A 72,089-nucleotide genomic window follows, 5' to 3' on the forward strand; every position below is an offset into this window, starting at 1 on the left:
AAGGACAAGAAAAAGAAAGATCAAGCAAACTTGGCTGAATCCAAAGGAGAAATGGATGATCTCTGTGCAATGCTTTAAGAATGTAACTTGGTTGGAAATCCAAGAGAATGGTGGATAGATTCTGGTGCATCATGCCATGTTTGTGCCAACAAAGAATTATTTTCATCATATACTCCAGCACTTACAGATGAAAAATTATTTATGGCAAACTCCGCTGTTGAAAAGGTGGAAGGAACTGGCAAAGTCCTATTAAAGATGACATCAGGCAAGGTGGTGACTTTGAATAGGGTCTCATATGTTCCAGAATTGAGAAAGAATTTAGTTTCAATTCCATTTTTGACCAAGAATGGATTTAAATGTGTATTTATTTATGATAAAGTAGTAGTAAGCAAAAATGATATGTATGTAGGAAAAGGCTACCTTAGTGATGACCTTTTCAAACTCAATGTAATTGTAGTTGATATGAATAAAGATTTTGCTTCTTCTTGAACGTTTGGGACACGTTAATAACAAAACCTTGCGAAAACTGATTAAAACTTAAATATTTTGCCAAAATTTGAGTGCAATAAATCAAAATGTCAAATTTGTGTTGAATCTAAGTATGCTAAGCATTCTTATAAATCTGTTGAAAGGAATTCAAATCCTTTAGAATTGATTCACACTGATATTTGTGACATGAAGTCAACACCATCACGTGGTGGGAAAAAATATTTCATAACATTTATTGACGATTGCACTAGATATTGTTATGTCTATTTGCTAAATAGTAAGGATGAAGCAATAGATGCATTTAGGCAATATAAAACTGAAGTTGAAAATCAGTTAGATAAAAAGATCAAAATGATCAGAGGTGATAGAGGTGGAGAATATGAATCTCCATTTGCAGAAATATGTTTAGAAAATGGAATAATCCATCAAACTACTGCTCCCTACACTCCTCGGTCTAATGGAATTGCAGAAAGAAAAAATCGAACTTTAAAAGAAATGATGAATGCATTAATCATAAGTTCAGGTTTACCACAGAACTTGTGGGGGGAAGCTATCCTTATAGCAAATCAGATACTTAACAGAGTGCCTCACTCAAAGACAAATGTAATTCCATATGAGAAATGGAAAGGTAGAAAACCCAATTTGAAATATTTCAAAGTGTGGGGGTGTCTAGCCAAAGTCCAAGTTCCTATACCTAAGAGGGTAAAAATAGGACCTAAGACTGTGGATTGTGTATTCATTGGATATGCGACAAATAGTAAGGCATGTCGATTTTTGGTTCATAAGTCCGAACATCCGGATATTCATGATAATATGGTAATGGAATCAGATAGTGCTAAATTTTTTGAACATATCTATCCGTATAAAACTAGACTTGAGTCATCTAGTGGGGGATCTAAACAACCCAGAGAAGAACCAAAAGAGAATGAACAAAATGAAGAAAGTCCAAGACGCAGTAAACGTCAAAAGACATCTACTTCATTTGGATCAGATTTTGTAACATTTCTTCTTGAAAGTGAGCCTCAAACATTCAAGGAAGCAATGTTGTCTAGCGACTCATCCTCTTGGAAGGAGGCTGTTAATAGTGAAATTGAATCAATCTTAAGCAATCATACTTAGGAGTTGGTTGATCTTCCTCCAGGGAAAAACCCTTGGGTTCAAAATGGATCTTTAAAAGGAAGATGAAGGACGATGGAACTATTGACAAATATAAAACAAGACTTATTGTCAAAGGTTTTAGACAAAAAGAAGGTCTTGATTATTTTGACACATATTCGCCAGTGACTAGGATTACATCAATTCGGATGTTAATTGCACTAGCTGCAGCATACGGTCTTGAAATTCATCAAATGGATGTGAAAACAGCCTTCTTAAATGGAGAGCTTGAAGAGGAAATTTACATAGAACAACTTGAGAATTTTGTAGTTCCTGGTAAAGAAAAGAAAGTGTGCAAACTTATTAAGTCACTTTATGGGCTAAAAACAAGCACCAAAACAATGGCATGCAAAATTTGACCAAACCATGTTGGCAAATGGATTTAAGATCAATGAATGTTATAAATGTGTTTACATTAAAGATACTCCAAATCAGGAAGTTATTTTATGCCTATATGTAGATGATATGCTTATAATGAGCAAAGACATTGCTAATATAAAAGCTACAAAGCGTATGCTTGCTAGTAAGTTTGATATGAAAGATTTAGGAGTTGCTGATGTGATATTAGGAATTAAAATTCTTAAAACTCCTAACGGTCTAGCATTGTCTCAAACTCATTATATTCAAAAGATACTTGAAAAATTCAAATTTTTGAATTTTAAAAGGGCAAAGACTCCAATTGATGTAAATCTTCATCTTGCAAAGAATAAAGGCAAAAGTCAGTCTCAATTGGACTATGCTAGCGTATTGGGAAGCTTAATGTATGTCATGAATTGTACACGACTAGACATAGCTTGCGCTATCAGTAAACTGAGTCGATACACAAGTAATCCTAATCATAATCATTGGTTGGCAATGAAGAGAGTTTTGGGATACTTAGATGACACTCAAAACTATGCTTTACATTACAACAGATATCTAGCCGTTCTTGAAGGATATAGTGATGCAAATTGGATTACTGGGTCAACTGAAACAAAATTCACAAGTGGATACGTTTTTACTATTGGTGGAGGAGCAATATCTTGGAAATCATCCAAACAAACATGTATAGCTCGCTCTACAATGAAGTCTGAATTCATTGCTTTAGACAAGGCAGGTGAAGAAGCTGAATGGCTCCGGAATTTCTTAGAAGATATTCCATTTTGGCCCAAACCAATGGCCCCTATATGCATACATTGTGATAGTCAAGCTGCAATAGGAAGGGCTGGAAGCATTATGTATAACGGCAAGTCTCGTCACATAAGACGAAGACATAACTCTGTGAGACAACTACTCTCTAGTGAAATTATCACAATTGACTATGTGAAGTCAAAAGATAATGTGTCGGATCCACTTACAAAAGGCCTAAATAGAGAGGGAGTTGAGAAATCATTGACGGGAATGAGACTATCGTCGAGAACAAGTCATCGTGGCGGTAACTCTACCTAGAAGACTGGAGATCCCAAGATCTAGGTTCAAGGAGATAAAATAAAGTCATTGATGACGGTTCAATATTGTCAAAGGAAAAAAATTATTATTATTATTTTATGGTCCATTATCATGATGAGACAATGTTTAATAACTAGGATAAAGACATAAGGACTTTTTAATGGTTTCTAAGTTTGATAAAGGGAATATCAAATGGTGTATCTATGGGATAACACATTTAGAAATCACATATGTAAGTGTGAAGTGTAAGCCGCTTCAAGGAGAATCCGGTAAGGCCAGTTCTTTAAGCACTTACTATCCAAGATGTGTTCATGGCTGAAACGAACAAAACAATGAGAATTAAGAACAGTTCAAGGGTTGATTGTGTGACATATGTTGTCTAGGTATACACCAAAGCTCGACGGTTCAAAGATATCAAATCTACCGATATACCGAGTATATCTGATATATGTTCACTACGGAAAGTTTAAAGGGAAACCTACTTATCCAGATGCGATTAACCTTTACCTACAAGACACACAAGTTTTTTCATGCATATGTTTTAACAATAGCCTTCCCCATTCATGTGGGGGATTGTTGGGTTTTAGCAAGTGTGAATGGGAAAAGAAAAGAGAGAATATCAAAAGTGAGGGAACTACTTTGGAGGAAAAAAGAAAAGTCATTTGCAAAGTGCAAATGAAAAATCATTTCTTTGGATTTGGATTTGGATTTGGATTTGGCAAATGATGTGATTGATTGATAAATTTTTTGGACAAAATTTATGTAATCAGTTTTTTTTAAATCAAATAAATCCTGTTAATATTATCTCTTATAAATTTGCGGGTAACGGTAACATTCCGAAAAGTTGTTATTTTTCTGAAAAGTCGTTACTTTCCAAAAAGTAGTTATTTTTCCTAACAGACACATTTTTTCAAAAAGTTGTTATTTTTTCCAAAAGACACAACTTTCTGGATAAAATGGGTCTGAACAGATTTCACTGAACGGACATGTTCCTTGCTGAAAATGGCTATAAAAGGAAGTCAATTTTTGATTTCTTAAAAAGACTGAAAATTTTTCTTTCTCTGCATTTATTTTTTCTCTGAAAATAAAATCAAAGTGTCAATCGACTGAGTCTGTGTGACTTGTGGCTGTTCTTCAGTTCGTTGAAGTTAAAGAAGTTTGAGGTACCGCTATTTCTTTAACAAGTTTAATCCGTTTTATCTTGGGAGAAATTAATCCATAACCTTGGGTACAGTGAGGGGATTAAATTTCTTAAGGACACACAGTAGTTTCTGTGGACTCGGATTAATTCTTGTATTCTACATTATTTTCTGCTTCATCTTATTTCTGTTTCTGTTTCTGTTTATTAACTTTATAAATACAAGTTATTGTAAGAATAACAATCTTAAGAAATTTAACAGTTTCTGTATTTGAAGTTTCTGGAGATTAAAACCTTTATGGTTTTCTACTCTGCTTGAATTTTTTGGTTTAAATACATGGTGAAATACACTCACAATTGATACATAGTTCTATCTCCCTTTGAAAAATTTCAGGAAACCTTGAACACTAGTTACCACTGCGTATAGGCTATAACTTTCTTTGGATCTTTCCCACTATTTAAGATGACATTTGTAGTCTTTTTGAAGGAATATTGATTGTATTGAAGTGTTAACCTAATAAGGGAATACATGGGAGATATATATAGGAGATATAGGAAGGAGTACTAATCCTAATAGGACTAGGATTAAGGAGTACTAATCCTAATAGGACTAGGATTAGTTCACAATAAATACTAATATTATTTAATACTATCTATCATTATCCCCCCCTCAAGATTAGCTGAGCGAAAGCGAACGGAAGCTTGGAACTGAGGTAATCGTGCTGTCAGCTCGGGAGAGGCTTGGTGAGAATATCAGTCGGTTGTTCTTCAGTGGGTACATACTACACAGTCATGGTGCCGACCTGAACTTCATCGCGAACAAAGAGACAATCGGTATCAACATGCTTCATTCTGGTGTGTAGGACGGAATTCTTGGCCACACAGATGGTGTATTTGTTGTCACAATAGAGAGCAGGAACAGTGTGAGTGGCGCGGAGTTCGCGAAGAATATATGTGACCCACATGGTCTCAGCAGCAAGAAGAGCAAGGGCGCGGTATTCAGCTTCAGTCGAGGACCGAGAGACCTTGGGTTTTTTTTTGTACACTAGGAGATCAGGTTCGGCCCCAAAAAAATGAGAAACCCCGATGTAGATTTTCTGTCATTTTTATCATTCGCCCAATCTGAATCTTAGAAATCCCGAAGCTCCAAGTCCCCAGGTCGAATGAGTAAACCACGACCAAGAGTGCCAAAAATGTACCTGAGAATGCGTTTTAGACAATGGTAATCATGTTCACTTGGTTGATGCATGCGCTGAGCAACTCGGTTGACAGCAAACTGGATGTCAGGACGGGTAATGGCCAGATACTGGAGAGCCCCAATGAGGCTGCGGAAGTGGGTGATATCGGTAAAGGGTGTGTCGGCTCCATTCGTAGACGAAGAGACTGCCATCAGTGTTGGTTGACTGGTGCATTTTTCCAGTCCAGCTTTCTGCAACAGATCTCGAGCATATTTTGACTGATGAAGAAACAAGCCGCTGCCTGTCTGAGAAACCTCCATTCCCAGAAAATAATGTAACGGGCCAAGGTCCTTCATTTTGAAGGTAGTATGCATAGCTCGAATGACATCCTGAATGGGAGCTGCAGTAGAGCCTGTAGTAATGATATCATCTACATAGACAAGAAGAATGACTGTACCATGTGCTGAATGTCGAGTAAACAGACTCGTGTTATGTACGCAACACATGAAGCCGAGTCTCCGGACGAACGTTTTCAGACGTGTGTACCACACACGGGGGGCTTGCTTGAGCCCATACAATGACTTCTGGAGTTTGCAAACATGTTGAGGGAAGCGGGGATCAACATAGCCCGGTGGTTGTGTCATGTAGATAGTTTCATCAAGCATGCCATGAAGAAAAGCATTGGAAACATCCAACTGATTAATGAGCCAATTGTTGCGCACGGCAAGTGACAGTACCAGGCAAATGGTTTCCTGCCGAATAATAGGACTGAATGTCTCGGAGTAATCAAGCCCATGCTCCTGATTGTAGCCTTTAGCAACCAAACAAGCCTTGTACCTGGAAATACTGTCATCTGCATTGTGTTTAATTTTGTACACCCATTTACAGCCCACTGGGTGCCGCCCATGGGGCTTAGGTACAAGAACCCAAGTTTTCTGATCAATCAAAGCCTTAAACTCGTCATCCATAGCATGACGCCAATAAGCATTTTTTGAGGCAACAGAGTAGGTTGTTGGTTCACTATCGGGAAGGGGTGTATTTGGTAGTATGGTAGCCTGAAAGGTTTTGGGTTTAAAGATACCGACTTTGCCACGGGTTAACATGGGATGAGTATTGGGGGGTGGCACGGGCGGTGGTGATTCGAGGTTGGTCGGGAAGGACCCAAAACGGATCGGGCTGGAGATGTTGTGGGTATGGGGTGGTTCGGATTGGTTGTGAGTGTGGGTGGTGGTTGCGGGTGTATTGTGGGTGACGGTCGAAGGGGTGATGAGGGGTGGTTGGGTAGTGGGTGAGGTGTGAGGGAAGGTGGTGAGGGACCCTGTGAGTATGTTGGAAAAAGGGGAAGGACTCCAATGAATGATGTATTTGTGGAGGAGGAAATAGACTCGTAGGGAAACTCATTTTCGACAAATTTGACATGACGAGATATGTAGACTTTATGAGTTTGTGGGTCAAGACAGCGATAACCCTTGGAGGTAGGATGATAGCCCAAAAAAATACAAGGACGGGATCGGGGTTGTAATTTGTGAGTAATATGAGGGCGTAGCCAAGGGTGGGCAAGACACCCAAAAACGCGGAGGTTGGTATAATTAGGAAGTTCTTGGTAAAGGAGTTGATAGGGTGATTTGTTGGAGAGGGTGTGACTGGGCATTCTATTAATGAGGTAGTTTGCGGTGGCTAGAGCTTCTACCCAAAAGGAGATAGGGAGATGAGATTGATGTAGAAGAGTAACCACCGTTTCAATGAGATGGCGATGCTTACGCTCAGCCACCCCATTCTGTTCAGGAGTGTATGGATAGGAGGTTTGATGTATAATTCACAGGGATTGCAGAAACTGGCCAAAGATTTTATTTACATATTCCTTTCCATTGTCACTTCGAAAAAGTTTAACATGAGAATTGAATTGTGTTTTGACCATTTTTTCAAAAGTGACAAAGGTGGTGTATGCCTGTGATTTGTGTTTTAATGGGTACAACCAAGTGTATTTTGTAAAATCATCCACAAAACAAATACAATAGCGAAAACCAGCAAATGAAGGAACAACAGTAGGACCCCATAGGTCAGAATGAATAAGTTGAAAAGGTGCAGTTGTACGCTTCTCAAATAAAGTAAAAGGTAATTTATGAGATTTAGCAATTGAACAGGAGTCACAATTGTTTACATGAATGGAAGAAAAACCTAATTGAGACATTAAAGAATTTATTATTTGAGTAGACGGGTGACCCGGACGATTGTGCCACAACAGACTGTGGCCATCAGCCGAAAGAGCCACCAGAGCCACAGGAACGCTTTCTGAAACTGGGTGGGCGGACGAACTTGTGCCAGGAAGAACGTACAGACCATGCTCACAGGGGCCCTGAAAAATCACCCTCTTGGTAGGTCTAGGATCTGAAAATCATTAGAGGTGAACAAGAGTGAGCAATTATTGTCTTTTGTGAATTGGTGAACTGAAAGGAGATTGGTTTTAATAGAAGGGACGTGGGTAAGGTTACCTAGGTGAAAGGTAGCGGTGGGGGTTTTTATAGTACCCGTGCCAGTGTGAGAAATATTAAGAGCCTCACCGTTGCCAACAGTAATACCATTGGAGCCATGATATGGATTCGTAGCGTTAAGCTTGGATAGATCAGAAGTAACGTGCATGTTGGCCCCAGTATCCAACAGCCATTCAGAGGAAGGGTCGGCTTGAGATGCATAATTGGCACGGTTATCACTATTTCGGCTCTCCTCATACCGAAACCAGCAACGAACAGCGGTGTGTCCTGTTTTCTGACAGATTTGACAAGTTGGACGATCCCGCTCGTAAGTGCCCTGCCCGCCGCTAGAAGATGACTGCCGGCCGCTGCCGAAGGAGTGCAGGCTATTGTTGCTGCCGTGCTGCTGACCGTCGTACGGCGGACGACTGCCCTGCCGACCGCCGCGCCCGCGGCCTTCGCTATTTCTACCGTAGCCGCCGCGGATCCCCTGTTGGCCGCCACCACGCCCCCCGCAATAGTTCTGGCTTGCGGTGAGGGCGGTGGCCGGCTCCATAACAGCGGCTTCTCGGAGAAGAAGTTTGCTCTCCAGATCCACGTTTATTTCTTCACTTTTTAGCCACGAGGAGAGAGTAGTCAGGTCAACGGGCATTGGACTGATGCGAACCGCCTGTTTAATGGAGGAGTAAGCTGATGGGAGCCCCCGAACGACGCACATGATGAGATCTTTTTCAGGAATGATTTCGTTCACTGTGTCGAGGGCTGTGATGATGGTGGAGACCTCGTCTAAATACTCCGCCATAGTTTTCGTGCCTTTTGTAATTGTGTGGAGACGATCACGCAATTGAAAAATATGAGAGTGGGAAATTGATGCATAGCGTGTTGCGAGGGCCGTCCACAGGGCTGAAGCATTTGTGTATGATCGGACGTGTTTCTGAACTGCGGGAGAGATGACCGCAATCAAACATGATCGGATCTGGCCATCCACGGCTTTCCAAGCGGCATGGGCCGGATTGGTTTTTCTGATTTGTCCGTGGCGGTGATGACTGCTGGCGGCGGTTCTGTGCTTCCATCGACGTATTTGGGAAGGTAATTGGCCTCAAGGGCTGTAAGAACAGTGATTTTCCATGTAGGGTAATTTATGTCTGATAATTTTTCGGGAATCAAGGCATGAAGATGCCTGAGAAGGAGTTTAACGCCAGAAGGAAGTGAATCGAGAGGATCCACCTCGGTTTTCATGGCTGCCGCCGCCCAAGAGAAGAGAGGGAACGATCGATGCCCTAAAGAGAGAAAAAAACCTAGAGAAAAGAAGATCTAGGTTTTCTGGCTCTTGATACCATGAACGAATATTGATTGTATTGAAGTGTTAACCTAATAAGGGAATACATGGGAGATATATATAGGAGATATAAGAAGGAGTACTAATCCTAATATGACTAGGATTAAGGAGTACTAATCCTAATAGGACTAGGATTAGTACACAGTAAATACTAATATTATTTAATACTATTTATTTAATAGTATCTGTTATTACTTTTGTTGAGAAATTAATTTTTTCCCCCTCTCTTTTGTTCTGGTGCTAGAGTGAGTTGGTACTTCAACGTGTTGTTCAAGATCATAGGTCAATCTTCATGGACATTACAATTTTTTCATTTTGTTTTGTTTGAACCATTGTTTAAATTTGCATTTACACAATAAGTTTTTTTTTGCCAATTTTGAGAATGTGTTTGATTAGTAGTTGTTGATTGAGTTTTGTGATGATCAGACATATTTGATTTTCTCATTGTTTCTTTGATTCAATTTGAATTTTCCACTCTAGCATCAATAGTAATGAAATTATATGTTTGGATGTCCTTAAAGAGTGAAAAAGTACAAATTTTGAGCATATCTAAGGTTCGGATCTTGGTCTTTGCCTGTGTCTAATTAATTGTAGCTATTTTCTTTTTCTGGGTTTTTTGGTTTACATACATGGTGAAATATACTCAAAATTGACACATAGTTCTATCTCCCTTTGAAAAAATTTAGGAAGCCTTGAACACTAGTTACCATTGCGTATAGCCTATAACTTCTTTATGATCCTTCCCACTATTTAAGATGACATTTGTAGTCGTTTGTTGAGAAATTAATATTTTTTTCCTCTCTTTTGTTCTAGTGCTTAGAGTGAGTTGGTACTTCATCAACGTGTTGTTCAAGATCATAACTCAATCATCATGGGCATTACAATTTTTTCATTTTTTTTTTGTTTTGTTTGAACCACTGTTTGAATTTGCATTTGCAGAATAAGTTTTTTGTGCCAATTTTGACAATGTGTTTGATTAGAAGTTGTTGATTGAGTTTTGTGATGATCAGACATGTTTGATCTCCTCATTGTTTATTTGTTTCGGTTTAAATTTAGAACTAAGATTTTCCACTCTAGCATCAATAGCAATGAAATTATATGTTTGGATATCCTTAAAGATCGAAAAAGTCCGGATTTTGAATATATCTAAGGTTTGGATCTTGGTCTTTGCCTGTGTCCAATTAATTGTTGCTATTTTTTTCTGGACTTAGATGTGTGTCTGTGTTCATTTTAAAAAGAGTCAGCATAGCTAAAAATTAGCAAAGTAATGCACGAATAAATTATTTGGACTGACCAAAATGTATAACCAATCTCAAAAGTCTAAAATACCACATACAAACTAGTTAATGAAGAGAAATTCAATCAGATTAAGGGTTTCAAACCACAAATTCAAGAAAAGAAAAAAAAGAAGAGTAAAATTGGGAATTAGAGGATCAAAACTAGATAGTAATAGGTGACTCTGCCTTGCCTCGCTTCTCACCGATAACATTAAGTAGTCAGAGCATTTAACACATAAAGAAGTTAAAAGAATCATACCTGTGTGTTTTACACAGAATGCATAAGGCATTTGAGATTTTTAACTGCCTAACTAATGCAAAATTGAAAACTAACACATAGAAATTTGAATTACATTGATAGGACACTAGTCGTTCAGAAGAAAATTAACAACAAGAGGAACAGGAAACATGACTCGAGTAGTGCTACCAAAAATCCAGAACTCTCAGTCCTTAAATGAAGAGGACAATGTTTCTTTCGTTGTTAATAAGCTGATCACCCAAGGAAGTAAAAATGGAAGGAATCATTAATAGCATAAATCTTTCACTTAATTAGGAAAAATCAGAAAAGGGTAAGTGTTAGTTCGAAGCTGAGTTAAGATGATAGCTTGAACTTGATATGAAGTTTTTATGATTTAACAAACTTATCGATCTAACAAGGAACCAAATCCTTGTTATTGGAACTGCTGACAATAAGATAAATGATAAACTCAGTGTGAGGTATATTTGTGTGCTATCATCAAAAAGGGGGAAAATGTTATATTCTAGGTGTTTTGATGATCCTCACAAATGCGGGGATCTGGTTCCTGGCAGAGTGCTCTCATACATATACAAATGGGTACAGTCATAAAAGCTGTCATGTCTGGTGGTAGGTGAAAAGTGCAGTATCCTACACCAATAAGAAGAGCGGACGAGATTGTATGTTTCGGTATCACAAATGCAGGGACCTGGTACCAGGCAGAGTTTCCTCCATCAGATACATAATTGGTTACAGTTGTAAAGCTGTCACGTCAGAGGTTGGTAAGGCGTCAGTGTACTACACCAATCAGAATGGAGGAGAGTGTTTGTCCAACGGATAATAACTCTTTATGTTTGATACTTTTAGCATGACAAACATCATATTATATTCATTCATCCAAAGAAGAAAGTCAGCCAGCAAGCCATTTCAAGAACTCATACAGAAGTTTGCAAGGGACCTGGTTCCCGCAAGCAAGGGACCTGGTACCTGCAAGACAGCGACGTGAAAAGGACAACAAGGCAGCTGTCAGAAAAGCTATCATCTCTGATGCGGTAGGTGCACAACTTTTCCAACAGCAGGCCTTCAGCCAATGGGATGACTTCAACGAATTTGTGGGAAATGATATTATCTCTTTCCAACAAACACAAATTCAAGACTTGGCAAATTAAACTTGGATTTTCTCTGAAAATTCACAAGCTTGAACATAAGGCCATCTTCAAGGAAGAACATTGCTCAACTCAACAGAAGGACCTGATAGAGTAAAGAAGAATCTTTGTTGTATTTAGAGCTTTGTGTCTATGTGCTTACATTGTAAATCTGTTCCTAATCTATAAAGAATTCAGATATTTGTTTTGGGTTTGTAAAAGTCTAAATCAGTTAAGGTTAACTGTTTTAGTGGGCAACATTGTTTTGTTGCTTAGTCAAATTCTAAGTCATCTAGAGTTAGGTGGTTTAGTGGGCGGTGTGGTATCCACTTAGGCTCTTCAAGTAATAGGTAGTTTACTTGATCGTGAGATTAATAACTTTTTCTCACATTGATTGTAACCGGATTTCACTTTCTCTTGAGAAGATTAGTGAAGACGGTTGTAAATCCTGTGCAACAGGTCGTGGTTTTACTCCCTTGAGCAAGGAGGTTTCCACGTAAACTGCTTGTGTTATGTTCTTCATATTGTTTAATCTTCTGCACTATTTTTTGTTGTGTCAAGGGACCTGGTCCATTGACTGTAGTGGACGCACATATTTCAACAAGTGGTATCAGAGCCGGTGCTCTCTATCTGGTTAACACCAAGAGAGAAGTTCCTGCGAGAAATGGCGTCACTACTTGATAAGCAAAGAAATCAGTCTCCCGCAAGACCTCCTCTGTTTGATAGTAAGCTATATAAATATTGGAAGATTCGGATGAGAGACTATCTCATGGCTGAGGACAGTGAAGTACGGGATGTCATATGTAAAGGTCCTTATGTGCCAACTATGGAGGTTAAAGATGGAGAGGTCACAAGAGTCATTCCTAAAACTAGAAAACAATATAATGACTCTGACAGACTATTAGTCCAGAAAAATCATAAAGCAAGGAAGCTATTGATGTGTGGACTTAGTATAAATGAATACGATCTGATTTCATCTTGTGAATCAGCCAAGGAAATTTGGGATCTGTTAGAAACAACTTATGAGGGCACTGAGGAAATAAGGAAATCTAAGCTAGATCTCTTTTCTACTCAGTTTGATGATTTCACCATGAATGATGATAAACTCATTCATGAAGTGCGCACCAGATTCTCCAACATCACAGATGAGGTTATGTTCCTTGAAGAACCTGTTCCTATTGTCAAGAATGCAGAAGGTAAAGACAAAGAAGGGGACCAGGTCTGTCCCAAGATAAGCAGAAGAGAAGTCTTCTTCAGGGCAGTAAAAAGAGAAATGGCTGCATGGGAAAAATCCTCAAGTGATTCAGATGATTCTGAAAACACAGATAATGGTTTTATGGCAAAGTCAGATGAGGAAGATTCTGATGAAAAGGTAACTCTATCTTATTTCAAGCAAAACTTGAATACCTTTTCTACTAGTAGGTTGAGAAAGTTGTGTATTATTACTTGATTTGATAAGTGAGATGAAAGATGAGAAGGATCTCGTAAACAACAACCTAGACATCTTTCAGGATGGAAAAATTGCTTTAGTTGCCCAAGTATCTGATATTGAAAGTCAAATGGTTGTTTTAGAAACAGAAAATCTAGAACTAAAGGAAAAGATAAAAGGGGCGACTACTACAATTTTTAAAGGAAAGAGTGAGGCTAGCAGATTGCAGCTGGACCTTGAAAATAAGTTGCATACTGCTGAAATGAAGATTAAATTGGCTTTCGAGAGAAATCATGCATTGGAGAGGGACCTGGTCCGTGTAAAAGAGGAACTTGAAAATTCCCTCAAATGGACTAATTCCTCTAAGATCCTTACAAATATACTCGGTCAAGGAAACAACATAAAAGGAGATCTGAGCTGCAAAAGAGACTGTCCTGCGTTTAAAGATTGTGGAGAAAGTTCATCAAACTATTCCAAACCACGGAATAGACTGAAGAAAGGGACCTGGTCGTGTGTATGTCCAACAGAAGAACTTGCAGAAGAAGGGACCTGGTCTTGCTTCTGTTCCTAAGTTGAAAAATATCGATCTGCCTCACTGGACAAAGAATTCTCTTATCACTCCTTTATCCGCTTACTGGGAACTTCAACTGAAGTGGGTTCCCAAGGCTAACACGTGATATGACATTCTTGTGAGAGGAAGTGGCAACAACCAGTGTCGATTCATGAATGGTGGATGCTCAAAGCACTGAACTTCCTCTCTCTCAAGACACTTCAAGGTGGATGTGTCTCTTTTGGCGAATGGCAAGAAACGCTACATTATTAGTGTAGATTTGTGATGAATGAAATTAAGCTAAGCTCTTATCAGATAACTGTTTTGTCACAAACTTGTTCTCTTAGTCGATGATTTTGATAGAAAAGAGATGCAAGAACATGTATATTGCTGATATCTTTACTGCTCATTGTGATAGTCTCACTTAACTTAATGCTCAAGGTATGAATGCTGAGCTATGATTAAGGAGACGTGCTCATGAGTGTTGCTTTGCTGCACAAACCTGTGTCAGGGGACCTGGTCTAGTCTGCATAAAATGATATTTGTAAATGACAAAGGTTGTGACAATGATGTTAAGGAGAAGCAGATCAGACCATCCTTTAGAAGATTTTAGAAGTTGCAAGGAAAGAAGTTTCTGAGATATAAGAGTTGCTTCAGAATCAGAGAGATGGTTTAAATAGTGAGCTTGCTGAAGAACATCCTCTTCATGAATCCAATAATCTCAAAGAAGATGATGCAGATGATGAACCTGATGAGGAACCTGGTCCTCTAGACAGTGCTGAACGAAGATGATGCATTTCAAACTGATAATGTGAATTTTGAAGGTGAGAATGAAGAAGCTAATCAAGCTTAGTTTGAAAGAAGCAAACTCTGATAGTCGGTTCCCCAACAAGCTGATCGGTTGTCCAAGTTGCTCCTCAACAATGTATTCAAGAGAGGTAAAAATGTCAAAAACTCTTCTCTTTGAATTCAATATGCAAGGAACTGCTGATTATTCAGGTACATATTGATGATGTCATCTTTGAGGTAATCTTTGAGGTGTTGTGTGAAGAGAAGCTTTGTTAAAGGCAAGATTCAATTGCTCTTTCATCAACTGAGGCAATAAATGTAGCAAGTGCAGCTTGATGGGTTCAACTCTTGTGGATTAGGAAACATCTTGAAGCTCATAAAAATCTGGCTGAATTAATCAAGATGGTGATGGAAATGCTAAAACCTTCTTGAATGGATCCTACCTGAAGCAATCAACTCTTTTAATGACTATGAAAAGAGAGCAGGTATCCTTGCTTTTCGGTTATGTATGTTTTAGCAAATTCAGTTTCATACCTTTTGTAGGTATACACACATGGAAAAGGGGATGAAGAAAAAGGTAGGTGAGGATAGATCTAGGCAATGACATTCAAACTACAGAGAGGGACCTGGTCCTTTCTCGAAGGTTAGCAATCTTAACATTGCAGTTTGAATTATGCATGAGAACCATTGAAATTGACACATGTCTGTCCTTCAGGAATCTGACTGTTGTCGCATCTTTTGAGTGCCAAAATGATAGCTTATTTTCTCTTTCTTTATATTCCATATTTCTTTCTATTTCCCCAGAAAGATTGAGTTGCCTTCCAAATATCAAGGTGCTTTAAAATTTCTTTTCTCTTCTTTTCAAACACACTTCAAATTGTTAACCCCTTGATTCTTTCTGGAGAATTCTTTGATGAAAATCTTTTAAGTGTGAAGAGGGACCTGGTCCTCCATGAATAATGAAGAAGTGGAAAAGATGATGCTAAAAAAAAGTTGATATTCTGAGAACTCAAAGTTTTCTGAAGAGGAAGGTATAAAAAAAAGGGAGAAGAAAAAAAATCTTCTTGGTTCCTCAATTGTTGATCTATTCATCTCGGAGGCCTTGAGTTGTTTGTGTTACCAATCTTTCTGTTATTAAAAACTCAGGCTGGTGTTGGAAGCTATGACATTTGCTCGTGTTAACTGGAATACTGAAATGGGTTGTTTAAAAGTCTAGCTTCTGAAACAACACTATCAGAGGGACCAGGTGCCAAAAAAAAAATTGGCAGCCCTAAAGGTTAAACATACAGGTTGGGCTGCACATCATGTTGTACGCTAAGAGAAAATTCTTGAAATCTTATGCTAGGGATATGCTCTACTAATTCTATTCTTTCAATCCCTTGCCTTTGAATCATCCCTTCTCTTCCTACCTCTCTATGTCAGTCCTCGTTTATCTCTTGGGCATTGTTCTGGTTTTCATCTGTAATCATACAAGCAATGTTTTGATGACTGATCTTTTGTTTATGAATGTTAAATGTCTTGTTTTTACTAACTTGTCTCATTACTTTATGCCTTTTTACTCATGCTCTGTGTTGCCCAAGTGGCCATGAATTTGCAAGAACTATATTTCTGTCAACTTGGTTTACTGCTTTAACCCTTTTTTATGATGTCAAAAAGGGGAAAGTTGTTAAGGTAAGGTATGAGATCAATAGTGTTATAAATGCTTGAAGAAGACATGGTCACATCGATAGGATTAATCAATGGTAGCTACTTGAAAAGATATGGTCATGCTGATAGGGGGAATAAATGCTTGCTACCTGACGAGGACCTGGTCCTGTCGATAAAGGGAAGAATATGTTTGTCATCTTCAAAAAGGGGGAATATGATATGTTGATGTTTTGATGATTTGACAAACTTGAGGAATGATCAAACTCCAGTTACCCCAAGAATTCTTTTTGATAGGGGGAACTGATGAATAAGTATGTCATCATCAAAAAGGAGGAAAATGCTATGTTGATATTTTGATGAGTTGACAAACATTGAGATGATGAACTCAAGTTACCCTAAGAATTCTTTTTGATAGGGGGAACTGGTGAATAAGTATTTTATCATCAAAAAGGGGGAAATGTTAGTTTAAAGCTGAGTTAAGATGATAGCTTGAACTTGATATGAAGTTTTGATGATTTAACAAACTTATCGATCTAACAAGGAACCAAATCCTTGTTATTGGAACTGCTGACAATAAGATGAATGATAAACTCAGTGTGAGGTATATTTGTGTGCTATCATCAAAAAGGGGGAAAATGTTATATTCTAGGTGTTTTGATGATCCTCACAAATGCGGGGACCTGGTTCCTGGCAGAGTGCTCTCATCCATATACAAATGGGTACAGTCATAAAAGCTGTCATGTCAGGTTGTAGGTGAAAAGTGTCGTATGCTACACCAATAAGAAGAGCGGAAGAGATTGTATGTTTCAGTATCTCACAAATGCAGGGACCTGGTACCAGGCAGAGTTTCCTCCATCAGATACATAATTGGTTACAGTTGTAAAGCTGTCACGTCAGAGGTTGGTAAGGCGTCAGTGTACTACACCAATCAGAATGGAGGAGGGTGTTTGTCCAACGGATAATAACTCTTTATGTTTGATACTTTTAGCATGACAAACACCATATTATATTCATTCATCCAAAGAAGAAAGTCAACCGGTAAGCCTTTTCAAGAACTCATACAGAAGTTTGCAAGGGACCTGGTTCCCGCAAGCAAGGGACCTGGTACCTGCAAAACAGTAACGTGAAAAGGACGACAAGACAGCTGTCAGAAAAGCTGTCATCTCTGATGCGGTAAGTGCACAGCTTTTCCAACAGCAGGCCTTCAGCCAATGGGATGACTTCAACGAATTTGTGGGAAATGATATTATCTCTTTCCAACAAACACAAATTCAAGACTTGGCAAATTAAACTTGGATTTTCTCTGAAAATTCACAAGCTTGAACATAAGGCCATCTTCAAGGAAGAACATTGCTCAACTCAACAGAAGGACCTGATAGAGTAAAGAAGAATCTTTGTTGTATTTAGAGCTTTGTGTCTATGTGCTTACATTGTAAATCTGTTCCTAATCTATAAAGGATTCAGATATTTGTTTTGGGTTTGTAAAAGTCTAAATCAGTTAAGGTTAACTGTTTTAGTGGGCAACATTGTTTTGTTGCTTAGTCAAATTCTAAGTCATCTAGAGTTAGGTGGTTTAGTGGGCGGTGTGGTATCCGCTTAGGCTCTTCAAGTAATAGGTAGATTACTTGATCGTGAGATTAATAACTTTTTCTCACATTGATTGTAACCGGGTTTCACTTTTGCTTGAGAAGATTAGTGAAGACGGTTGTAAATCCTGTGCAACAGGTCATGGTTTTACTCCCTTGAGCAAGGAGGTTTCCACGTAAACTGCTTGTGTTGTGTTCTTCATATTGTTTAATCTTCTGCACTATTTTTTGCTGTGTCAAGGGACCTGGTCCATTGACTGGTAGTGAACGCACATATTTCAACAGTAAGACAAGGAAAAGTTTTGTTTCAAATAAAAAATTGAATTACTAAAACCTAGCAAATCTAGAATTATCATAAAGAATCAAGTAATAAAGGGTTGGCTAAACATACACAACATACAACTCTACATATATACTATCTAAAGAAAGTAATGAAGAGAAATCAATAACTATATAACATGGATTATGAAATTGATTAATGATAGATTAAAGTAGTTAGAAACACATAGATCATATGAGCTCAACTAAATAAAAAATTAAAGTATAATCATATTGTATGTTGTAGACAATAAAATTCGCGTCGAGAAAACAATAATCAAGAACGGAAAATTATAGTTCCTCTGAATTTGCATTTTCAAATATAAATTTCAAGGGCTTTAAAGTTTGTTCTTGAATCTATGATGAACTTGAACTTGAAATTTATCTTGATCTTGAATTTTGTTTGAATTCAAGGGCTTTGAGTTTGTTCGTGAATTCGGTGGTCTTGATCTTGATCGTACTTGAACTTGAATGCTTGAATTCTTAAACTTGTAGCTTTGTAGAGAATTAAATGGCGTTTGTACCACATCGTTTCTCTAGTTTCTCGTTTAGAATTTTCTGTTCCTTTTCTGAATTATGAGGACCTCTATTTATAGTTTTAGAATAGAGGAGTTGCAATTGGAATAGAATTCCATTCAGCCAATCAGATTGAAGTGACATGGCATTTGTGCTTTATGGAGCGGGCTTGTCATCTTTGACACATGTCATGATTCTATTGGTTTTCTTATTTGACTTGACATGCCACATCATCTGCACACGTGGTGCCAAGATGGGCTCTAGAATGAGATGAGATTAGGTTTAACAAATTGGGTTCATCCAATGTAGCCCAAATCAATTAATTTAGACTTTAATTAAATCCATATTTATTGGACTTAAATATTTAACTCAATTATATCAATCCCAATATTTATTTGGATTAATATATTTATGAATTCAATTTAATCCGAATCATTTTATAAATTTATATTTAATAAATTTTAAATGATTACAAATGCCCCCTGCTTCAAGTCTTGTCGAGATATATTATCTTTTAGAGACTAGGCTTGAAGTATTAACCGGTTACTAAATTCACTTTAGTTAAAAATTAATTATAATTGAATTAACAATTGTAATCCTACTCAATTTCATCCTCATATATATATATATATATATATATATATATATTAGTAAAAAAAAGAATTGTAACTGAACTAGGAATTGTAATCCTATTCAATTTAGTATTCCTATATATAGTTTATTGCCCAAACCAAAAAGAAATTATAATTCAAATAGGAATTGTAATCCTACTCAATTTCATATTCATATATATGTTTTATTGCCCAAAAAAAAATTGTAATTGAACTAAGAGAATGATTCTATCCCACCACATGACATCTATAAATAGATACATTGTCTCCATAATTTTGTCTTCAATTAGGATTGTGAACCTACGACGAAAAGGGCATACTCAAGGTAATTTCCGTTCTTTTTTATTTATTTTCTTCACTTTATTACAGCTTGACATGTCTGTCGTAGAAAATTCATATCTCATTGTAGAAAAATCAAAATCATGAACCATTTGATTTTTCAGAAACTAGATATTTCGATCTCTAACATACCCCAAATTCAAAATTAAATACCTTCATAATCTTTCTAGAGGATTTTTTGAAGTTAACTCTAGATTCTGTCATGCTAAAAATTCGTCACTTTTATACAGCCTGACATGTTCGTCGTAGAAAATTCATATCTCATTGCAGAAAATTCAAAAAAATGAACCGTTTGATTTTTCAGAAACTAGACTTTTTAATCTCTAACATATCCAAAATTCAAAGTTTAATACCTTCAGAATCTTTCTAGATGATTTTTTGAAGTTAGCTCTAGGTTCTGTCATGCTAAAAATTCGTCACTTTTTTACAGCCTGATATGTTCGTCGTAGAAAATTGATATCTTATTGTCGAAAACTCAAAATTATGAACTGTTTGTTTTTTCAGAAACTAGGCTTTTAGATCTCTTACATATCCAAAATTCAAAATTTAATATCTTCAGAATCTTTCTAGATGATTTTTTGAAGTTAGCTCTAGATTCTGCCATGCAAAAAAATTTCAGATTTGTGTGACTTACTAAAAATCTCGTGTCTTGACGTAGGAACAGCGAAATCACAATCCACTTGGTGATTCCTAATCTAGACATAAAGGTCTACAACACATCCAAGATTCAAGATTTAATATCTTTCGAGTCTCAAACATCTTGACGGGTATTTTTTTGTGTGTGTGTGTAGATCAGCAAAAGAAATTTTATATTTTATGGAGGCTACATAATGAAAGGATTTATCACATAAAAATTTGCTTAATGTCCATGCCTTAACAAAATAAATAAATAATGCTCTCAAGGTGTTCTATGGCCCCGAATGCTTAACCAACTTGATGCTTTACTAGAATACCGTGTAATGCTCCCGCCTTGAAAATAACCTCAAGGTTTTACAAGGTCCCGAATGTTTAATCAACTTGAAGCTTTTACTAGAATACAGTGTAACGCTCCCCTCTTAAAAATAAACTCGAGGTGTTACAAGGTTCCGAATGTTTAACTATGAAGCTTTACTAGAATACCGCGTAATGCTCCCACCTTGAAAATAACCTCAAGGTTTTACAAGGTCCCGAATGCTTAGCCAACTTGAAGCTTTACTAGAATACCGTGTAATGCTCCCGCCTTGAAGATAACCTCAAGGTGTTACAAGGTCCCGAATGCTTAACCATGAAGTTTTACTAAAATATCGTGTAACGCTCCCGCTTTGAAAATAAATTCAAGGTGTTACAAGGTCCCAAATTCTTGACCAACTTGAAGCTTTAATAGGATACCATGTAACGCTCCCGCCTTGAAGATAACCTCAAGGTGTTACAAGGTCCTGAATGTTTGACCATGAAGCTTTACTAGAATACCGTGTAACACTCCCGCCTTGAAAATAAACTCAAGGTGTTACAAGGTCCCGAATGCTTGAGCAACTTGAAGCTTTAATAGGATACCATGTAACGCTCCCGCCTTGAAGATAACCTCAAGGTGTTACAAGGTCCTGAATGTTTGACAATGAAGCTTTACTAGAATACCGTGTAACACTCCCGCCTTGAAAATAAACTCAAGGTGTTACAAGGTCCCGAATGCTTGAACAACTTGAAGCTTTAATAGGATACCATGTAACGCTCCCCCCTTGAAAATAATCTCAAGGTGTTACAAGGTTCCGAATGTTTAACCAACTTGAAGCTTTAATAGGATGCCGTGTAACGCTCCCCCCTTGAAGATAAACTCAAGGTGTTACAAGGTTTCGAATGTTAAACCAACTTAAAGCTTTAATAGGATGCCGTGTAACGCTCTCGCCTTGAAGATAAACTCAAGGTGTTACAAGGTCCTGAATGCTTAACCAACTTGAGACATGATAAACCCGTGAAAAGACCAGTTTAAGGTGCAAAGGGACAAATATTGTCCACCTTAAGGCATGAAAATTTAAAGATAAATCTGTCAGAATCTAGCTTAAGGTGCAAAGGGACAAGTTTGTCCACCTTAAGGCATAGAAATTTAAAGATTCGTTGAAGGATAAATTCGCAACAAAGCTAGATTAAGGTGCAAAGGGACAAATATCGTCCACTTTAAGGCATGAAAAATTTAAAGATCCTTTTAAATATACACCAGTGAAAAGGTCAACTTAAGGTGCAAAGGGACAAATATTGTCTACCTTAAGACATGAAAATTTAAAAAGATTCTTTTAAGTATACATCCGTGAAAAGTCCTAGCTTAAGGTGCAAAGGGACAAGTTTGTCCACCTTAAAACATAGAAATTCAAAGATCTATTGAGGGATAATCCACAACAAAGCTAGCTTAAGGTGCAAAGGGATAAACCTCGCGCACCTTTAGGCATGGAATTCAATTACATACGGATTTGGAGTATTCTAATTACATACTTGAAGTCTTACCTTCATACTTAGAGTATTTGAATACTTCAACTTGTATACTCAGAGAATTTGGATACTTCAAATAATAAACTCGAAGAATATAAAGACTTCAATTTGCATACTTGATATAATTTAGAGACTTCCACCGTACTAATAAGAGATTCATATTTTATAAGGGTTTGCCCCTTCCATAGACCCATCAATACTTCGTACAAGTCTAAAGTTTGATGAGACAAAAGATAAAATACATATCGCTTTGACTTTTCTTTGAATTTAAGTGGGAACATTTTTATTTTTGACACTCATGCAACTGAACTTAGAATATGGTTCTAAGCACCTACGTACCTCAATAAAGAGGATCAAGTCACAACGTAATTCTGGGGATTTGAGTGATTATTCTTTCTTTTTTTGTGGTTGTGCCGTACACAGTTTATACTCTTGCGGGCCAGGAGTGACATGCAGTTTAGGCTCGTACCTTAAGGAGCATCATCTTCCTTCAAGGATAGTCTCTCTTTAGAAATTTGGCATTAGTAGGACCGATCCTTAAGCCATCAGTATCAACAAGCTTGTAAGAACCATTTGAATATGCTTCTTGTACGACATATGGTCCATCCCACTTTGAGGTAAATTTTCCCCCAGACTTGTGCGAAGTAATGATGGGTCTTCTTACCACGAGAACTTGATCTCCAAGTTGAAAGCACCTCAAGCGAACCTTCTTATTAAAAGCACGAGATAGGCGAGCTTGATAACGTTCAAGGTTTTGTTGAGCTTCTAACCTCTTTTCATCAAGTGTTTCTAACTCAGCAAGACGCAATCGAGCATTTTCTTCCTCAGTGAGTCATTCTTGAATAGCAAGTCTTAGGGAGGGTATTTGACGCTCGATGGCAGGACTGCTTCAACTCCAAAAGCAAGTGAATATGGTGTTGCTTGAGTTGGTGTGCGATATGTTGTCCTATATGCCCACAAAGCTTCTTCCATTCTTACATGCCAATCCCGTTTGGATTTGGAGACAACTTTCTTGAGTAGGTTGCATAGAGTCTTATTGAATGCTTCAGCAAGACCATTAACAGCAGCAGGGTACATAGAAGATTTACGCTGCTTAAAGTCAAAAAGATCACAAATCTTGTTCATTAACTTGTTATCAAATTGTTTGCCATTGTCTATTATTGTATAGCGAGGGATGCCAAAGCGATAGATAATATTTACTCGGATAAAAAATTTGCAACATTCGCTTTCTTCACCTCTTTAAGAGCGACAGCTTCAGCCCATTTTGAAAAGTAATCAGTTGCAGCCAAAATGTACAAGTGTCCACCAGAATACTTTGGTAATGGTCCTACAATATCCAGTCCCCAAGCGTCAAATGTCCGAGATGCAATGGTTGGGTGCAATACTTCGGGTGGCTGATGAATGAAATTTGCATGAAATTGACAAGCATCGCATTTCCTGGCATAATATAAGAAATCTTTCACCATGGTTGGCCAGTAATACCCCATCCTCTTTATGTGAAAATGAAGTTTTGGTCCAGATTGATGTGATACACATACTCCTGAGTGTGCTTCTTGCAGAGCTTGAATCACTTCTTCCTCTCCATAACATCGTAATAACATACCCTCAAATGATCTTATATATAATGTATCCTTGTAGTAAAGGAAACGAGGTGCACGACGACGTAAGTCAGTTCTTCTTCTTCGATTTTCTGGAAGTATCCCGTAACATAGGTAGTCAATGATGGGTTGTGTCCAAACTTCCTTCGCAGCTTCAACCATGGCGACGATATGATTAAGCTTATTTTCAATATATTCTTCCTTATTTGACGGTGGTACTATCCATTTCTGACAGACATTTACTTGTGTTTGATCAGGAAGGGTTAACGTTGAAGCTAGAGTAGCCAATGCATCAGCTTTCTTATTCTCTGTTCGATGCACATGTTGAAGGGTTAGATCCTCAAGCCATCTTATCAACTTTTGAGCATAATCATGATAAGGTCGCAATTCAGGTTTTTTTATCTCATAACTTCCTAAGAGTTGATTAATCACCAAATGAGAGTCACCAAAGACCTGTAAATGTAATTATTTCATGTCAACGGCCATTTCAAGTCCAAGTATTAGTGCTTCATATTCAGCGACATTGTTGGAGCAACATTGTTTTAGAGTAATTATATACTTATTGAAAATAAGACTAATTGCAGTACTAATTAAAACTTTGATTAGTTTAAGAAAAATAATAATAAGATAAGTATTAGTGTTGACACCCAGTATTGGCCCTCCATAATTTAGTTAATTTTCAAGCTTCTTTAATTTCAAACAATTTAAAATAATTATTTAAGAATCTTTCAAAACCATTTTCGAGACAATTTGATCATTTTTCTATAAAATATATATATCTTCAATAAAGACAATTTTACTGAAAATAGAGTAATAACTACTCTCTTTATTTTGGAATAATAATTAATTTTTTATTAAAGAATTATTTTATATTGTTAAAGTTAAGAAGCTTGATAGTTAATTAAATACTAATTTATTTCTCTTGCAATTTATTTAAGAGAGGGTAAAAGGACAAAGTTATTAGTTTAATTTGATATTGTTTCATATTGGTTCTAATCATTTTTCCTCATTTTATTTGCATGAACTCAAATTTCCTCTTTTCTACATCAAATTTGTACAGCAAGAGCGTGCTTGGCACGAGACCAAAGACACATGGAGCTTCCAAAGGCAGCCATGGTGTGGTAGGTTCTGTCAAATTTCTTTGTTTCTTTTAAATTTCGTTTCAAATTCGTACTATTCCAACTCACTGGAGTCTGAGCCTCTAAGAAATTTTCGAAAAAATGGTTCCTCCCACATTGAAAATATTCTCAAAATTTGAAGATTTTTGGGTGCTATAAAAAGCCCCTCTCTTCACTATTTAAAGGGCGGATTTTGCAACGAGAGAGTACCCAAAAAAGCTTTGGGAAATCTTGGTTCAAAAGTTTAATATTAGGCGTTGTTCGAGTTGAAAGTAATGGTGGTGTCGTCTTCCCTACTCGTCTTTTTGGTTTGCTTCCCACAACCAAGTAACTCTTTCTTTTCCTTTCCTGTTAGTTGAATTTTACTCTATGTGTTAAAGCTGATTTAAGTCTGGTTGTGTGTCTTAATCTCTATATATCGATGAAAATTTTTTTGTGATGAACGTTTGAATTTTCCTTATGTTGTTTGAGTTTGTTATCATATAACTGCTTAAAAAAATTATTATTCTATAGATTAGGATGAATCATAAGAATTTTCTTGTTTTTAGACTAGGATGAATCATGTGATTAGAGAAGGCTATGGTATTTCTGATATGATTTAAAGTTCTTTTGAGATTTATTTTTTCTTTTTTTTTTTGTGTAATATGAACCTGTTTAGGATTAATAGCAAAATTTACTTGGTTGGTTTTGTTTTGCATTACATTCTCAGATTAGATGGAAAACAACCTAAAAAGACATTAGTCTTGCTAGTTGTACAACCTTGTTTTGTGTTCAAAATTAGTTATCTTTGGGATTGCTCGTTATCATTTTCCAAAACGATAGGCTTCGACAAACAAAAGCTTATATCATGGCTTTTACGCGTCCTAAAGTCTATTGATTCACTATCTTTAGACCCCTGCTTGAATTTGAGTACAAAATTTCTTGAAAGTTACCATTAATTGCAATATGGCGGTATCATCTTATTTTCTGCTATCTGTTTGTCCCGGATAAGTTTTAAGGTATTAAATGTCTGTTTGTTTACGTGAGCTTAATTTTATTCGAGGTTGAATTTTGAATATTCATTATGGGTTTAACTTTGAGACATAGAGCTTAGTTTAGTATGAGTTATTTATTTTCAAGTTTAGCAATATCGATTGCTTATTATATTCACTGCTCAGGGCCAGGTAATTCCCCTTCTATGTTGTTGCAATCCGATAGCTAAGTTTGTATGTGTAAATTCGGCATTCTAGGTTGATTAGTAGTTAGTAGTTATTGTCTTCATAATAAAAAGAATAGTGTGAGATAGTTATGGCTTCCTCTCTGTTAATTTAATTTCAGCATTTGCTATTGTCGTAGGATAAGTTTAATCAATGTTGAATGGAGTTAGAGTTGTGATTTTCCTGTTCAAGCATTTTAGTTGTCAAAGCTGATATGCGTGATTGTTTCGTTTCTTTGATTTGAAAATCTTTTGAAGTGTTGTTATTCGTGATGGAATTGTTGTATCTTCTTGTGCCATGGTTACCTTTATCTAGTCTTAATGATGATTGAAAAAGGTTTATTGTCGGTTTAGTTTAGTTACCTCTCCGTTTTATACATTCAAGTTTACTCGTCTTGATTTCCTAACCCGAGTATGGTGTCCATGTTATTTTCTTTCCAGCAGTTGTTTTGCTCCAATTTATCAGCATGTTCTTTCCTTCCCTTTCTGTTATTATCCTTTAGTTGGTATTAATGGTTGTTTTATGCACCGCCTTGTCTGGTTGTATTTCAATGTTGGTGGGTTTTTTTATTTAGTTCTTGTAAATACATATAAGTTTTCATCATTTACATTCTGTGAGAATTTATAAAGATTAGGCTTACTGAAATCATCTTAGTTGAATTTATTTGTAAAAGAATCATGATGGATTAGTTAGATAAAGTACAATTTCGCTTAAGTTATCTATTTAAGTCTAGCTAATTTACACTCTCCTTATAATCGATTTTTTGATAATTTAGAGAATGTTTCTCTTACTTAGTCGAGTCGATAAATCTATACATGTGCTTCTAGTTATTGTCATTCTTATTTGATTTTGGAACCCTTGTTATGTAGTTGTTTTTTTGCCTTAAGATTATTGTCTTATGTATTGATCATGGTTCGGCGCATTTATTATCTTTGAATTAGTTTGATTACTTTGCTCTAGGTAGATACAAGGTTAATTTATTTTCCCCGTTTGTTTGTACTCTCTAAGCAAAGAATGATGTCTTTTATTACAATTCTCATAAGCATTGTACTCTCTAAGCACGGAATGATTTCTTTTATTACAATTCTCATAAGCATCTTAAGTTATAGTTTAATTTGATCTGTTTCGTATTGGTTCTAATCCTTTTCCTCATTTTCTTTGCATGAACTCACTCGTTTGAGTCCATTCAGACTTTCCGTTCCCTTGCGTTCTTTTCTTTTCGAGTCAAATCTCTACCAAGTTACGTACGGAAAGCTGATATATTGGGTTAAAACCTTATAAATCAGCAGTAGCAGCACTCCCAAAGGGATTAAAATTGAGAATTTTGGATTATAAAAAATTCAATTTATACAATAACAGGTTGCAGCAATCCCAAAGGACTAAAACAAAGGGATTTTGGACTTTAAGGAGTCGTTTGGTACAATAAGGATTAATACAGGGAATAGTAATGCAGGGATTAACAATGCAGGGATTAGCAATGCAGGGATTAGCAATGCAGAGATTATTTTTTATCCAATGTTTGGTTTATTGCTTATTCAAATCTTGTGTTTGGCTTAAAACTCCTAAAAAATAACTTTTTTCCAATTTTACCCTTGAATTATTAAGTTATCTATTTCATGTAATTACCATATCTATTACGTTTACAACTTGAATATGAAGTGCTTAACAAACTTAATTCACTTGAGGAAACCTCAAGTCATAAATGAGAAGGCGTTATTTTAATTATCACGACAAATGCGTACCTCCCTCTTCTCTTAAGAAGACAAGAAAATATAAAATAAAACTAAAGTTCAAGTAAGGTGGACAACAACAGAAGTTGCTAATGCTAAAAGAAATATAGTTTGATCACAACTTCATATAAAGTTAGCAAAATTAAGCAACCAGAGAAAGCCACCTGAAGCTTTCCTGCTACATTGTCTCTAACTCAAATATTGAACACTGTAAAACTTCATTTGTCATAAAGCAAATCAGCCTTTAAAATCTGATGGATAACAAATATGCAACGTCCCAATTCTTCTCCTAGTTCTTAAGTTGCATGGAATTAACATCTTGCAAGTGCCAATAATAACTAACTTTAAGCAAATTTGGCCAAGTTTGTAATGAAATTCAAGCTTATGCCTAAAATAGACCAGAAGCATCATACAATAGTAAGGAAGGCTACTGATATGACTTGAATACGAACGCATCGTATCACTTTGATGAAAGCAAAACAAATGGCCGTTAGTAAGAAGTTGCAAGCCTGTATAAAACTTCAAACATTTTCTTTGCTATTCTATCATAGACAATGCTGCAAAAATAAAAACGAACCCCTTTTTGCAGGTTTGAGGTTTCTTTTAGAAGTTTCAAGATGAATCCAAAGTCTATTTTGGCTGCACGTCAAAGTGTCAGTTTTGTCCTAAGGGACGAGCTTGAGCAGGAGTTCTTGTCTTCAGTGCAGAATCCCCTTGTTCGCTTAACCCAAACGCAGAAAGCAGAAAAAGTACTATCAGTATTGCTCTACTTCGAATCACTCTCATCTGTTGTTGTGAATTTCAATTCCTTCTTCTTAAGCCAAAAAAAATGCCCTTTTGTCCTTTATACTATTATTATTACCTTCTCTATTGCTTTCATCGAAAGACTCTTCCTTTATCTTTGCTCTTAAGATATCTGAAAATCACTTTTTTGACTTGAGAAAGTGATCGACACGAACATCGTTGCTTCGTGACACGTAGCCAACGCGTGTTAATTAGGGGTGTGCATTCGGTTATATACTAGAGCGAAATGAAAATTAAATAACCACTCAGAATAAGTGCAGTGAGCAAATGCAGAAGGCCAAACAACTCATGCTCACTTATATCAGCTTGACTTTGAAGTGAATAACAACAACGGAAAAGAACGAACAAAGTACAACACAAAAGAAGGAATATATATATCCAACATCCATTCACAACACATTTTACATTTCAGTATATACTGAGAAAAGTAGAAAAAGAGAAGCAAGAATCAAGTACATCAATTGACAAAAGCAAGTCAAATAAACACATTTACATACATCATTTTGAGTTTATTACAAGTTACACCACATTCAAGTGTTTCCATAGATTCTAGTTACACAAAAGCTACTGTCCTCGTGTCCGTCTTACGCCAATCATTTCCAATATAGGACATAATTCGAGGTATCAAAAAGTGACACTACACTCAAATATTTAAAGGTCTTTAATTAAGCAAAACTAGCAAAATGAACTTTCCACTTATCTTGAAGTCTACCATACTTCAAAGTTTATCTTGATCATCATAAACATCATAGTTTGACGCTCAAGTTCACCCATGCGTATAAATAATTCCATATTTTTGACGTCATCACAAAGAATCATTGTTGCTTTGATGCATTGCTCTGTGGAGTACAACTCAAACATATGGGATTCAATGATGGAATAAATTTGATCACGAAGATCAGATTGGTCACGATTTCCAATCTTGTCAATCAAGGCACCCATTCGTTTGTCTTGGCTGTCAGTAAAGTTTTTTAAAACCTCAACCATACCCTTAAGAAATATCTCAGAATCATTCTCCGAAATCTTTTTTCTTTTCTTGCATTTCTCCTTTTCATTGACATTAGACGACCTTTTGGTATACTCACCTTGTTTATTTGGTTTGTTGAGATCCAGCTTCTTCAGGTTCAAATGCTTCAGCACTTTCATTTTGAGATGCTTCAGGAAATGTAGTAGCTCCAGTAGAATTTCCAGCTTCTCCCTTAGTCACATTAGGTCTATGACTAGAACCAGCTTCTTCATCGCCATCAAGATCAATAGGATATCCCAAACTCATATCGTTAAACATTACTGAGGATTGACTCCTTTGAATATCCTCAACAGCATCTAATGGGCCTTCTGCAAATTCCCCTGTTGCTCTATCCTTGCCAAAGATTTTCTCCCAATCCACAAACATCGGCCATTTTTTCGTATTCATGTTTTTGGCATTTGGATCAACCTAGAAAACAATCACAAAATAAAACAAAGCAACATAGTATAACTCAGTTAATAACTCTTTCAAAACACATATATAAATACATAATTATAATCATGAACAACTAAAAATCTCTCGCTATGTTTGGGTTGACACTAATGCACGAATACTTATACTAATAATAACTTTAATAAAGTATTAATTACCTTTAGGAAGTCATCCCAAAATTTGGGATCATCAACTATTATAGGTCCATCACTGTATTGAAATCCCAATCCACTTCGGCTCTTTAGCATAGCTATACTTGCGTAACATTTCTTCCAATATCTTATTTTAGATAAGACATGTGGTTCACCTTTTAATCCGCTGTTAGGATGATGTTCACATAAATAACATTCTAATTCCTTTAGGTATCCAGGCTTGAAGGTTCCATTATCACCTCTCCAACCATTAACACATAACGCTTTTAATCCATCTATAAGAGTTCGTTCTTCTGCTGCAGTCCATGTCCTTCTAGTCGGAGGAGTTGAATTTCTTGATCTTTTTGATGTGTGGGCAGATGTTTGACTGCTCATTTGGCCTTTATATTCTTGGGAATAGATTATAAAAATGAATAGGAAGAAAATACTAATGATAATAACTATAATGCACACATAGAATAGTTGAACAAATCTATAACCTTGTCATGAAATCAAGAACTGTTTCTAGAAAACTTTATATATAAAAAAAACAAAATATAAGAGAAACTCATATATTCAGAAAGCATTAGGCTCTCCATATTAGAAGCTTAAAAGATATTGCATTCAACAGATGTTCATGCAAACATTCACAAGTGGAATTAGATCGAGAAACAGACTAGCTTCAAGTACATACATTGTCTACAATACATAGGTAAATTCCTTTCTCTATAGTCTTGCATGTAGACATTATCAATTTGTTCCTTTCTCTAATGACCATCTTCATGGTTGCTGCAAATCGAAGATAGGAAGAACAATACTAATTCTTTTCTATACATATGCATACTCATCATTTAGTTTTCATTTCCTCTATCAACTTTCAGAAATTATAATCTGCACTAGTGTTGCAGGGTTATTTTAGTTTTAGGAGTTTGGAGTTGTAAAATAAAGTCAAATTTTACTATTAGAGGAAGTGATGAAGAGTAACAATTATAACATATTAAGAAAATCACAAATTTCATAAAAACAGATTCCAAAAGTTACAAAAAGGATTTAAGATTCCTAATTAACTAGTATAAAATCTAAAACATAAAGGCTGACCTTAAAGCCCAAGCTAGCTAAATTCATCGCAAAAAAAAACCTAACATGTCATCACAGATTAGATCTTGCATTCCACATTGATTGAGTCAACTTATCCCTCCAAGTGGTCCACTCTTCAGACGATTCAACAAGATCAATATGTTCAGGTTGATTCTAAACTTGTTCTTCCATATCCATGTCTAAAGGATCCACATCCATCTCTCCACGGATGTATTTGTGAATCAAACAACAAGCACTTGTAATTCTGTTATGAACTTTAACAGAGTACCACGAAGAACTCCTAAGAAATCCCCAACGCCCTTTCAAGAGACCAAATGCCCTTTCGATAACATTACGAGCCCTAGCATGTTTCATATTAAAAAGTTCTTCTCGACATCGAGGTGGGGGTTGTCACCTTGCCAATCCCTTAACCAATATCTATATCCTCGGTAAGGTGAAAGAAAACCTTTTCCATTTGTATATCCTCCATCACATAAATAATAATTACCTATAATATAAACATAAAATTTAGTTACTTTTCTATTCTTTTCATGTACAGTTACCTTCTCAAAAAATTAAATGCATCATTCTTTTTGTGTTCTTATATGCATATGTACATGGCATACCCTCGGGAATTTTTAAACCATTGCGCCGCACTACAGCGTCTCGTAATACACGACCATCAGCAGCTGATCCTTCCCAACCAGGTAACACATAAGTAAAATTGAGATTTCTATCACAAACTCCCAATACATTAGTAGCTATATCTCCCTTCCTTGTCTTGTATCTTGGTTTGTACACAGATGGAGCTCTAATGTGAATGTAAGTACCATCTAGTGCACCTAAACAACCCTATAAAAAATATAGAGTTACCTCGTAGTAGAACGAATTCTTAGTAAATTACATTATTCAATCATAAACAAATACTAAAATTAATCTCACCTACCTTAAACAATTTCCATCGATCTTCGATCTCATTTTCAAGGATCGGTTTAGGATTGACAAGGAACAGTGGAGTTAGTTTGAGTATAGCTCTCAAGCACTCATTAAAAGCTTGACTTACGCTCCATCCAGATCTAATATAATCGACCTTGATAGATCTATTCTTCTCGTGATGAGCCAAGATGTTTAAGAACATTGCTATCTTGACATATACTTACCATCAGTCAAACCTCCGACATCCTTAGTTAATAGAACTAAATTATGAAAGGCATTTCTATCCATTCTTAACTTGTCAATACATACAATATCACTATCATTTATAATACAATTTAAGTGAGAACTTACTTTTGGTATTCGGACACTCATACGGTACCTAATATCATGCACATTTCTGTATTGCCTTGTTAGTGAATGACCATGAATAGCCATAAAAAGGCAAATAAGGACTACAAGAAACTGTTGGCACATTATCTCCTCAAGAATAACATAATCAGTACTCGAAAGACGTTGAAGATCCATAATAAAACCTAAGTTTTTCATAAAAATTAGACAAAATCAATACACACAATATGAACAGAAACCTTTAAATTTTAAGCATAAATACTAATGGTGACGATGTTTTTCAGAAACTTTCAACCCACAAAATACTAATTAATTTGCAAGGACATTTCAATTCACCTATTTACAACCATTTGGGACAAGAACAAAAGAAAAGAAGAAAAGAAAAAAGTTCAAACCTGTATAAACCTTACAAAGCTAATAGTGATGATGTTGTTCAGAAATTAACCCTACACACTATGCTTTCTCCATACCCAAAGACGAGAAAAGACCGCGAAAGAAAAAAGAAAGGTGCCAAAAAGTAGAGTAGCGTGGATTATTTACCAATTCTAAAGGATATATAGAGAAATTGAGGGGCAATTCAGTCATTTCGTTTCCTTGTCCAAGTATTAGTAAACCTTGGATTAGTAATCCCTAGGTATCCTTGGTATTAGATAAGACCACATATGATGTATTAAGTTATCCATGTATTAAGTATGTTTGAGTTGAATTGGGTAACCAAACATTGTATTAGGGGGGTTAAATTTTAATCCAAGGACTATTTTAATTAATACATCCTACCAAACGACTCCTAAAAGTTTATTTTGAATAACAGCGGTCACACAGGACGAAAAATGGGAACTTTTGTTTAGACTTTGGAGTTTAATTTGATCGCAGCAACAACAAAGAACATTTAGGCCAAGGGTCTAGATCCTTGCTATTTATTATCTTGATTTATGTCCTTAATTTATTTTAGAAATGCTAACTTTTTTTTTTGTTAATTCTTTCATAAACTTAGAGTAGAGTTGTCAATATGGGCTAGCTCACCCCATCTGGGCTAATCCATACAGGCTTTGACATTTTACGGGTCAGGTTGGGGTAGCCCATTTCTTTTTGAGATAGAATATGGTTGGCCCAGCCCATAAGTACGTAGGCTACAGGTTTTACTAGGCCAGCCCACTTGTTTAAAAAAATATATTTTTTTATAAATTATAATTTATAAATATTATCATAAATATCGACAAAACAATATTACATGATATTAATATTACTACTTATTAATCAAATTCACAAATAAAATTGTCTTTATAAAATATTTATTAAGTTAAATTACCATTTAAAAAAAATATTAAGTTTTTTTTTTCAAGTAAAAGTATAAATATCTAAATAGAAATATTAACCTAATTGTTTTGAGTTTGGACTCTCTTTAATTTTAAATTTTAATATTATATTATATTATTTTATTAAATTTTATTGGCCCACGGGCTGGTCCTACTAATGTTTTTCAAGCACCACAAATCGTCAGACTTGTTCAGGTCGGGCTAAAAAGTCTTTTTCTCTTAAATGGTCCCCAAAAATTTTAGTCCAGCCCTATTAAATTTTGGACCCAACGGGCCTAGCCCATATTGACTACTCTAACTTAGATGAATCCTTTGGAGGTTTTCTAATGGCTCTTCTATTTTGTCATTTGTTTATTTAAGTATTCAAATTTTCAAACCTCTTTTACGTTAGGCAATCTATGCTTCAAGACTAACTTGAGAATTATCCATATTCTTTCATAGTTAGTATAAAATTTTCAAATCCATATTTAAGTGACTGTGTTGATTATTTGACTCAAAAACTTAGACTCGGATAAATTGTTAAGTTAGAATTTTCTCATTTGCAAAAATAAGTAAATAAATACGATTTTTCAAGTAATCTAAGTTTTCTTTTAAAAATAGCCAAACTTTTAAATTCGTCGGTCAATCGCCTATTAGCGGATTCTCTAAGATGCCTAACACTTCCTTAGAGGATTAGGTGAACCCTTTCCCAACTCCGCTTTTATTCAAAAGATGTTTTCTTTCAAAAATTCTCTTTTAAAATGGTTTTCTTTTTTTTTCCCCCAAAAAAAAGTAGCGACTTCCAAATTAATCTTTTTTTTAAAAAAAAAAACAACAAAATTTGACAAAGTTGCGAAATCGACTTCGAAACCTTTAGTTTTCAAAATCGAGTCGTAATGATTAGGTTAAATTTATTTTTTTAGACAATTTTTTAAAATATTTATAAAACCCCAAAGTCGTATACAAAATATAGAAATATATAATTACTTCTAAAAAGCAAAACAAAACCAAGCCTCAAAACATTTTTCGATTTTTCAAAAATAATTATTTCCAGTTGTTTAAAATTTAAGAAGTTTAAAAATTAATCAAATCGTGGAGGGCCAAAATTAGGTGTACAACATAAAATTTTAAATCACATCGATAACCGTTCAGAAGCAGATTAACAACAAGAAAACTAGGAAACATGATTCGAGCAGCACTATCGAAAATCCAGAACTCCCAGTCATAAACAAAATAATTCAAAACTTAAAACAACACAACGACAAGTAGATACTATACTTGCTGATGAATTCTAATATGTTTTAATTTGAATTACAGCCTGCAATGCCTTTTAACTACTAAAAAATGTGACACTCTACTCGAATAAGAAACAGTCAAACAATTAACGGTTAATTTTTTCATATTTACAGTCTCACACTTGTTTTACTCGAAAATTTAAAAGAAAATGACTAAGTTTCAAAAAAATCGACTAAACTTATGATTTGAAGAGAAACAATTTTTCAAAATAGAATCAGAAAACTTAAGGTTTTTCAAAATACTTAAATAGATATAATCAATTGAAATAAAAGAGTTCGAGTTCAATGTACATTACGAGAAGGAGTTAGATCTACGAATGTCCGCTAACTTCGGTTGACCAGCAATATGACTAAAATGGCTTTTCAACTAACATTTTAAAAAAAAATTAATCAAGTTTGGAGGTAAAGATAGTTTAAAATTGCTACCTTTAATGGAAAGACTTGGCATAACTTCTATGAGGACAAAATAATCATATGTAATTAAATAAATAAATAAATAAATGAGAAATATTTCGAAATAAGAAAAGCTATCTTGGGAGACTTAATCAAATTCACCATAAGAAACAAATAAAGTTAGTTAATCAAATAACAAATAAATACGAGAGAGAAGGGATATCAAATTGGAAAAATTACTAAAATACACTACTTTAATTTATTTAATTTCATTAATTCCCTACTGATGTATTTAATTACAAAAATTCCTTTTTTTTATCCCAAATGATACTAATTAAATTTTATACATTAAAATATTAAAAAGACAATATTTACCTTACCAAGGTAAATCAGAATTTACCTTCCCAATGCATATTTATCTTTCCCCCAAAGAAATCACCTTCCCATATTTACCAACATTAATGTTATGTATTATATCTTCAACTACGATTTCATTCTCCTAAATATAACAAACAATATTGATCAAGTATTTCATTGTCAATTGGAAACTCTTTGAGAAACAATTACAGATAATTGCATCTTATTGTAGGAAGTAATAAAAGCACATGTGATATATAATGAAGGCATAACAAGAAAGAACTTTTCTTAGGGAAAACCTTGGCCAATAGTATTTCACTTAATTGCCCACATAATGCTTCTCTCCTCCCCTTTAGTGATTTCAACACAGTGTTGTACTAATTAAATCTGTCAAAAACATATCATCTCCACAATTAGAATCTTGCAACCCCCACCCATTACGAGGAACTTAACATTAAGCTAAATTTTGTGAATGACCTGTAATTGACGCAAAGAGTACAAAAGAAAGGTAGATTTGAATTCACACAAATACCACAACAGCTCGTTTGTTAACGATGCCCTTTGATAAGTATTTGTCGCCGGAGCTCCAGTGAGATGATATATTGTAACTAAAATTTAAGTATCAAATTTAAATTGTGAATTTGAGTATCTTTTTATTTTGTTGGACATGAAATTTAATGTATCAAAGAAACATATTTAAATTTAATTTTTTTCGTTTATATATAGATTCAAATAGTATTTTGTAAGTATCACGTGATAGAATGATTCTTTATTTTCTTTTTACTTATATTTCGTATATATTAAGCTATCAAATAATAGTATATGTGTATAAAAATTTAAGTATCTAATTTAAATTGTGAATTTGAGTATATTTTCATGTGTTGGATATGAAATTTAATGTATCAAAGAAATATATTTTAAATTTAATATTTCGTTTATATATATAGTTTCAATTAATATTTTATAAGTATCACGTTAACATGTTTTATTTATATTTTAGTATAAGATGAATTGTATTAAGTATCTTTTTAATCTTATCATGATTTTTGAATGAATTTGTTAGTATGTTCAATCAATTTTATTAAGTATCATTTTTTGGTGCTCATGATAGAAGGATTCTTTGTTTTATTTTTACTTATATTTCGTATATATTAAGGTATCCAATAATAGTATATGTGTATCATACTGTCATACATCTGTTATTTAAGTATCATATTTATATGAATTATTGATAAGTATATAAAAATTTAAGTATCTAATTTAAATTGTGAATTTGAGTATCTTTATGTGTTGGACACGAAATTTAATTTATCAAATAAATATAATTAAATTTAATATTTTAAATATTAGTATTTTATAAGTATCAAAATTAACATAAATAAAGGGAAGGAAAATATAAAAATTAAATGATTATTTAATGTAGTAATCTAGCAATTAACACGGTCAATTAGTTACAAAAGGGAAATCAATTACCCTTGATTTTAGCTGTAACGGTTACATAAAAAAAATCAGTCATTTATATTTAAGTATCATTTCTGTTTTATAAAGTATCCGGAATTCTTAAAAATAAGGGATTTTTGGTAAATATTGATATCATAGGGATGAAACGTAATTTATCATTTATAGTATGTCATTTGCCAAATTTATACCAAATTTGGGCCTTTGGCCCATATTCATGAACCTTTCCGAATACTAGATATCAAAATGAGTAACTTTCACATATATCAAATACAAAATTCATATTTGTAAATTGCTGCAATTCTTCCTGAATAGCCGAGATTTGCTATAGAAAAGTTTATATAATTGCGCTCCATAGAAAACATAAATCTGTATATTTCGCTATACTTATAAAAAAGTACTTGTACAATTCGATTTACATATACAAAAAAAAATAGTTGTATAATTCGCTATACATTTATAAAAGAAATCAGTTGTACACAAAAGATTAATTGTATAATATGTGTATGTATAAATCGAGAAAGAGAGAAAGTCAAAAGAAAATTGGGCAGGGGAATAATTGTATTGTATAATAATAAGTGTATAGGACGAAGATATATGTATTTGCATGAGTATATACAATTCTCACTCGCATTATACAAACAGAAATGCAATTTATACATTTCGTTTTCTATTTGTATAAGCGAGAGTGGCGAGGGTGGTGAGCGAGATTCAGGAGAGTGGCGAGCGAGATTTGGGAGATGGAAGAGAGGGAAAAGAAAATATATGTATTTATACAATTTTCTTTCGCTTTATACGATACAACAGCATTTTATACATTTGTATTTGTATAAAAAGCGAGAGAGGCGAACGAGATTCCACCGAGGAGAGCAGTGAAAATAGCAATAGTTTGCTATAGGGAACAATTAAATCAAAATATATTTATAGAATTTAATTTGAATTAATAGTTTGTTATTATATACAATTTTTCCTATCAAAATTATGGGTTTTGGCCCATTTGAACTACCCTTTAATCCTGCAGTAATTTCAAGTGGAGTTTGGGCCCATTTTCACCAAATTACACAAATCACATGCTTTTAAGGTAAAATTACAATTTATCCTCTTAAAAATTTATAATTACAGAAATTACTCAAACAAATACAATAATATAAGTGTTGATACATTAAAAAGAGGGTCGGATATATTAAAGGCTCAAAAATAAAAATGTTGATACATTAAAAAGAGGGACGGATACATTACATTAAAAAGAGGGTCGAATAAATTAATGGAGGGTCCGGGTACATAAATACCCAAAAACTCAAAGCACTGATACACTAAAAAGAGGGTTGGATACATTAATGTCTTTTTTGACTTAAGAGAAACATGAGGAATTTCAGAGATTTATAAAACTTATAGGGAATAATGATAATAAGTAAACTAAAGATATAATTTCTGTAATTATTCCAAATTTTATTGTCCTTGGATTTTTGGCCCACTTCCCTGTATATTCTACCTATGTTGGTGTATACTATTATACACGACCTGTATCTGACACATTTTGGGCTTACGGGACTCGAGAAGTCAATCTCCAACCTTGTATGGCTTTTTAGACATCTGTTCATCAATTTCAAACGCTGACCAGCTCGAAGGGAAGGGTTTGAGCCTTGGTGGCTCAACAAGAAAATGCAAACCGAGGAGATAAAGTCCATGAGGACTCAAAAGGAGTTTCACAAGTGGAGGAAAGGAGTTAATACACAATCTATCTAATATATAAATACAAAAGAGTAAACCAACCTACTGGGAAATATGAATTTTGACCCAAGAAAGTACAAATTCACATATAAGGGAATTTTGACCCAAGAAATTACAAACCTCAAGCAGAAAAGGGGCAAAAAAAAAAAAAAAAAGAGAAACCTAGTAAAGGGTCCTTGTTTTGTAAGTTGTGGAATGGGCTGGGTTGGACAATGCTGGAAAAATGAGAAATGAAACTGGATTGAAGAAAAAAGAAAATTTTCAAAATGTCAATATTTTAACATTTAAGAGGGTTCATTAGTAACATTTTTAATATTTAGTAAAAATATCAAAATTTTAATTTGTTGTGTATCTTATTTATGTTTTTATTTAAATAATACAATTATTCTATAACAAAAAGGAGAAAATTATGGGAGAGAATATTTCAAAAAAAATGTAAAGATCACTTAATTTTCTCATCTGTTACATTTTCAAATAAAATTCAAACTTTGTTTTTTTTTTCATAATCAAAACCTTTTTTTTATTAGTTTGTATTCATTTAAATAGATATACCAAATGAATATATAGTTATTTAAGAAACATGTTTGTATTCATATATTTTTTTCATGTGTATTTATTTGTTTCTTCGAAATCTTGTATTTCGTATTTATTTCAATGTGTATTTCATTTGTAATTCTATTTATTCTAGTTTTTTATTTAGAATATTGTATAATAATATATAAAATTCTTATCATTTACAATTTCGAAAAAAAATATCATTTTTCATTCTATTAGATCAACTTCCCTTTGTTATGTTTTCATTATAATTGTATACCAATATTTTTTATAATTTATGTGCTCTCTTTACCATTCAAATTAAAATTGATTTTTTCTTTCTTGTAAACTACAAATTGTATTTTGGTGATCAAAATTGTATTACTTGATTGTCATATATATATATATAGACGTATCTCAAAATATATGAATATGATTTATGAAAGGGTACAAGATTTTTTTTTGGGGGGGGGGGGGGGGGGGGAGGCAAATAACATACTTGTTGGAAATAATATATCTATTGAGTAAGATATAATATTCTAAAAAAATTAATACAAATTGACTATGAAAGAAATAAAAATACAATATTCTGGAAAACAGATACCATACATAGTAAAATAATATAATCAGGATATAATATTCTAAAAAATACAAATTGACTGTTAAAAAATAGGATACATTTATGCTTAAAAAATACAAATTCATATGAGATACGTATTTAATGACTACAAATAAAAAATAAATACAATTTTCTTAACAAAAATTCAAATGATGAGTAAAAGAAAAATAATTGACAAACAAAAATTAATATTAACATTATTTTGATATGAATACATTTTCGCAACCTTCTTTCTTTGACTCTCTCTTTCTTTATGTTCCTTGTTTACAATTCTTTTCACCAAATTCAAATCTAAATCTGTGTTTATTTGTGAATTAATAACCCTATAAGCAAAATTCGAAATTATTAAATATGAATATACAAAAAAAAAGAAAAATCAAACAATATATTATGTATGAATGCTTATGTGGATTACTACAAATTACAATCTTCTAAATCTCAAATATGAAAATAAAATCATAAAAATAGTGTTTCAAATACTAAAATTCTGAAATGCATAAATATTTGATGAGTATGTTAACAAACTCATATAAAAATTGAAAAAATGATGAAAAATCTGTAATACATACAAAATTCAACATAATTTTTTATTTCAAAAATAACATCTCATGAAATCTCGCAAAATAAATGATGATTTCAAAAATACCTTTATGTATTGAGTGATTTTTTGAGTCAATCGGTAGATCTAAACAAATTGATATGAACTTGGATAATTAATTCTTCTTCAACAATGAGAGGGAATAATGGTGAAAATAGTAAAAGAGAAATTTTTTTTGAAAATCTTAAAGATGGAAATAAATTAAATGGTATTAAAGTCTTGAAGAAATCTAAATGGGTAGTGAATATATTTAATGTTGCACTGTTTTAAGAAATAAAAGAAAAGACAAATAATAGTATTTGGATACAAATTATTTTTAAAATATTGATATTTTGACATTTTGAATAAATATTTTAAAGTGTAGATAATTTTATTAATTAAGTTAGAAATTGTGACTTGTTTACTAATTTTTCGTTCAAGGAATAAGGAAATTGACAAGTGGGCTCGAAATACGGCCCAAATTCTTGGTCTTAAAATGGGTTGAAGACAGAAATTACATTTGGCTTCAATTACAATAGAAATTAATTACACAAATTAAAGAGGTAACCACAATGAATTAATTTCAGAAGATTCAGCTAGAATTTAAATCGGAAGAATTGATATAATTAATTTATGAACTTCTTTAGGGTGTGTTTGGTACGAAGGAAAATTTTTTCCTGAAAAATAAGTAGATTTTTTACTTATTTTCTCATGTTTGGTTGGTGAGTAGAAAATATTTTCCAGAAATGATTTTTAATGTTTGATTTATGAATGAAAAATGTTTTTGAGAAATATATTTTATTTTTACTGAAATAAAAAATAATTTTTGAAATTGAAAATACTTTTTTAAAAATAATTTTTTTTTTGGGTGAGGGGGGTGAGGGAAGGAGATAGGGGTGAAAAAAATAAAATTTAAAGTTGAAATATTTTTTAAAAATAAAATACTTTTTTTGGGTGGGGCTGGTAGGGGACTGGGGGGGGGGGGGTAGGGGAGAAAAAATAAAAAATTGAAGTTGAAAATATAAACTGAAAACGAGTTTAATTTTTTTGGATGGGGCGGGGTGCTGATCGTTGTCGTGGGGAGGGAGACATAAGAATATAAAAAATTGAAATTACAAATATTTTTTTGAAATTGATTTTTTTTCAAAAAAAAAATGTAATTTGAAATTGGGTGAGGAGTTTTAGAAAATATTTTCCTAAACTTTAGAAGGGAAGTCATTTTCCTTAATTTTGAGGAAAATAAATTGATTTGGAAAACATTTTTCACAACTTTTATTCCAACCAAACATGAGAAAATTGGAAAATATTTTCCGGAAGATGTTTTCCTTCATACGAAACACACTCTTAATCTTAATGAAATAGTTAACTTACTTATAAACTAATTTATTCAGTAAAACCAAATCCTTCGAGACAAACCTTCAGATATTCTTAGAGTATACTAATTATATGTAAAATATATTTATTACTTAAAAATAAAATTACTTAAAAATAACTTGAAAGTAACTATATTTTAAAATAAAATTAATTATTTTAAATCGTTTGAAATTAAAGAAACTCAAAAATTAATATATACTGTGGAGGTTCAAAATTGAATGTCAACGACACTATGTTCTTCTTTCTACAATAACTTCTCTCTTTCATTACTTCATAACATATAAATTATCACCAAATAAATTAGGAAGAGTGTTTGTTTCCTCAGATCGGTAGATTTTCTATAAACCTTTTCAGTGGACTAAAATCTATTATATGTAATGAGGAAAAAAATGAACATTCAAGGAAAATATAGTTTTTGTAGTTAAGAGAGTTTTGACGAAATTTTCTCATCCATATTGACATGAAGAATAAATGTAATGATGGCTTCTTATCATTTAAACAAGCCTTTGGCGCATGGTTAGTTAATTAACAATTTATCTCATTTGAGGTGTAGACCACTATAATCCTTTATATATTAAGCTTTGAACTGATGTAACTTTGTTAGTTAAATTGTGGTCTAAAACAATCTTTAGATATTTGTGTGGTTATAAATCATTTTATAAAAAGAAATTTTAAAGTTAAATTCTTACTAAATATAGAAATTTGTCATTTTTTTTGAACTGAAAAGAATGTGAGTCATATTAAGCAATTTAAACAATATCCTATCACTATCCAATGGATGAGTTTCTACAACTTCTAAATCAGCATTCCAACACAATTTAGCCCTCGTACTTACATATAAACACAGGGCTTGTGCTATACAATAGAAACCACCAAACCCAAAATGTATAAATGCGTCTCTTGCTTACTCATTGTCTCAACCAATTCTCAATATATTTCTCAAATTGCATTTTCCTTTCTCTATACACTTTGAGCGTTTGTTTGAAACTTTCTTCCTTGAAACAATGCTGCTTTTGTCCACTGGTTTCTCTTCTTTCTTCACATTATTTAATTTTATCATATAGTTTTATAATATTAGCTCTACGTCAAAACTTAGCTCAATGGGAGAAGATTGTCCAATTTATGTTAAGAGTCTTAGTCCTCTCGTTCATTCAATCACCTCCAATGTGAGAGTACTCTTTTTTTCATAACCTTCCACATGCAAACCCAAACACGATCCGACACTAAAGCGTGAACAGTTTATTCGAAAGTCCGATATTATATTTTTTGATTCTAATATTACGATATATCAGTTTTGGACTTAACACAACCCAAATATTAGCTAAAAGCACTATAACAAAAGAGACATTACCAAACACGATGGAAGCATGAACAATTTATTCGGAAGCCCAATATTATATGTCTTGATTCTAATATCATGATATATGAAATTTGGACTTAACACAACACCGGATATCATATGTTTTTATTCTAATATCATGATATGTGAATTTTGGACTTAATTAAGACAACCTAAAATTAGCTCAAAGCACTATAACAAAAGAGACATTACTCAAATACGATCCGATACTGAAGCATGAACACCTGATATCATATGTTTCATTCTAATATCATGGTATATAAATTTTGGACTTAAAACAACCCAAAATTAGCTCAAAGCACTATAACAAAAGAGACATTATCCAAACATGAACCAATACTGTAGCATGAACAATTTATTCGAAAGCCCGATATCATATGCCTTAGATTCTATTATCATGACCAGTGCCGAAGTCACATACAATTCATCGGAAAATTATACTGCATAGCTAGATAAAAATATATTTTATGTATACATTTAACTTCTTTATATACCGGCACTCCTTAATTGAAATTCTGGCTCCACCATTGATCACAATATATGAATTTTGGACTTAACACAACCCAAAATTAACTCAATGCACTACACAACAAGGAGAAATTTAGTCACTTACATTTTTGCGACATTTATATAAAGTATTGATTAAACTATACAGTTATATTAACTATCCTACTTATCTCATCCACAACCGATGTAGGAGTCTTCTTTCATCATTTATAACATGTGTTATGGACAAAAATTGTGCCACCGTTTGCCAGACTGAAGGCTTAATCGGCGGCAACTGTTGTGGCTTCCATCGCTGTTGCTTTTGCACCAGAAACTGTTAGAACATATAATGTTTCTAAATGAAATACTCATCATCCATGATAAGTAATGATGTTATATCAATAAAAAGAGACTAGATAGTTCGTATTTACTACTCCATCCATGATAATTTTTGCTCACATATAATATCAGCAAAAATTATATGTGAGGATTACACTCGTGAATGATGATCGTCTTCTCCAAAGTCCCCACCCTTGATCATCTTCTCCAAACCACCCCCTCCCCAACTCCGATCGTCTTCTCTAAATTGCCCCCCCAGCCCACAACCCCCAATCGCCTTCTCCAAATACACTTTATCTGAACCCCCAATCACCTTCTCCAAACCCCCCCAAACAAACAAATCCCCGTTCTCACGCAACTATCAACTATCAACGGGTTTGTCGTACTCACTATGCCTTGTAAGCAAAAAGTGTTAAAATGACACAGTTAGATTCTACCTGAGGTGTTTACAATGAACATGCCTCGGTTAAGGTGTCTAAGTGAAATATTATGCAAACTTTAGGGAGCCACCAATAAGTAAGGTTGAACCTCTGTTGAAATAATAATAACACAATATTTTCCGACCCTCCTAAAAATGAAGCAACCTGCATATGGTGCGAACATTGTTGATGACTTGAAACCATTTCATACTACATCGTAGAATGGTTTTCGATGATTTTTTTTTCAGTACCAAAAACCAAAATAGAGGCTCAGATGTATGGTGCGAACATTGGTGATGACTTGAAACCATTTCATACTACATCGTAGAATGGTTTTCGATGATTTTTTTTTCAGTACCAAAAAATAAAATAGAGGCTCAGATGTATGGTGCGAACATTGTTGATGACTTGAAACCATTTCATACTACATCGTAGAATGGTTTTCGATGATTTTTTTTCAGTACCAAAAAATAAAATAGAGGCTCAGATGTATGGTGCGAACATTGTTGATGACTTGAAACCATTTCATGCTACATCGTAGAATGGTTTTCGATGATTTTTTTTTCGGTACCAAAAAACAAAATAGAGGCTCAGATGTGCTTTTTTGTCGTCATATATCAGAGAGATGGTGAAGACCCAAGTTTTCACATTTGCACAATTATCTTCATGGCACTCCCTCCCAGCAATGCACCAGCCGGGAATCGAACCCGGGTCTGTACCGTGGCAGGGTACTATTCTACCACTAGACCACTGGTGCTTGATATTATAAATATCCAACGTTGAATATACAATCAACACTGGCTGAGTCAACTAGTGCTTCTATGAATGATGATCCATATATGGAATTAACACTGGCTGATTCAACTAGTGCTTCTATGAATGATGATCCATATATGGAATTAACACTGGCTTATTCCAAAAAACTCAATGATGACATAATTATTTATATTTATAAAAATTTCACGTTTTATGTAACAAATTAAATATAAAGAGCTCGCAAAATTTCACATATATTATTTCAATGACATAGACGAAGTATTGACTCACACTATGAAAATCTAAAAATGCCAAACAAAAATCAAATGTGATTTCAGTAAGATTTTTATGTTATCATTTATTGCAACATACATTTTATTTTATAAACTAAAAATTTCAAAAAGATTTAAATTATCACAGTTCAAATTTTTTCCGTACACATCCAAATGTTTTAGATAATAGAACAAAGAATAAGAGAAACCCATAGCCGAGTACTTTATGAAATTTGGACGAACGAGTGGAGCTAGTAAGATCTAGTTGGAAGAGGAAAAAATTACTCCCCGGCTGAATTACAACACTTTTGAAATTTATATCCTAAAATAAATCTTAAATATTTGTGTGACTATAAATTATTTCATTAAGGTAAAATAATAATTTATAGTATAAAATAAATCTTGAATATTTGTGCGACTATAAATTATTTCGTTAAGATAAAAATAATAATTTAAAACTTAGTTATTTTTAATAATAATAAATAATATTTTTGAAAATAGACTAAAACGAAAAATGTGTCACATAAATTCATGCTTAAAATAGAAAAGGAAGAAAAAGAAAATCAATAAAAATTACAACAAAAATGTTAGCAAATTTACGCCTATATAACATACAAATGTAAAAGGGGATACTATGTACATTATTTATGGGGCTACTAATACAGAAATGAGCAGTAAAATTTTAAATAAAAGATGTGCCCATTAGAATCGAATACGCAACGTTAAAGTTCAAAAGCATGACTTTTCACCACTGGCACTAGGCACTTGTTGTTGGGGTCGCAAGTTTAATATTTATTATATATTATATATACACACATAAATATACGAAGTTTCAACCAAGTTCGCTGATTGGCGTGGCACCCCCTCCCTATCACATAGATTCTCCCCGGTAACAATCGGCGCTCCAACAATTTTTACACATTTTACAAATGTGGATTTAGAGTTGTCACCTTCAAGGACATTTGCACAAGTGGAGGAAGGTTTGGTTTGTCTTACATATTGCCCTGTAGATGAAATTGTTATATTTGGAAAGTTGGCATAGGGATATTTCCTTCTTGGATATGATCTTGTGGACAATAGTCTTTTTGCCTATAGATTGCACTAGGTACTAATGTTGTTACAAGTACTTCAAATTTTATTGATCAATTCTTGATATCTTAGGAATTCTTTCTATTAAATGCTTACTAATGGAGATCTTGTAGCGATCCTTTTCGAGAGATATCACAATTTGACAAGAAATCTATTTTAATACTTGTGACATTTAAAAGAGATTAACAAATGACAACAAAATTTTAATCTAGTTGATGTGTTAGGTTCATAACGAATAATTTGGTTAAGGATGTGTATCTTGCCCACTTTAAAAATTTAATTGAAGTCAAAATATGTTTGGCACGAAATAACAATAATATTACCAACTTCCATGTAGCAAATATCAACATGTTCATGCCTCACTACACTTACAAAAGATATAGTAAATTATTATATATCAAGACTTGAGTTTATACTCCCCAAAAAGATTAAAAACGTATAGCCATACTTATATTACAACTCATGGTGACATGACCAAATCAACCCTCAAAATCTCATGTAAATATACAATCATAAATCGTGCACAAGTCTCAAGGTTCATACAAAATATACATATGTCTATATGCAAATAATGTTCCTTAAGGCTCTCAAAATCTCCATCTCGAATGGCCAACTTCATGCATCATCTCGAATGTTCCCTACGATCAAAAAACTATTGCTAAGCATATAGCTTAGTGGCGCAAAAACTAAGATCCAGAGCCCATAGACTCACCAAGTTATCATTCTCAAGTCAAGGGCAGCAAAATTGAAATATAATAAGCAAATCAAGTAAACAATATACAAATAGTATCAAGTTGGATAATTAAAGCTTCAAACGTCAATAACGCTCGTAGCATCATTTTCCAAGATATTCAATAATATGAATCGCCCAATATATACATCATGTCGTCAGACCAAGCACGAGCATAATCAAGAAGGGCCAAAGCCCAATAATCAGGAGAACCAAGAACCATATTAAAAATGCTTTCTTGTTCGTACTTAAAATGGACAACTCTCATACTTAAGATGATAAAAATCCAGAGTCAAGATAGAAAATGACCCGAATCAAGAGACATTTCAATATTGACAAATTCACAGCCATAAGAAGGACAAAGTCCTAGCAAGAATATCAAATGATCAAACAATCCGCATAAGTGGGCGAGTTACACAAGAGTCCTTAACATCACAAATGACAACAACGCGACAATGCAAAGTGATAAGAGGTAACCAAAGTACCAAGATAATATTTCAGATATACCATCAGATAAAAATAGCACAATTAGATATTTATACAAAAATCTCAACGCTTTAGCAAAGAAACAGTCCAACACGACTTCAAGAGTTCAAACCGTTGACCAACCAATGTATGAAGGTCCTCAACTTGTTCACAAGTATATATAACCTTAAAAATACAATTAAATAACTTATTTAATTCCTAGTATCTCAATAATGTCGAAGTAAAACAGTATTATCATCATAAGTAAGCCTAGCCTGTACAAATATGACTAAGCTCCCAAAACAGTGAATCTGTCCAACAAAAGTACTTCAGGTCGCAAATTAGTTTTGAAACATGAAACAACAAAACAGGACTTTATATCCTCATAAAAGATGTAGGTACATCTATTAATCTTGAAAATAATCAAGAATCACCTCAAAATACGTTTTGTACAAAAAGATATAATCAAAACACTAACAGTTGAACGAACATGATTTCTAATTCTAGAAGTTGGACAGAACTTGTCCCATGTTGCGTCCCATATTTCGAATTCATAAAAGCAAAATTAGAGTTTTTCATAAGCATAAGAGTTGCAGAATTACGAATTAGATTTCCAAATCATATTTATTTATGTCAAACTAAGTTCTATCGAAAGAGATATGCACAAAATACCAAACATTACCCAGTTCAGAAGCAAATTTCGTCACTTATCAAAAATGAAGTGTTTATGTGTTGGATTCAAGCCAAAAGGACCTTTTATTTGATGTTGAATAATCAACTGTTTAGATAATGTTATAATGTTCTTAGACTTGAGGGAAACAAATTCAATCAAAAGGGAGTATAAAAATATATAGCTAGAAATGTGATCCTCATCACATGTACACATGTCCTTCATAGGTGCTGCCCAAATAAAAGTAGGTTGCCCAAAAAACATACTATATAACTATATGTATATACCTGATTCCAGAACTTCTAATTCATATGTAATTCTAATTATTCAATTTACATAATTACCCCTATACAATACTTTAAACTACGATAACAATTTATGTTAAGCACATTTTCAATTATCATAAAATTTCAAATTCCCAAAATAAGAATAAAACACATTATAGTAATTAAGAAATGATGTATTGACATAAAATTCTTGTTCTAGCATATTAGAGTGTTACAGATCTCATCTTTTTATTATGTTGAAAATGTAAGGAAAATGAAATCAAGAAGTTACAATTACAAAGTCCTAACATATTCTTGATCTAGTTCCCCAACTTTTTTTTCCGTATATTGATCTTTGTTTCTTTTATTTTTTGTTTGTATTATCGAGACACATGAAGAGTTAGTCATATTGTGTGATTCAAATTTAAAAGACTTGATAAGAGAGTTTTAGTGAATAACAAACAGTCACAACATTTATAACATAAAAGAATGACAGATAACAAAATCGAATAAGACATAGATGCCAGAATTGTCAAACTACTTTTGATATGAAAAAAAGATTTTGAATAGTGATAAACTTGAAGTGGATATCAACAAGAATGATGCCTCTCTACTTTTGTTTAAGAAGAAAAGTCATGGATATTGACAGTCTTGTGGGGATATCAACAAGATCTTACACAATTATGTATTAATTTTGTTTTCCTTCTATTTTTAAAGATTAAAGTCGTAATGATATGTGTATTGTATTATTTCTTTCTTTCTTTCTTTTCTGTCTTTATAATGTCTCTTAAGTTTAATTTTGTACCAACTTTTGATTGGTGTAAGTTTATAATTTCTTTTAGTTCAAACTAATATTTTAAAATGGTAGAGTATCTCCTAAAGAGATACCACTTTCTCACGAATTTATCTTCATTATGGTAAAGTTCTGTTGAAGAATAAATCAAATTTAAATTTATAATTATTATCTCTTTGTTCAAATTAGTAACTTAGTTATGTTGAGAAATCTGCTAATTACTAATCAAATTTTAATATTTATAATTGATTGCTTAAAAGATATAAATCTTAATGATTAATATATATTCTTTATTGGTGTTTGTTGTAACATCTCGTATCTAGAATTAACTAAGTTTATCTAAGAAAAACAAGAATAATCAAATTTAGAAATAATGAAGGAAATCTGGAAAAAAATTCAGATTTCAAAAGTGAGTTTTTGGTCATTTTCAAACGACCATAACTTTCAGCTCAGGAAGAGTTTGAGTGAGTTATTTATACGGATGGAAATCTCGTCAGAAGATCTTTCCAAAGACGCCACATTTGTTAAATTGTGAGGTCTTATGAGGGAGATATGACTTCTGGAAGTTGGATTATTGGGAAGAGGAAATCCCAAATCCGAATTTATTAAGGGTGTTTTGGTCTTTTCCTAAATAAATTATTAATTTGTTTTAAGGGTAATAAGTTGGGGTCTAAGATGAAGCCAATCAGTTTTCACAATTAGAAAATAAGTTAGGGCTTCTAAAGAAAGGAGAAAAGAGGAGAAAGGAGAAGAAGCCGCAACAACACCAAGACTTCGTTGCGTGGATTTCGTCGAGGGTGATCCCTTTGAGGTATGTGATATCTTTTTTGTTGGGTTACATCACCCACATATCAATTTTTTTAGTTCAGTGAAATTGAGGATTTATTTCATGTTAGGAGTTAAGTTCTTGGAAGAACGTTATATTTCTTGTTGATTGGATTGTTGGCTGTCATTGTTGTTTAGATACACGTTAATTCGAGTTATTTTGAATTGTATTAAGTAGTTATTGATAGTATTGATGGTCCTAATCATTTAGTGAAAGATATAGGAAGTTTTGGAGAGTATAGAGATGGAAAACGAGTTGAAAAATTTGTCAGACGTACCTAGGTAGGGGCAGGCGCGCCGCGCCTGCAGTGCACCAGAAATTGGACTCAGTCAACCAAGGTCTGGCGCGGTGCACTACCAATGCGCCAAAATCAGGCCTAAGTCAACTCAAGCTGGCGCAGCGCGCCACCAGTACGCCGGACCCGACGTTTTTCATCTACTTTTCGTAATTTAGCCCTTTAAAGTCCTTTTAAGGTACATTAACATCCTCCAATTAATTCTAATCACTTCAAAAAATATCTAAATACCTAGAAATCATCTAGAACTCAAATTAAAACCTTGAATCCATAATCCATTCAATGAAAGTTAAGATCAATGTCAAGGAAGTTAAGAGTCAAGTCTAAGGTTAATTAGTAAGTAAAAGTTAAGTTATTAAAGGTTTTCAAGAGTCTTAATTAAATATTTTAACTTTGTTTTAAGAATCAAGTTTCAAGTCAAGAAAGAGTAAAAAGTTGAGTTAAATCCTTAAAAGCTACAAGGGAACTAAGTATTCCCTAAGCGTTAAGTTTCAACTTTCAAGTAAGCAAAGAGTATCAACTTGAGTTTAGTTCTCAAGAGTTATAAGAGAACTAAGTAGTCTCTCAGAGCTTAAACTAAAATGTTTTTAAACATTTGAGAAAGAAAGGAAGCTAGACTTCCACAGAGCCTATCACTAGTTTTAATAGAAGCAAGAGGAAACTATGTTTTCCAAGAGAGTTTTTTCAAAGCTAAATTTTGAGCACTTTTCTCAAATTACAGATTAGTATGTTTTAAAAATATAAGAGCCAATATATATATATATATATGTATATATTGGGAGTAGTATTGAGCACCGATGTGGAGATACGAGTTCATATTAACTCAAGTCTCCAAGTAAACTATGTAGCCATCATGGGTAGAAAAGGTTCATACTTTTTAGATGAACCCTCTTCATAGTTTACTAGTGGATCCATTAGGCAATTCAGGTTCTATACTCTGACAAAGTTTGGATGACCACACATCATGGGCCGAGTAACGTTGTATCATCACTATAACCCTTAAGTGATGGTTGTCGGTTAGAGAAGCTCCAATATAAGTATTGTATTGTCATATACATTAGTTATTTATATTTTTAAATAAATCTCAGATATTTTTTGTATACTTGTATACATTCAGAGTTTACAATATGATTTCAGTAAGTATTTCTTTATATTGCAATCACTTTAAAATTGTTTATATTGAATAAGAGTAAGTAGATCAGGAGTTGAGCAGAGCCAAGGTAAGTGTTCTTTCTTACTCCTTTTCAAGACTAAGTGTTGTTTAGCTTTCCAACTCGCATACTCGTACATTCAATGTACTGATGCCAGTTGGTCTGCATCATTTCATGATGCAAAGTAGGCAACCAGGATCGACACGCAACGCACTGTTAATCCAGTTGAGCACTCCACAGCCACTTGGTGAGCCTCATTGCATTCCGGAGGACATTCCTTTTATTTCTTTTCTAGCTTAGTCCATTAGGATGTTGTGGATTCTGTCCCAACATCCCTCTTTAGTCAGTTTAGAGGCTTCGTAGACTGTTAGTAATTTAGTTTGAAGATAATTTACTTGTTGAGACTCAAGTCCTTGTTGGCCAGATCAATTTATGAAGTATTTGTTTTAAATATGCTTAATTCTTATTAAAGTAAAGTTTATTCTTCCTCTGAGTTAAGTAAGTCAGGCCAAGGGTTCGGTTGGGGGCGAGAAATGGTCTCCGAGTGCCGGTCTCGCCCAAGGTCTAAACTCGGGCGTGACATTTGTTATGTAAGTTATAAAAACTATCGAGAAAATGCATGTAAAAATTATATACACAAAAAAGAAATATTTCTATTATTTAAAATAATTGAGACATGATTATTGTTATAGATATTATAAAGAAAGGATATAACTTACTTTTTCATCATAAGATCAAGTTGTATTCAATTTCATATGACTCCATAATAATTGTTTATTATATTTCTACAAAATTCAATTCATTAAACATAAGTACAATTCACATTATGTTAGAGAAGGGTGAAAAAGATTGAAATGAATAAAGTCCATTTAATTACGGAAATAAATGATATGAGGTATTAACTAATATTAGTTTATTTTTTATACTGAGGGAATTATAAATTACTCGCTATTTAATTGTTATAACATGCATTACTTATTTACAATAAAAATATATATTAATTTTAATAAACAAACTCAGTATATCTAATCTTTTTTCAAAGTACATTTATTTATTTCTTCTTCTTCTGTTGCTTTTTTTTACTTTGGAAATTGTATATTTATGTTATTAATTCATTTTGAAATCGTTATAAATTACAAGAATGTTTCTTCACTTCTAAAAAAGATAATTACATGTAAAAAAATAATGTTTTTTTCCTATGGAACCAAATTATACATCTACACATTTATAGGAAGGTAATCATGTATAATATATTTATTTTATTTTATATTATTTTCATGTAAGAAGAAACCCTCAAAAAGTATTTAAAATTTTCAATTAAAATTCTCACACACACACATGACACAAAAGCACACACAAACCCACAAAAGATAAGATAAAGACATTATTATATATATAATACCTCTATTTAAATAATATTTAGTGTATTATTTATGTTTTGCATGATCTTGCGAAGTTGGAATGAGTTCACTTGTGTAAAACTAAAGAACAAATATTATTATCATTCTTAGTGTTGAAGTAACTTTTTTTAGTACTAGTATTGATTTGATTTTAATTTGAGTTTTGTTAGAGGTATTAATATCTATGGACTATAACCTTGATTGGACCATTCCAAGTCGCCTTCTCTATTTCTCATTCCAAGTAACATTTTTTTTTTAAACTAAAATCAGTCATTTAATAAATGGTGACCCTATATATAGTTTTACCACATTCAGTATGATGATTCGATATATAATCGGATCGAATTTGATTTTTCATATTTTAATCTCCAACAACATTAAAAATATTAACGGAAAAAGAGGAAAGAGAGAGGCTCAACTCTAAAAACTTTTGTTTCATAATAGTACACAATTTGTTCCTTCTAATATTGGGAAATTTGATCCACCAAGTCGCCTTCTCTATTTCTCATTCGAAGTAACATTTTTTTTTAACTAAAATCATGGTGACCCTATATATAGTTTTACCACATTCAATATGATGATCCGATATATACGGAGAAAGAGGAAAGAGAGAGGCTCGGATGCACAATTTTGTCATTTATTATCATATTCAATATGATGATCCGATATATACGGAGAAAGAGGAAAGAGAGAGGCTCGGATGCACAATTTTGTCATTTATTATCAAACAAGGTAAGGACTCAAACTTCTTACTAACTGTGCAATTTATCTTCGCAGCACTCAGACAATGCATTAGCCAAGAATCGAACCCAGGTCTGTACCGTGGCAGGGTACTATTCTACCACTAGACCACTGGTGCTTGATATTATGAATATCCAATGTTAAATATAGAATTAACACTGGCTGATTCAACTAATGCTTCTATGATAATGATCCATCAAAGACTTTTCGTCTATGTTACGAGTCTTAGAATGTCACAATTAGAGGCGGATTCAAAATTTGAAGGTTGTGGGTGTCATACGTTAAGTTCATCAAATTGATCAAATATTAACCTATTTTTTGCCTTGTAAATAGCAATTTGAGGCGAATTTATTTTGTTATTCGTCCATTCAGTTTATGAGATAAATAAATTCAACAAAAACATTACGATTTTGCACAAAGAATATTTTTTTTCAATACTATTAGTATTTACATGATTTAAAAAAGATATAATTCATTTAAATTGCACTCGATGAGTTTTCTTATTCCAAAAAACTCAATGATGTCATAATTATTTATATTTATAAAAATTTCACGTTTTATGTAACAAACTAAATATAAAGAGGTCACAAAATTTCACATACATTATTTCAATGACATAAACGAAGTTTTGACTCACACTATGAAAATCTAAAAATGCCAAACAAAAACCAAATGTGATTTCAATAAAAATTTTATGTTGTCATTTATTGCAACACATATTTTATTTTATAAACTAAAACTTTCAAAAAGATTTAAATTATCACAGTTCAATTTTTTTCGTACGCATCCAAATGTTTCATATAATAGAACAAAGAATAAGAGAAACTCATAGCCGAGTACTATATGAAATTTGGACGAACGAGTGGAGCTAGTAAGATCTAGTTGGAAGAAGAAAAATAGTGCTCCCCATCTGAATTACAACACTTTTGAAATTTATATCCTAAAATAAATCTTAAATATTTGTGTGACTATAAATTATTTCATTAAGGTAAAATAATAATTTATAGCATAAAATAAATCATGAATATTTATGCGACTATAAATTATTTCGTTAAGGTAAAAATAATAATTTAAAACTTAGTTATTTTTAATAATAATAAATAATATTTTTAAAAATAGACTAAAACGAGAAATGTGTCACATAAATTCATGATGAAAATAGAAAAAGAACAAAAAGAAAATCAATAAAAATTACAACAAAAATGTTAGCAAATATACGCCTATATAACATAAAAATGTAAAAGGGGATACTATGTAGATTATTTATGGGGCTACTAATACGGAAATGAGCAGTAAAATATTAAATAAAAGATGTGCACGTTAGAATCGAACACGCAGCGTTAAAGTTCAAAAAACATTACCTTTCACCACTTGCACTAGGTGCCTACTTGTTGTTGGGGTCGCAAGTTTAATATTTATTATATATTATATATACACACATAGATATACGAAGTTTCAACCAAGTTTGCTGATTGGCGTGGCACCCTCTCCCTAATACATAGATCCGACCCTGGTTACAATCGACGCTCCAACAATTTTTACACATTTTACAAATCTTAAAGTTGTCACCTTCAAGGACATTTGCACAAGTGGAGGAAGGTTTGGTTTGTCTTACATATTGCCCTGTAGATTAAATTGTTATATTTGGAAAGTTGGAATAGGGATATTTCCTTCTTAGGATATGATCTTGTGGACAATATAGTCTTTTTTGCCTATAGATAGCACTAGGTACTAATGTTGTTACAAGTAATTCAAATTTTATTGATCAATTCTTGATATCTTATGAATTCTTTGTATTAAATGCTTACTAATGGATATATTGTAGAGATTCTTTTTGAGAGATATCACAACTTGACAAGAAATCTATTTTAATACTTGCGATATTTAAAAGAGATTAACGAATGATAACAAAATTTTAATCTAGTTGACATGTTAGGTTCATAACGAATAGTTTAGTTAAGGATGTGTATCTTGCCCACTTTAAAAATTTAATTGAAGTCAAAATATATATGGCACGAAATAACAATAGTATTACCAACTTCCATGTAGCAAATATCAACATATTCATGCTTCACAACACTTACAAAACATATAGTAAATTATTATATATCAAGACTTGAGTTTACAGTCCCCAAAAAGATGATAAATGTAGTCATACTTATATTACAACTCATGGTGACATGACAAAATCAACCCTCAAAATCTCATGTAAATATACAACACATAGATCGTGCACAAGTCCCTAGGTATATACAAAATATATATATGCCTATTGTGTGAGTAATTGACTCACACAATATTAACTCTATTTTTTAAGGGGGGAGGTTCACCACGGTATCTTGCTATCGTGACCTTCAAGAGTCGCCTTGGTGTTGCACTATTGTCTTGGCCTAGCTCGTCCCACCAAGTCTAACTCTAAAAACTTTTGTTTCATAATAGTACACAATTTGTCCCTTCTAATATTGGGAAATTTTATCCACTGAGTCGCCTTCTCTATTTCTCATTCCAAGTAACATTTTTAACTAAAATCAGCTACTTAACTAAATGGTGACTCGGTATATAATCGGACCGAATTTGATTTCCCATCTTGTAATCTCCAACAATATTAAAAGTAATAACGGAAAAAGAGGAAAAGAGAGGCTCAGATGCACAATTTTGTCATCTATTATCAGACAAGGTAAGGACCCAAAGTTCTTACTAACTATGCAATTTATCTTCACAGCACTCAGACAATGCATCAGCTGGGAATCGAACCCAAGTCTGTACCGTGGGAAGGTACTATTCTAACACTAGACCACTGGTGCTTGATGTTTTGAAAATACCATTTTACCTACGTAGTCTCAAAGTAACACCCCTAATATAAGATCATGTTGGGTTATCCCACATCGGAAGTGGAAGGGGCTGGTGGTCAATTTATAAGTGTGAGGGAAAGCCTTAACCTTTGAGCTAGCTTTTGAGTTGAGAAGGCCCAAGACCATCCAACATTGGTATCAGAGCCCAAGTTGTCAACAAGTCTTAGTCCACCGGGAGAAACTGGGTTGTCATTCTCTCCAGCCCAAGGCCCTATGTGTGAAGGGGGAGATTGTTGGGTTATCCCACATCCAGCAGAAAAGAGGATTATTATGAGCAGGAACGTTGTCTTTGATGAAAGTTCTCTTCTTAGAACCATTGTGAAGCCTACAACTACGTCAAAAACTGGGAGTCTTGATAAACAGGTGGAGTTTCAAGTCATTCAGAACGAGAGCGATTTGAAAGAACCTGAAGAGGAGGATCAAGAGCCACAGACAGAAACTGACATTCCAGAATCTGTGCCATCAGATATCCATCAGAGTATAGCTCAAGATCAGCCAAGGAGGGTTGGAGTTCGGCCACCTACGAGGTATGGTTTTGAGGACATGGTGGGTTATGCATTGAAGGTTGCTGAAGAGGTAGATACATCTGAGCCGTCTACTTACAAAGAATCCATTTTAAGTCCTGATTCTGAAAAATGGTTTGTTACTATGGGAGATGAGATGGAGTCCCTACACAAGAATCAGACATGGGATCTGGTCATACAGCCTTCGGGGAGAAAGATTATTACTTGCAAATGGGTTTTCAAGAAGAAGGAAGGGATATCACCAGCAGAAGGATTCAAGTATAAAGCCAGGGTTGTTGCCATAGGTTTCAACCAAAGAGAGGGAGTGGACTACAATGAGATCTTCTCACCAGTGGTCAGACATACTTCCATCCGAGTGTTACTAGCGATAGTTACACATTAGAATCTGGATCTTGAACAACTTGATGTGAAGACAACGTTTCTACATGGAGAGTTGGAGGAAGAGATATACATGACTTAGCTGGATGGTTTCCAAGTTCCAGGGAAGGAAAATCACGTCTGCAAGTTGAAGAAGTCCTTATATGGACTTAAGCAGTCTCCAAGGCAGTGGTACAAAAGGTTTGACAGCTATATGGTGAAGTTGGGCTATACTCGGAGCTCATATGATTGTTGTGTCTACTACAATAGGCTCAAGGATGATTCATTCATCTATCTGGTGCTTTATGTAGATGATATGCCGATAGCTGCAAAGAAGAAGTATGACATTCAGAAGCTGAAGGGTTTACTTAGTGCTGAGTTTGAGATGAAGGATCTGGGAGCTGCTCGGAAGATTCTAGGGATGGAGATCATTAGAGACAAAGAGAGAAGAAAAATTTTCTTGTCACAGAGAAGCTACACTCAGAAGGTCTTGGCGAGGTTTGGCATGTCTTCATCTAAGTCTATTGATACCCCCAGTGTTGCCAATATCCATCTCACTGCCATGTTCTCTCCATAGTCAGAAGAAGAGAAGGAGTATATGTCACGAGTCCCTTATGCCAGTGCCGTAGGGAGTTTGATGTATGCTATGGTCTGCGCAAGGCCAGATTTAGCACATGCAGTCAGTGTAGTGAGCAGATTCATGGGAAAACCAGGGAGAGAACATTGGCAGGTTGTGAAGAGAATTTTCCGGTACCTTAGAGTACATCTGACGTTGGTCTCATTTATAGAGGTGATACTCAGTGCTTGGTTACTGGCTATTTTGATTCTGACTATGCTGGAGATGTTGACACAAGAAGATCGATGACTGGCTATGTGTTTACCCTTGGAGGATCTGTCGTTAGTTGGAAGGCAACTTTGCAACCTACAGTGACTTTGTCTGCTACGGAAGCGGAGTACATGGCCTTGACAGAGGCTGCAAAAGAAGGGATTTGGCTAAAAGGGCTGGTTAGTGATCTTGGTCTGCATCATGATCAGGCTACGGTGTATTGTGACAGTTTGAGCGCAATTTGTCTAGCCAAGGATCAAGTCCATCATGAGAGAACCAAGCATATTGACGTGAGGTATCATTTTCTGAGAAGTGAGAGGAGAATCAAGGTGAAGAAAGTAGGAACTGCTGATAATCCTGCTGATATGTTCACAAAGCTGGTTCCACAGAGCAAGTTTCAACATTGTTTGGACTTACTCAACATCAGAAGCCGTTAATTGCCCTGCGGGGCAATTCTGAGGAAGAGGGGGAGGCCTGGCACTATCATAGTGCATCTGAAGAATCTGTTTGGGGAATTCAAGTCAAGGTGGAGATTTGTTGAATGCCTTGAATCGGACCAGTTACAACAGAAAGAACGGGGGTCTGTCAATTCTGTATTTTGGGCCCAAGCCTGTTAGGGCGTAGCTTATCACTATATATAGACGCTATGGCAAACCCTATTCTATAATTCTGTTCTTGCCTCTCCATAATAAAACTGCTCCCCCTCTTCCCCGTGGACGTAGCCAATTTATTGGTGAACCACGTAAATCTGTTGTCTTATTTTTCGCGTTTATATTTTCTCATATTATCTCGAATTCCGCATAATAGATCAAGTATAATATCTGTTCATATCAGTATAATATGTTAACTCTGTTTTTGAGGGGATGTCCATACATTAGCTTGCTATTGTGATTCGGGACCTTCAAGCGTCCTTTGTCATTGCACTATTGTAAATTTAATTGTAAAGATTACTTTACATTCTCATTTATCAATTTTTTGGGAACTATAGAAGGTCATTCTCAAAATATTCAATTTGTGTTATTAACTGACAAATCTTTAAAGATTCATGAAAAATAATTTGTGTTTCTTAAACATTTGTTCACAACAAAGGAATATGAGGGAAAGGTCCATCACGGTAGCTTTCTATCACGACATTTAAACGTCGCCTAGGTTTTGCATTAATTATAAAACCTTTATTTCAATTGTTAGTTGAAGGAGTCTCTTCGAGATCTAGGACAAAGATATAAGTACTTAGGATTTTCGTGAAGTTATTATTAACTAATCTTTAACATTTTTGGACCAAGTTGATACATTGTGGTGGAAAATGTTATGTCAACAAATTAAAATTTACATTTCTTGTTTTCTATCCTTAGGTAAACTTGTTCTATCCAGAAGACTTTGTAAGCCATCTGTCTAATTGATACTTGGCAAATTTCAGCGACATTGTTGAAACTATTTAGCAGCCAACAAAACGTAAATTGTTTGATTCACTACTCTTTGATCAATGGAATTATAGATGATTAATGGAATTGAATTAGTAATATATAAAATCGGAGAAGATGGTTACTAGTTAGTATTAGAAACTCTTCTAGTCCCATACCGACTAGAATGATAGATTTTATGTAACAAGTAACATATAAAATAGTGCGGCATATCATATGGAAAACCATACCTTTCTCGGCCTTTTGACCAAGATCAAGTGTAGTATCTGTTCTTATCATTTTGATATCTGATATGTGAGTCATCGATTCACACGATATTAACTCTATTTTTAAGGGGGAGGTTCACCATGGTAGCTTGATATTGGGGCCTTCATGAATGGCCTTGGTGTTGCACTACTGCCTCGGCCTGGCTCATTTTACCAATTCTAGTTCTAAAAACCTTTGATTTCATAGCAGTACATAATTTTGGGCAGTTTTATACATAAGAGCTCTCTATGCCATTCCAAGTTGCACATTTTAATTAAAATCATATACGAACTAATATTAGCTATAACTTATAAAATCTTGAGAGTTAGACTAACGTTTCAACCTAGCATTTGACACCTTTTTTTTCCAGTAAGATGTACTGTACTACTACTGAATATAATGGTGACCTAAAACGTGTAATACTAGTGAGTTCAATCTCCCATCTTGTAATCTCTAACGACATTTAAAATATTAGTGGAAAAAGAGTGTTGGATTTTGAAAAGGTGTGAATGGAAAAAGAAGAGTTGCGACTTTTATGAAGAGTTGTGACTTTTATGAAATGTTGCGACTTTTATGAAAAGTTGTGACTTTTATGAAAAATTGTGACTTTTATGGAAAGTTGTGACTTTTATGAAAGGTGACGACCTTTCTGAAAGATTGTGACTTTTCCAAAGGTTTGTGACCTTTCCGGTAAGGCACAATAAGAACCTTTTCGCACTACCCTTTGTTTTCTATAAATTGAGGGATTTCCTCTCATTTTAATATAGAATTCATGGACTTCTTCTTCAACTACTAAATCTAGTATTCTAAGTGTACTTTACTGCCGTTGAGTGGTTCGCTGACACCGAGTTTTTGGTATCTATACTCTGGTGATTGAGATCATTTTACCCTGGGAGGTAATATTCCAAATCAAACCTCGGATACTAGAGGGGAATAATTTCCTTAAGGGGACACTGTGAATTCAGTGGACTTGATATTTTTCCTATTAAAAATTTTCCAGATTCTGGTATGTGTTTTACAAACTTTAGATTTGTGAATTAATTTCAGTTCTTCTATTCTTTTGTTCTTCACTGGTTCATTAAACTTGGTAACTTCGTGTTTCTGCAAAGTTTGTTGGAATCAGTAAGATTCTTTAGACACATATTAACAACAATTCTTCTTTAAAAAAGATTATTTCGTATATTTTTTTAAAAAATCTATTTCTGATTCTAGTTTCGCTACTAGTTTTAATTTTCTAGTTGTGAAAATGTTCTTAAACTTTGTTTTCTTACAAAGATGTTCAATGTTTTGTTCTAAGTATGTTTGGAATACAAGATGAACAACAATCTTAATGAAATTATTATACTGTTAGTGTTTTTTTTGTATTCTACTGATTGAGAGAATATGATCATTGAAGTAGAAGATAAATGCATTACTTCTCCATAATTCGTTGCTTTGTTTTAGCAAAGTCGAAGTGAGAATGTAACAAAAATTTTTTTATGGTATTCCGTTTAAAGATCACCAGGTAACCTTCTTATTAAATTATCTAAGGAGGAAAATAGTTTCTAAGAGTAATCATGTTTGATTTTTTATTTTTTTTTATTATGTGTATCTTTGGAAAAAGATTTGCAAACCATATGTTGTGGAATGAATTTTACTTCGCAGAAATTATTGCTTTTAAAATTCTTTAGTTTGCAAAAATGAGAGATGCATATTTTTGTTTGATAAAATAGTATGTCAAATTGTTATAGTTGGAAGACTATTTGATAAGAAAAACATTTCTACGTGATAAAGAATATGTGTTATTCTCTTTGGAGAAAAAAAAGATTTTTGTAGTTTTGTACTCAATGAGAAATGTTAGTGTGTCTGATTTTTGTAGACTAAAAACTTTTGTGGTTTTATACTCTGGATAAATTGGACTCTGTAATTAGTTTGAAGAACATGAAAACTTCACATAATAAGTCAGTGTTGTACTGTTAATTTTCTATAAACTTCAATGTAACATAGAAATAAATTGTACAATTTTGTTTTGTCCTTATTGTTAATATTTAAAATACTAAGTGACATGTCTATTTATGATAGAGGAAAAATATCAGTGACTTAGAATTTGTGATTTTGTGTCTCTATGGAATGAACTTTGACATTGTGTAAATATTGTCAAAGAGAATTGCAGCACTATAATTCTTTCGTAGAATAATATTTTCAACATTAAAATATGTGGAAAAACTATTTTCAAATACTTAAAAAATATTTTTGAGATCACATTTGAAATGTGGGGGTTATTTGCTTGTGATTAGACTTGGTGTCTAATTTAACTTTGGAACAAGAGATATGAAATTCAATGATACTTTTGTATTATGTTATACCCACAAAATTCTTGGAGAATATTTGATATTGTGGTTGTTGAGTTTCTCTATTAATAGTATATAGTGTGACTAGTATGAAACATCCAAATTATATATATACTTGTTCAAAATAATTGTGTTCTTTTATGAAAAAAAAATCACTTAAAATGTTGTGATATTTCATGAAAAGATATGTCTATTATAATAAAATTATTTGCATAGACATGATTTGTTATGTTTTTGTAAAAATAACAGTTGGACTATATTGTCTTTATTGACCCCGATGAAACTTTGTTTATAGGTAGTTCTATAACAATCACATTGAAAGTTATGGAAATGTACTTCTGAAAAGGATATTTGACAATCTAAACAATGTTTGTATCACACAAAATTGTAAGAAATAGGAACAAAATATTAGTGAGGAAAAAGCTACCTCGCGAATAGCTTTTCAAACTCAATGTTTTTATTTGTTCTTACTTGCTTGAGTCAATGTTTGTGATATGAACACTTGGGGCATGTCAATTACAAAATCTTGTAAGAAAAACTAATCAACTTAGAAGTTTTGCCTAACTTCGAGTGCAATAAATAAAAATGTCAAGTTTTTGTGGAATCTATGTATGTTGAGCATTCTTATAAATCCGTTGAAAGGAATTCTAATCCCTTAGAATTGGTTCACACTGACATTTATGATATGAAGTTAACACCATCTCATGGTGGGAAAAAGTATTTGTTACTTTTATTGAGAATTGCATTAGAAATGACTATATCTATTTGCTAAATGGTAAGGGTGAAGCAATAGAAATGTCTAGACAATGTAATATCGAAGTTGAAAATCAGTGTGAAAAAATATATAAGAAGTGATAAGAATGGAGTGTATAAATCTCATTGTGCAGAAATATGTTTGGAAAGTGAAATATTAAACTACTGTCATATTCACCTCAATCTAATGAAAAACCGAACATTGAACGAAATGATGGATGCATTATTTATAAGTTCGGGTTTACACAAAACTTGTGTGGAGGAAATATCCTTACCGCAAAAGGGATCAACAAAAATTTTTGTCCTTTTAGAAAGAAAGCGATTTTTTTATCAGAATACAATCTTTTCCATATGAGAAATGGAAAGAAAGGAAATCCAACTTGAAATATTTCAAAGTGTGGGGGTAACTAGTCAAAGTCCAAAATCCTATTCCTAAAAGAATTAAAATAGGACCTATGACTGTGGACTGTAGAATTAGACTTGAGTAGTCTAGAGAAGGGTCTAAAAGACCTAGGAAATGAAAATGATAATGTACTTAATAAAGAAATTCAGAGGTTTAGTAGAATGTTAAAGGACATTTACTTCCTTCGAATATGATTTTGTAATATTTTCTGTGTCTTCTGTAGACTCATCCTTTGGAAAGATGGTGTCAATAAACAATATTGAAAGTTAATTTATCTTCTTCAATAAAATAAACATTTGAGTTCAAAATGAATCTTTAGAAGGAAAAATAACAGTTGATGGAACTGTTGAAAAATATAAAGCAAGACTTTGTGTCAAAGGCTTTAGAAAAAAATAAGATTTTGATCTTGTCGATATATATACTTGTTAGTAATTAGAATTACATCCATTCGAATGCAAAAATTATTACTGTGGTATATGACCTCCAAATTCATCAAATGAATGTGAAAAAAACTTTCTTAAATATAGAATTGGAGGAAGAAATTTACATGGAACAACCCGAGAGTTTTGTGGTAACTGGTAAATAAAAGAAAGTATGTGAACTTGTTAATTCACATTATGGAAGCACCAAAACAATGACATAATTCAATCAAACCATGTCGGCAAATGGATTGAAGAATGATGGAAGTTATAAATGTGTTCACATTAAAATCATAAGGTCATTGTTTGTTTGTATATTGGTGATATGTTGATCATCAATAGAGATACAAATGACATAAATGCTACTAAATGTATGCTATAAAGCAAGTGGAATGAAAATTATTGGAGTTGCTAATGTGATCTTAGATATAAGAATTCATGGAACTCCATAATGTTTAGCATTTTCACGGTCTCATTGCATTGAAAAGGTACTTAACTATTTCAAATATTTAAATGTCAATATTGTCAAGTGTCCAATAAATGTGAGCTTTGCATTTCAAAAGAGTGAAAACAAAAGTGACTCACAATTGGATTGTGCTAGATTTTTGGGAAGCATGATGTATATCATATAGTTTGTGCGATCAGATATAGCATTTGCTATTTTAAACTGAGTCTGTTCACAAATGATCCCAAATAAATTCATTAGATGACAATGAATAGAGTTTTGGAGTATTTAAAATAATACTTAAAACTATGTCTTGCATTGTAACAATATTCAACAATATTGAAAGATATAGTGATGCAAATTGAATCATCGAAAGAATGAAGTAAAAATTCACGAGTGGATATGTATTTACTATTGGTAGAGGAGCAGTCTCTTAGAAATATTTCAAAAGAGACATGTATTGCTAGCTCTACAATGATCTTTGAGCTAGGTGCTCTAGATAAGGTCGGTGAATAAGTTAAAAGACTCCGAAATTTCTTAATAGATATTCTATTTTGGCCCAAACCATTGACATTAGTATGCATACACTTTCACAGTCAAGATGCAATAGTTAGGGCATGGAGCATGACGTATAACGGAAAGTCTCGTCATATACGACATAGACATGATACTGTTAGAAAACTACTCTCTAGTGGAATTATCAAAATTGACTATGTAAAGTAAAAGGATAATGTGTCGGATCCACTTACAAAAAGGCCTAAATAGAGAGAAAGTTAAAAGATCATCTAAGGGAATGAATTTAGGACAAGTCATCATGGCGGTAACTCTATCTAGCAGACTGGAGATCCCAAGAGCTAGATTCAAGGAGAAAAACAAAGTTGTGAATGATGGTTCGGCATTGTCAATAAACTCAATCCATTCTCATGATGAAGACAATGCTCAGGGACAAGGATACAACATTAAGGCTTGTTAATGAGTTAATAAAGCTTAATGGTTTTAATGATTTGCTAAGTTTGGCAGAGTTGACCAAATAGTGTATCTACGCGATAACATGGTTAGAAATCACCTATGTGAGTGTGAAGTGTAAGCCGCTTCAAAGAAGATGATTGTCAAAAGCCCATCTCTCTATACACTCATTAAACCAGGAGGAGTTCATGGCTAAAATGAACACAACCGTAAGAACCATAAATGGTAAAGGGTTAATTGTGTGACATATGGTTGTTGTGAACACCTAATTTTTTACCAAAATATAAAGATTTCGCACCAATTTTTTTTAAAAAAAGTTATATTTAAAATAAATAAAAATAAATAAATTGTGTAAATTACTTTAGTAATAAAAAATTATGAATTTATGGTATTTGTTTTAAATCTTCAACTTTTAATTAGTTTAAAAATAATGGTAGAAGAAAAAAAAAAGAGTCCTAAATATTCAAATCACATTCCCCTTATCCTAATTATTCCCAACTTCCTAACTTATTTTACTAAAAAATCTCATCCCATTTATTTTTTTTCTCTCTCTCTTTGGATGTTTCTTTTGAAATTTTACACATTTTTTTATTATTATATTTATTCTGTTAATTTTCTATTATTATTATTTATTTTATATCCTTATCTCAAACCCAATTTTCTCAACTAATTTTCAAATTAAATCATAATCCCACTCTATTACATTCCTTTTAATTAGCACCAAACTCTCACCCAAAAAATATTATGTAACCCACTTTCAGTTGAAATTGAAAAATACAGAGAAAGGTGTAAAAAGAGAGAGAGGGGACAGAGGATACATAGAGAAATACAGATACAGAGAGAAATATATAGAGCAAACACAAAGAGAAGAAAAGTGTGAGAGTTAGAGTTTTTTTTGTCGTGGTTCCAAATTCGTGGCTCAAATCAGTAGATCATAGAAGTTATTTTTCGTGATATCTATCTTCGCAGCGAGGTAATTATAAACTCTCGCATTATTTAAATGTAATGTTGTATGAAAATTTGAATCTAATAATATGAAGTTCTTTAAAAAGTATGTTATTATTATGCAATATCAATATGTGATGCATTTTAAGATTTTTTTACTTTCTTTTTCTCGATCTGAAAAACGAAAAAAAATGTTTCTTGCTAACAAAAATAATATAAAATAAAAGATGTGTCATACATTTTTTTTGCATTATTATTAGTGTCTGTTATTTTTTTTAGATGCAATTTATATTAGGATTTCTTTTGTGATATTTAATAGCTAATGTTTTTCTGGAGCCTAATTTTCACTAAAAGATAATTAAAAAATTTTATAAACGTGTTAGATTAGGATGTAAACTAAAATTTTTAATTGATTAAGTAATTTAAAAAACTTATGTGTAATATATTTCAATTTTTTTAACACGTTATTTGAATTAAAAATTCTCTTTAAAATAAGTATAAGATGGTTATCTAATTCGAATTATTAAAAAGTTTATCATTGAATAAATATGTAAATATTAATCAGAGTCATAACTAAAATTATAAATAATGAGAGAGAATAAAAAAAACAAGAAAGTATAAAACTAAAAAAAACAGCTAAACAAAAAGGAAAAACAACAGAATTTTTTTTTTTAAAAAAGAAAAAAGGTGAAAAATAAAAAAATTAAAAAACAAAATAAAGAGAAGCAGAATAAAAAAATAATATAAAACATAATATTGATAAAATCAAAACGTGAAAAAAAATATTAAAAAAAACGTGTAAAAGAAAAAAAATGAAAAGAAAAGAAAAGAAGGAGAAATAAAAAATAAAAAGAATGAAAAAAAAGAACGTCAAAAAGAGTAACAAAAATTATATAAAAAAAAAAGGAGAAGAAGACAAATTTTATAAAATAACAATACAATAAAAAAGTTAATAAAATAGAAAGTTAAAAAAAATAAAAAAAAATGAAAGGAAAATAGAACTAAAATAATAATAATAAAGTTAACAGTAAGTTTTTTAAAAATAAAGTAAAAAAAAAAAAATAAAGAATGAGTTTAAAAGAATGTCAACCAAAATTAAAAATTATTACTTTATTATAAAAAATTAAAAAAACTACAAAAAAAATACCAAAGATGATAATAATAAAAAAGAACGTGCAGCATTAAAAAAAATTAAATTTTTTCCTTGTAAAACTAATAGTAAATCTCTTAAAATTTTACCTCTTATTTAAAAAAGTAACTAAAAAAAGTTTATCCTAAAATTACTCAAACACTAAAACCTCTTTCGTATATTGTAACGACTTGTTTAGTCGTTTTGAGCAGCAGACTTCAATTCTGGAAAAACTGGCAGAAGCGACGGACCCCACGACGGACCGTCATGGGCACAACGGACCGTCGCAGGGTCTCGTTTCAAAACACTTAGAAAATCTGAAATTGGGTACTGAAAATCGACTCTCTGAACTTTGTAACGAAATGGCAGGACGGACCGTCACAGACCCTTCAGAGAAATTGAGTCTCTGAAGTCTGTGACGGAGCAGCAAGACGGACCGTCGCAGCAAGACGGACCGTCGCAGGCGCGACGGGCCGTCACAGGCGCGACGGGCCGTCACAGGCGCGACGGGCCGTCACAGACTGCGTTATCCCAGTCTGGGTCGAATTTCTTTATACGTTTTAAGGGACGTTTTGGACTATTCCTACTTTAATTATAAAGTTAGAGGGTTAATGTTAATAAGTCTAATTACTTGGGGGTTAAAAGAGGTGACCTTAAGTTAATTAGTGGATTATTATTGCCATCTTTTGTTCTTAATTATATACTAATTAGGGTAAAAGAAAGAGGGTTTGAATAAAGAAAATAGTAAGAACAAAGAGAAGGAAGAGAAACGATAGAGAGAGGATCGAACGAGAGGAAAAACACAAAGCTTGGGAAATTGCTTGCTTGATCACGAATCTTCGGTGGAGGTAGGTTATGGTTATTTTATGCTATTCGTAGTAAACTCTTAATAGCGAATGATATGTATTGGTAGTATTGTAAACCCTTCTATATGCTTAATTGTATGCTTGCATGAATGTGATTATGTAATTGTGATATAATAAGCATGATGAAGCTATTGAATCCTAAATCTTGAAAAGAAACCCTAATCTACTTTGTTAATGATGATGTCTTGGTATAAAAGAAGGCTTGATGAACGAAAGTAGTGAGAATAGGGGATCGGGTGCCACGTTCCGGTACCAGGATAGTATATGAGGATCGGGTGCCACGTTCAGGTACCAGGATAGTATATGAGGATCAGGTGCCACGTTCCGGTATTATATGAGGATCGGGTGCCACGTTCCGGTACCAGGATAGTATATGAGGATCGGAGTGTCACGTTCCAACACCAGGATAGAATATGGATCGGGTGTCACGTTCCGACACCAGGATAGTATATGGATCGGGTGCCACGTTCCGGTACCAGGATAGAATGAGGATCGGAGTGTCACGTTCCGACACCAGGATAGTATATTGAGGAGCGGAGTGTCACGTACCGACACGAGGGGAATAAAGATAATGAATCTTGAAAGATGATGATATATTCAAATCTAATGAACCTAATTCCCAAATGAGTATGATGAGGAGGCATGAGTCCTCATTGATGTGCTTGGTGTTGTAACCAAGGGTTATGGTAACTGTAAATGCTGCATGCTAAGGATATTAGTTGATTTTTTGATATTGCTTAATATATACTGTTTTCTATTTTGAGTTGGCCGATGATATTTACTCAGTACCCGTGTTTTGTACTGTCCCCTACTTTTATGTTTTCCTCTTGTTTATTTGTGGAGTGCAGCAAACGTGCCGTCGTCTTCAACTCAACAGTAATTCTAGCCAGTCTTCGTCACACCAGATCTTCAGGGTGAGCTAATGCTTCTAGCTTGGGCTGGATCTTCTTCTTCAAGTCTTGATGCCTTGAACTTCCGGCATGGACTAGCTTTTATTTGTTTTAGCTTCTTAGAATACTCTTAGTTTAGTAATTTGATCATAGATATTTTTGTGATGATGACTTCCAGATTTTGGGGATAATAATAGTTATTGATTTTATTAATGAGTTTAAGTCTTCCGCATTACTTTCTATTGATATCATATTGAAATATTAAGGTTTAGATTGGTTGGTTCGCTCACATAGGAGGGTAAGTGTGGGGATTTGGGTCGTGACAAACTTGGTATCAGAGCATTAGGTTCGTTGGTCTCATCACACAAGAACAAGTCTAGTAGAGTCTTAAGGAACGGTAGGGGGACGCCTTTACTTTTCTTTGAGAGGCTATAAGACTTTAGGAAAATTCCATTCTTTCTTTCTTTCTTTCGTGCTACTACTTGAATCCAATTGGTATCTAGGTGATACAAATTGGTATCTGACCATCTTCACTCTCTTTCGCAGATGGTTAGAACTAGAGAAACGACTAAGCCAACACCAACACCAGCACCGGCAGGACAGGGTGCGTCTGAGCCAGCCACTGGGGCTGTAGCTCGAGGAAGAGCAGCGGCAAGAGGCCGTGGTAGAGTCGTGGGAGGACGTCCTCTAGGGGAAGAGGACGAGCACCTAGCCCATCTGATACTAGGGCAGTGACTCCTCCACCGACTGAGGAAGTAATAAGAGAAGGGGAGGATGGGGAAAATGAACAAGTGCAATGAGGAATTTCCACCCCTACCTACCCCAGAGATGATCAATCAGGTTCTCGCTTATCTTAGTGGGTTGTCTGATCAGGGTCAGGACTCTCCAGTGTTTTCTGCACCAACACCTCCGGTTTCAGAGGTACAACATGCCGCCACTATGGCTCCTCGTATGGATGCCTCATTGGACATAGGAACGTTTCCACGTCTGACTACTGGGCCTACAATGACAAATGATCAGCATGAACTTTTCAGTAAGTTTTTGAAATTAAAACCTCCAGTCTTCAAGGGTGCTGAATCTGAGGATGCTTACGATTTTCTGGTTGACTGTCATGAGCTACTACACAAGATGGGTATAGTAGAACGGTTTGGTGTTGAGTTCGTGAGTTATCATTTTCAAGGGAACGCCAAAATATGGTGGCGGTCGCATGTTGAGTGTCAACCAACAGAGGCACCACCTATGACTTGGGCCTCATTCTCTAACTTATTTATGGAGAAGTATATCCCCCGGACATTGAGGGATAGGAAAAGGGATGAGTTCTTGAGCCTAGAGTAAGGAAGGATGTTGGTCAATGCATATGAGGCTAAGTTTCGTGCACTATCCAGATATGCCACTCAACTTTGTTTCAGTCCACAAGAGCGGATTCGTCGTTTTGTGAAGGGGTTGAGGTCAGAGTTGCGGATTTCAGCCTTACAGGTAGCGGCTACGGCAAAATCCTTCCAAGAAGTGGTAGATTTCGTGGTAGAGCTGGAAGGAGTGAAGCCAGATGACTTCACCATGGCAACTACATCAAAAAGGTTTCGAAATGGAGGTGAGTTTAACGGTTATTACTCTAGAGGACAGGGTTCACGAGGTTACTCAGTCCGACCAATTCAGTCTTCACTACCGACTGTAGTTGGGGGTCCACCTCAGACCGGTCAACACTTCTCTGAGAGACCTATGCTTGAACCCAGAGAGTGTTATGGATGTGGGGAGGTCGGACACATTAAGAGATATTGTCCAAAACAGAGTTACAGACCTCCAAATGTTAGAGGTAGAGGTGGTTATGGAAAAGGTCGTCTCTCTGGAGGACGCGGTGGTCGAAGTATGGTGGTCACCAAAACGGTCGGGGTGATGGGCAAACTGGAGCCTCTTCATCACAACATGGTAGGGGCAACGGACAAACAAACGAAAGGGCCCATTGTTACGCTTTCCCCGGGCGGTCAGAAGCGGAGACATCAGATGCTGTCATCATAGGTAATCATTCGGTTTGTGATTGCATGGCTTCTGTATTGTTTGATCCTGGATCCACATTTTCTTATGTATCTTCTTCATTTGCTAATGGCCTAAATTTACCTTGTGAATTACTTGACATACCTATTCGTGTTTCTACTCCGGTGGGTGAGTCTGTGAAAGTTGAAAAAGTATATAGGTCTTGTTTGGTGAATTTTGTGGGGAGCAACACTTATGTAGATTTAGTTATCTTAGAAATGGTTGACTTTGATGTAATTCTGGGTAGGACTTGGCTTTCTCCGAATTTTGCGATCTTGGATTGTAATGCTAAAACGGTGACGTTAGCCAAGCCTGGGACAGATCCATTAGTTTGGGAGGGTGACTACACTTCCAATCCGGTGCATATCATCTCCTTTCTTCGTGCTAAGAAAATGGTTAGTAAAAGGTGTTTAGCTTTCTTGGCACATCTCAAGGATGACACTACCCAAGTACCTTCGATTGAGTCGGTTTCGGTGGTCCGTGAGTTTCTGGATGTGT

General features: G+C 33.8%; 2 protein-coding genes, 2 long non-coding RNA genes, 3 other non-coding genes and 1 pseudogene across 7 annotated transcripts; 2 read left to right on the forward strand and 6 right to left on the reverse strand.

Annotated features, from left to right (window-relative positions):
* Positions 1–5,339: 5,339 nt before the first annotated feature.
* Positions 5,340–8,661, reverse strand: LOC138339154 (uncharacterized). The gene is made up of 3 exons (XM_069290480.1): positions 8,137–8,661; positions 5,488–5,639; positions 5,340–5,409 (listed from the first exon to the last, which is right to left on the reverse strand). The coding sequence occupies exons 1-3, from the start codon at positions 8,659–8,661 to the stop codon at positions 5,340–5,342; spliced, it is 747 nt and encodes a 248-aa protein (XP_069146581.1).
* A 16,339-nt stretch (positions 8,662–25,000) lies between these two features.
* LOC112940180 (uncharacterized) lies at positions 25,001–27,601 on the forward strand. The gene is made up of 2 exons (XR_003244124.2): positions 25,001–25,143; positions 27,203–27,601. It is a non-coding gene; the product is annotated as an uncharacterized lncRNA (long non-coding RNA).
* Positions 27,602–29,254: 1,653 nt separating this feature from the next.
* LOC138339155 (uncharacterized) lies at positions 29,255–31,432 on the reverse strand (annotated as a pseudogene).
* A 348-nt stretch (positions 31,433–31,780) lies between these two features.
* On the reverse strand, positions 31,781–32,351 carry LOC138339156 (uncharacterized). The gene is made up of 2 exons (XM_069290481.1): positions 32,160–32,351; positions 31,781–32,065 (listed from the first exon to the last, which is right to left on the reverse strand). The coding sequence occupies exons 1-2, from the start codon at positions 32,349–32,351 to the stop codon at positions 31,781–31,783; spliced, it is 477 nt and encodes a 158-aa protein (XP_069146582.1).
* A 12,969-nt stretch (positions 32,352–45,320) lies between these two features.
* On the reverse strand, positions 45,321–45,407 carry LOC112940236 (small nucleolar RNA snoR114). The gene has a single exon (XR_003244201.1). It is a non-coding gene; the product is annotated as a small nucleolar RNA snoR114 (small nucleolar RNA).
* Positions 45,408–45,420: 13 nt separating this feature from the next.
* TRNAG-GCC (transfer RNA glycine (anticodon GCC)) lies at positions 45,421–45,491 on the reverse strand. The gene has a single exon. It is a non-coding gene; the product is annotated as a tRNA-Gly (tRNA).
* A 1,728-nt stretch (positions 45,492–47,219) lies between these two features.
* Positions 47,220–48,860, reverse strand: LOC138339111 (uncharacterized). Its single transcript, XR_011212166.1, has 2 exons — positions 48,729–48,860; positions 47,220–47,489 (listed from the first exon to the last, which is right to left on the reverse strand). It is a non-coding gene; the product is annotated as an uncharacterized lncRNA (long non-coding RNA).
* An 11,534-nt stretch (positions 48,861–60,394) lies between these two features.
* On the forward strand, positions 60,395–60,588 carry LOC112940208 (U2 spliceosomal RNA). The gene has a single exon (XR_003244165.1). It is a non-coding gene; the product is annotated as a U2 spliceosomal RNA (small nuclear RNA).
* The last annotated feature ends 11,501 nt before the right edge of the window (positions 60,589–72,089 follow it).

Source organism: Solanum lycopersicum, chromosome 10, assembly GCF_036512215.1.
Source record: "Solanum lycopersicum chromosome 10, SLM_r2.1".
Lineage (NCBI taxonomy): Eukaryota > Viridiplantae > Streptophyta > Magnoliopsida > Solanales > Solanaceae > Solanum > Solanum lycopersicum.

Coding starts and splice junctions, on each gene's coding strand:
- LOC138339156 (XM_069290481.1), bottom strand. CDS start 32,351: ATGTTCTTAAACATCTTGGCTCATCACGAGAAGAATAGATCTATCAAG. Junction 32,066..32,159: donor ATCGATGGAAATTGTTTAAG/GTAGGTGAGATT, acceptor TATTTTTTATAG/GGTTGTTTAGGTGCACTAGA.
- LOC138339154 (XM_069290480.1), bottom strand. CDS start 8,661: ATGGCGGAGTATTTAGACGAGGTCTCCACCATCATCACAGCCCTCGAC. Junction 5,640..8,136: donor AGAAAACAGGACACACCGCT/GTTCGTTGCTGG, acceptor GATCTGTTGCAG/AAAGCTGGACTGGAAAAATG. Junction 5,410..5,487: donor ATTACCCGTCCTGACATCCA/GTTTGCTGTCAA, acceptor ACGCATTCTCAG/GTACATTTTTGGCACTCTTG.